The 67,433-nt window shown below is 39.5% G+C and overlaps 10 protein-coding genes and 3 long non-coding RNA genes across 33 annotated transcripts in view; 8 read left to right on the forward strand and 5 right to left on the reverse strand.

Annotated features, from left to right (window-relative positions):
* Window positions 1-2,269: 2,269 nt before the first annotated feature.
* On the reverse strand, window positions 2,270-4,782 carry LOC112292009 (6-phosphogluconate dehydrogenase, decarboxylating 1). Of its 3 annotated transcripts, none has more exons than XM_024540077.3 (2): window positions 4,568-4,782; window positions 2,270-4,233 (listed from the first exon to the last, which is right to left on the reverse strand). In XM_024540077.3, the coding sequence occupies exon 2, from the start codon at window positions 4,196-4,198 to the stop codon at window positions 2,696-2,698; it is 1,503 nt and encodes a 500-aa protein (XP_024395845.1). In that variant the 5' UTR covers window positions 4,199-4,233; window positions 4,568-4,782; the 3' UTR covers window positions 2,270-2,695. The 3 variants fall into 3 exon arrangements, with proteins under 3 accessions (XP_024395845.1, XP_024395844.1, XP_024395846.1); XM_024540076.3 differs by having other exon boundaries at window positions 4,502-4,637; XM_024540078.3 differs by having other exon boundaries at window positions 4,490-4,570.
* A 5,267-nt stretch (window positions 4,783-10,049) lies between these two features.
* On the reverse strand, window positions 10,050-14,052 carry LOC112292309 (adenylosuccinate synthetase 1, chloroplastic). The gene is made up of 5 exons (XM_024540648.2): window positions 13,483-14,052; window positions 11,730-11,862; window positions 11,021-11,580; window positions 10,571-10,882; window positions 10,050-10,384 (listed from the first exon to the last, which is right to left on the reverse strand). The coding sequence occupies exons 1-5, from the start codon at window positions 14,002-14,004 to the stop codon at window positions 10,211-10,213; spliced, it is 1,701 nt and encodes a 566-aa protein (XP_024396416.1). The 5' UTR covers window positions 14,005-14,052; the 3' UTR covers window positions 10,050-10,210.
* Window positions 14,053-16,170: 2,118 nt separating this feature from the next.
* LOC112292310 (tRNA-aminoacylation cofactor arc1) lies at window positions 16,171-17,487 on the reverse strand. Its single transcript, XM_024540649.3, has one exon. It carries the CDS (start codon window positions 17,347-17,349, stop codon window positions 16,246-16,248), a length of 1,104 nt encoding a protein of 367 aa, XP_024396417.1. The 5' UTR covers window positions 17,350-17,487; the 3' UTR covers window positions 16,171-16,245.
* A 1,166-nt stretch (window positions 17,488-18,653) lies between these two features.
* On the forward strand, window positions 18,654-24,619 carry LOC112292875 (actin-related protein 4). Of its 2 annotated transcripts, none has more exons than XM_024541800.3 (20): window positions 18,654-18,723; window positions 18,926-19,040; window positions 19,525-19,616; window positions 19,936-20,088; window positions 20,369-20,442; window positions 20,575-20,655; window positions 21,018-21,078; window positions 21,326-21,375; window positions 21,555-21,609; window positions 21,796-21,873; window positions 22,123-22,176; window positions 22,314-22,428; window positions 22,629-22,680; window positions 22,809-22,875; window positions 23,165-23,230; window positions 23,355-23,417; window positions 23,750-23,812; window positions 23,976-24,040; window positions 24,164-24,232; window positions 24,421-24,619. In XM_024541800.3, exons 2-20 carry the CDS (start codon window positions 19,028-19,030, stop codon window positions 24,464-24,466), a joined length of 1,317 nt encoding a protein of 438 aa, XP_024397568.1. In that variant the 5' UTR covers window positions 18,654-18,723; window positions 18,926-19,027; the 3' UTR covers window positions 24,467-24,619. The 2 variants fall into 2 exon arrangements, with proteins under 2 accessions (XP_024397568.1, XP_024397569.1); XM_024541801.3 differs by having other exon boundaries at window positions 18,938-19,040.
* A 140-nt stretch (window positions 24,620-24,759) lies between these two features.
* On the forward strand, window positions 24,760-26,917 carry LOC149987778 (uncharacterized). Its single transcript, XR_016506808.1, has 3 exons — window positions 24,760-25,388; window positions 25,554-25,691; window positions 25,901-26,917. It is a non-coding gene; the product is annotated as an uncharacterized LOC149987778 (long non-coding RNA).
* Window positions 26,918-30,496: 3,579 nt separating this feature from the next.
* LOC112292419 (putative protein phosphatase 2C 40) lies at window positions 30,497-34,946 on the forward strand. 2 transcript variants are annotated; one of them, XM_090256607.1, is made up of 4 exons: window positions 30,497-30,935; window positions 32,102-33,761; window positions 33,865-34,129; window positions 34,413-34,946. In XM_090256607.1, exons 2-4 carry the CDS (start codon window positions 32,367-32,369, stop codon window positions 34,538-34,540), a joined length of 1,788 nt encoding a protein of 595 aa, XP_090112733.1. In that variant the 5' UTR covers window positions 30,497-30,935; window positions 32,102-32,366; the 3' UTR covers window positions 34,541-34,946. The 2 variants fall into 2 exon arrangements, with proteins under 2 accessions (XP_090112733.1, XP_090112734.1); XM_090256608.1 differs by having other exon boundaries at window positions 30,497-30,625.
* A 3,639-nt stretch (window positions 34,947-38,585) lies between these two features.
* Window positions 38,586-43,218, reverse strand: LOC112292420 (zinc finger CCCH domain-containing protein 14). 3 transcript variants are annotated; one of them, XM_024540880.3, is made up of 7 exons: window positions 42,727-43,218; window positions 41,517-41,869; window positions 40,611-40,680; window positions 40,022-40,367; window positions 39,836-39,877; window positions 39,203-39,434; window positions 38,586-39,013 (listed from the first exon to the last, which is right to left on the reverse strand). In XM_024540880.3, coding segments are annotated over exons 1-7 (1,317 nt in total). In that variant the 5' UTR covers window positions 42,729-43,218; the 3' UTR covers window positions 38,586-38,741. The 3 variants fall into 3 exon arrangements, with proteins under 3 accessions (XP_024396648.1, XP_024396650.1, XP_024396651.1); XM_024540882.3 differs by having other exon boundaries at window positions 39,203-39,413; window positions 42,727-43,215; XM_024540883.3 differs by lacking the exon at window positions 42,727-43,218 and adding an exon at window positions 41,991-42,710.
* Window positions 43,219-43,293: 75 nt separating this feature from the next.
* Window positions 43,294-45,036, forward strand: LOC141046295 (uncharacterized). The gene is made up of 2 exons (XR_012219109.2): window positions 43,294-44,266; window positions 44,605-45,036. It is a non-coding gene; the product is annotated as an uncharacterized LOC141046295 (long non-coding RNA).
* A 2,175-nt stretch (window positions 45,037-47,211) lies between these two features.
* On the forward strand, window positions 47,212-49,226 carry LOC112292738 (uncharacterized). 2 transcript variants are annotated; one of them, XM_024541533.3, is made up of 5 exons: window positions 47,212-47,385; window positions 47,827-47,983; window positions 48,180-48,497; window positions 48,658-48,877; window positions 49,002-49,226. In XM_024541533.3, exons 2-5 carry the CDS (start codon window positions 47,870-47,872, stop codon window positions 49,055-49,057), a joined length of 708 nt encoding a protein of 235 aa, XP_024397301.1. In that variant the 5' UTR covers window positions 47,212-47,385; window positions 47,827-47,869; the 3' UTR covers window positions 49,058-49,226. The 2 variants fall into 2 exon arrangements, with proteins under 2 accessions (XP_024397301.1, XP_024397299.1); XM_024541531.3 differs by having other exon boundaries at window positions 47,212-47,305.
* Window positions 49,227-49,465: 239 nt separating this feature from the next.
* On the reverse strand, window positions 49,466-54,047 carry LOC112292737 (uncharacterized). Its single transcript, XM_024541529.3, has 5 exons — window positions 53,019-54,047; window positions 52,009-52,210; window positions 51,318-51,907; window positions 50,787-51,006; window positions 49,466-50,333 (listed from the first exon to the last, which is right to left on the reverse strand). Exons 1-5 carry the CDS (start codon window positions 53,307-53,309, stop codon window positions 49,927-49,929), a joined length of 1,710 nt encoding a protein of 569 aa, XP_024397297.1. The 5' UTR covers window positions 53,310-54,047; the 3' UTR covers window positions 49,466-49,926.
* A 5,398-nt stretch (window positions 54,048-59,445) lies between these two features.
* On the forward strand, window positions 59,446-64,322 carry LOC112292768 (uncharacterized). 14 transcript variants are annotated; one of them, XM_073539111.2, is made up of 5 exons: window positions 59,446-60,773; window positions 60,942-61,101; window positions 61,637-61,724; window positions 61,883-61,982; window positions 62,175-64,322. In XM_073539111.2, exons 2-5 carry the CDS (start codon window positions 60,965-60,967, stop codon window positions 62,315-62,317), a joined length of 468 nt encoding a protein of 155 aa, XP_073395212.1. In that variant the 5' UTR covers window positions 59,446-60,773; window positions 60,942-60,964; the 3' UTR covers window positions 62,318-64,322. The 14 variants fall into 14 exon arrangements, 12 of the variants coding, with proteins under 12 accessions (XP_073395212.1, XP_090112741.1, XP_073395214.1 ...); XM_090256615.1 differs by having other exon boundaries at window positions 59,500-60,773; window positions 61,623-61,724; window positions 61,942-62,296; XR_012219028.2 differs by lacking the exon at window positions 59,446-60,773 and having other exon boundaries at window positions 60,796-61,101; window positions 61,623-61,724; window positions 62,175-62,296.
* A 44-nt stretch (window positions 64,323-64,366) lies between these two features.
* Window positions 64,367-66,903, forward strand: LOC112292850 (uncharacterized). The gene is made up of 2 exons (XR_002972846.3): window positions 64,367-65,027; window positions 65,551-66,903. It is a non-coding gene; the product is annotated as an uncharacterized LOC112292850 (long non-coding RNA).
* Window positions 66,904-67,430: 527 nt separating this feature from the next.
* The window catches only part of LOC112292851 (cysteine proteinase inhibitor 6), a 2,043-nt gene continuing 2,040 nt past the window's right edge, over window positions 67,431-67,433 (forward strand). Inside the window, exon 1 of the mRNA XM_024541744.3 lies at window positions 67,431-67,433. This exon is cut by the window's right edge and continues 243 nt beyond it. The gene's annotated coding sequence lies outside the window, so the exon portion shown is untranslated.

Consider the following 67,433-nt stretch of genomic DNA (forward strand, 5'->3'; position numbering starts at 1 on the left):
AATATTTATAATTACAAGCCATATATTTCAAATAATATCTATTTTTATATAATAGAGATTATAGATTTTACTAGTAATATTATTTTAGTTATATGAAATCTCAAAGAATCTTAGATGGAATATAATCATGCTAGAAGAATTGAAGTTACTTCTCATGATCAATACTTGAGAGTTTATTGAATTGTCTTTTTGAAGACATGTGGTATCCTTCAAGTTGATGTATAAAACTAAGTCAATTTTTCATAAGCTTAATTCTATTATAATTTGTTTAAAGGTTAGATTAGTAGTTAGAAGTTTGGAATAAAAACATGGCATTGATTATAGCAATACCTTTGTACTAATAGTTAGGTGGTCTAAACTTAAAATTATAATTACTTTAGTTATTGTTGTTGGTCATCCAATCAACCACATTAATGCAATGATTACCTTTTTTGATGTCGTACTAAAAAAATGATAATTATGCAATTTTTTTTTAAGTTTAAAAAATTGACACTTATGATTTTAAGAATAGTCTAGAAATAAGATCAATCTTAATTTATATTTTCTTTAAAATGGTTCAACTCTTGTTTTACTCCTATTATATGTTGATGACTTATTTGTTACAAAAAATTACCAACCAAAGATTGTTACTAAGAAGTAAGAACTCAAGGCCAAGTATGAAATGGACTTAGGAGAGATTAAAAATTACTTGGTAGTTGAATTTTTAAAGATAGAAATTTAATGTTTTTGCATCACAAGACTTATTGTAAACAAATGTTTATTAGTTTTGGCATGTACATGAGTTATATTATATACATTCTATTTCTAAAATATTTCACCATTTAATTAAAACCTAATATTCTATTTATTGACACAATAGAATACTATCAAATTATGGACAAGCTTTTATTTTTCACTAATACATATGTATACCTATCTTACTCTGTTGAAATTATTAAATTTTTTGTGTCTTGGCATCAACAACACCGTGATGTTCTGAAATACATCTTATACTATATATATATATATATATATATATATAATTTACTATAAATATACATCAAATATTATTTTAGATTGATTCAACTATCCAAACTACTTGAATTCTTTAGAGATTTTCTTTTAATAGAATATAGTATATTTTGCCTTACATTAAGTCAAATTGCATGGTTAAGTAAATGACAATCTACAGTTTGTAATAACACCATGTGTTACAAGGTGTTCTTGAAAACAATTAAAGAAGTTTTCTATTTGAATTGGTTATGAAGCTTCATATCCTATTATTAAGGTTCCACTCAAATGTAAGAAAGCAAAAATTCATTCTGACCTTGCCAAGGCAACCATTAGAACAATTCAAGATATGTGTCTAGTGCAACAATCAAGAAAGCATTTGTTTAGCCCAAAATCCTGTATTCCATTCTTACATTTTGTAAAAATGTCTACAAATCTTTGAGAAATACAAGAAATTTATTAAAGTCTAACCTCTGTCAGAACTAAAGTGATGACACCTGCACCTGAGAACTGAGAAGTTCTTCCCAGTTTCATTGTAGGGGGGTTTGAATCACTTCCTCACTATGACTCAAAGTTTTAGACACAATCTTTCACGTATTTGAACTATTTCTATTGTTGTTGTGAAGGCGTGCGCAGCTAGGCTCAAGCTCTATTTCAGTATTTGATACATTTTTCAACACTGTCGACAATACGCTTACAACTGCAATGCGCTTGAATTTCTTGTAGTGGCCGTGAGGCTCTGTCTTTTATATTAGAGGTCCTTGGTGATCTGGTTGATAACATAAATTAGTGTCATGCAGCGATTTACTGAGTGGAAATGTTATATACTTAGTGCCTGCCAACGATGCTCTGGACCCACATTCCACACTCTGCGACCACTGTCTCTTTCCTCCGTGAATACTCTTAGTTCTCTTTTGGAAAGTTCTTTCGCAGGTGGTGAGATTTGTTGCGGCAACTATCTTCCAGATGAACCTACTTTCTCAACATCTAAGACTCGTAGACCGGGAAATTTGTTTAGTTACAATGACGAGGAGTCAATTGAGTTGAAACAACCTCTATGGGTAAGACAGGACAAGGAAGATCGTAATGTAATTCGTTACCAGCGCAATGCCATCAACGAAAATCCCCATGAACATGATTGAGATAGACCTAGGGAAAAGCTTTACAGAACTGAGGCGGCTCAGGGTGGCCGAAAAAGGAAACCACAAACCAAATTTGCTTCCAGCATGAAGAGAGGGCTAACAGGATATCACAACAAGCCTCATAAGCGACGATGCAATGAAAAGAAAACAGTAAAATTTCAAAACGTGTTTCAATAGGTTCGGTTACAAGCTCGGTTACAATTGAGAATTCAATACAATGTTCAAATGCTACATACCAGAGTACCTATGCACTTGAGGATCCATCATGAATGAAACGTCATGATGGAGTGCGCAGCACGCTGAATGCGAATGATGGTAGAGCGAACCATTCTCATTCCCTTATCAGATTCTCATCACAACACCACATAAAGCTAGCACCTAACTAATAACTTGCCCAGACAAAAGGTACAAAATTTGATTGATGTCTAGAACCAATTGCTAAAGACCAGACCAGGTCCACCACCTCTAATTGTACAGATGCGAATAGCTCACCTAATTTATGGACCTCTTCGAAGGGAGTACCAGAGGATACTTGAGAATTGACTCATATCTTGGGAGTTTATCTAAGCCGAGGCCTTCACAGGGGTCTTGGAGTTCACGAATTGCTTGGCAATCTTAAACCACTCCGTGTGGTAAGATCCGGGCATATCAATACGCTCGTATGTGTGGGCACCAAAGTAGTCCCGTTGAGCTTGGACGAGGTTGGCTGGAAGGCGACCTCTCCGATACGTGTCGAAGTATGCAAGACTGGCAGTCATACCGGGAGTAGACACACCGACCTCAATAGCCAGAGACACCACTCGGCGCCATGCAGATTGTCTTTCCACCATCTCCTTGGTGAATTCGGGATCTATCAGAAGAGATGCGAGCTCAGGGTTGCGGTCGTAAGCCTTTTTGATGCGGTCGAGAAATTTGGCCCTGATGATGCAGCCTCCCTTCCAGATGCGGGCGAGCTCACCGAGGTTAAGGTTCCAGCCTTGCTCAATGCTCTTGGCACGGATGAGGTTCATGCCTTGCGCATAGCTACAGATTTTGGAGGCATATAGAGCCTTTCTAACGTCATCGACGAGCACTTTCTTGTCAAGGTTCTTCACAGCTATGATATCATCAACTCCGGCTTCCTTGAATATACGTGCCGCTTCCAGGCGCTCCTCCTTCAACCCTGAAAGGAAACGAGAATCAAGTGAAGCAGCAATGGTGGGAGCCGCAATGGAAAGCTCCGCGGCCTGCTGCACGGTCCACTTCCCAGTTCCTTTCATGCCCGTCTTGTCGAGGATTTTGTCGACAAGGAATCCCTCAGCCTTGTCATCCTTGACGGAGAAAATGTCACGAGTGATTTCAACCAGGAAACTCTCCAGTTCTCCTTCATTCCACTCAGCGAAAGTCTCATGCAATTCTTCATTTGTCAATCCTCCGACTGACTTCAACACATCGTAAGCCTCCGAGATCAGCTGCATGTCACCATATTCGATTCCATTGTGAATCATTTTAACGTAGTTTCCGGCCCCGCCTTGGCCTACATATGTCACACACGGCCCATCGTCAACTTGGGCGGCGACCTTCGAGACCACATCTTCGATATAATGGTAGGCCTCCTCTGTGCCACCGGGCATCATAGAAGGTCCATTACGGGCTCCTTCCTCTCCACCCGAGACTCCCATTCCCAAGTACAACAGCCCTTTCTCAGCAACCTGCTTCGCCCTCCTCTCGGTATTCTCGTACCACTCATTCCCTCCGTCAATGATACAATCGCCAGGCTCCATGTACTGCGACAGAGTCTGGATGGTCTGGTCAACAGGCGCGCCAGCTTTCACCAGAATGATGATGGAGCGGGGTTTCTGGATGGACAACACAAACTCCTTGGGATCCTTGAATCCAACCAGAGGCAAATCGCCCTCTTCCTTCGCCCGCTCCACAGTCTCATCAACCTTAGAGTCCGTCCGATTGTACACGGATATTGGGAACCCCTTCTCCGCAATGTTCAGGGCTAGGTTCTGGCCCATGACGGCCAAACCAGCCAGACCGATTCTCGACACCCCCACTCCGGCAGCAACTGCTTCCGCCATTGCTCAAATCCTTCTCGAGAACCCACAGAAAAACTCTGCCACACCACAAAAACCTCCATCAAAACCCACAACAGAAAACACCTCCATTCCCAGTCAAACAATGCAAATCTAAGCCCTACCAACCTTCTACACCAACAACGCTAATATGCCCACCACACACCCAAAATGCAACAAAACGTACACACCACAACAACGCAAACCAAACACCGCCCACTCTCCAAATAAAGAGAATCCACACCTCCAAAACGATAGGACAAATCTCAAAAAACTGACAGTAGAACAAAAACCCACCAAGAACCTCACCGTAGAGTCAGAATGCGAGCAATACACAAGGTGGGTAAGCGAGAGAAAAGGATTGAGAAGAAGCACCAGCGTGGAAGATATCGCAATGTCTTGATGCCAAATGGGCAAAACAATGTGATAGGCCTGTGTGGGAGAGAGAATCAGCGCAGCTTTGAAGTTAACGGGTCGGGTATGGCGGGTGGGGGGCAGGGCCAGGGGGTCGCCGCTTCACGGCTGACACTGTGGATGGGGGATCCTGCCCACCGGACGAGGGCATCGGTGCCCCGGGCATCGTTGTTGCTTGGCCTCCTCTTTGTCAGTGTTCCAAAGGTGCCCTTTTTTCCATTCCTACGTTTTAGGGTATGCTCTGGTTGCGATGATTCTCGGGTTGCGTTGGGGTTGATCCCATCACTCTTTGCCCTCTTCGCGGTGTTGCTGCTGTGTGCAAAGGGCCATCGCCATCGCCACCGCGTCCAAGGGGGGCAAACCCAATCCAGTGCCAGATTCGTCCACCGGCGTCTTGACGAAGTAACAGAACCAGCGACCGTTTGGGGCCTCATTGCGACCTCCCTCGCTCTCCGGAGAGATCCTGTTGTTTCTTTTACAGATTCATCGTTATGCAACCTTTTCTCTTTTCTTTTGTTTTTTCTTTTTCTTGTTCGATATTTTTCCCCTGCTTTCGTGGTGGCAATGTGGGGGTCTGCTTTTAAAAAGTGCTGTTGCTTAAAACCAGACTAAATGAGTCTTCTGCCCACAGCATTTTCTCACCCGCACATAATAATTTCAAGCTCCAGCTTGAAGAGCTTTGATAGAAATTCATCCTTCGACTTGACCTTGTGGCTAATTATCCATGAATTTTATCATCCACAAGGTGGCACATTTGAGTGCAGGGTTGTGTCCACCAAACAAAAAAAAATTTGGTTGTGTTTTGTTAGATGTAATAGTTGAAAGCATTAGCTAGAGATTCTAGTATCATTGATAAGTGAGGTTTTGAAAATTCCAAGGTTCTAGATTCAAACCCTCATGCATTCAAATAAGTTGTATTTTTCTCTATTCATTTAGTGCAATTATTTTGAAGTAGTGTATCTTTAGTTAATTTTTATTGTCACTAGTTTGATTTTACTATTATTTAATTGTCTTTATTATCTTTGAACTACTACAACAAACAAGTATTCTAAAAAGTTTTATCAACAAAACATTGCTACAACATGTTTATTTATATTATCAATATAAGTCCTTTTATCAATTGAAACTCAATTGGTTTTTCTATATTAATGAATGATAACCAATTGTATGGTTAAAACAAATATTTACTACATATATTTAATATATCTAAATAATCACTTTAAGAATAGTTTTGCCTTCTATGTTGGTGCTTAAATGATTTTTCTCTCCTCTTATATTGATGTCTACATGTTAATATTAGATCTAGCAAGTCATAGGTAAATAATCGCTTCTTTATGTGTTTAGAAGAATACAATTAAGTGAGTTATAATTATTGATTACTTAGATGTCTACAATAAAAATCTAGTTTGGAATTTCTACATTATAGAAGGTTGAAAAGAAGTATAGATTTGGAAATGGCTAAATAGTTTGAGAGTAGAAATATTTAGGTTGGTGAAGTTAATAAGTGAGAGGTAGTTGCTAACTTTCACAAGTGAATTTACTTCTAAAGCATTCTTAGATTATCGCAATTAATATGGAATTGGAAGAAAATTATTGTGGGTTAAGATTCCATAGTAAAATAGAGCAACTAAACAACACAATCAATCCGTAATTGAAAAGACTTGCTACTTGATGCATGAAAGTGAAGCCCTTTGGTTCTTATGGTTTGAGGGTGCAAACATTGTAAATTATCTAATTAATAGATATCCTACTTGTATAAATTTAGAAGTCACACCAAAAATTCAATATTCCAAATTAATTCTAAAAGTTGTTCATATAAGAATTTAAAGATGTATGGCATATTTTCATGTTTATAAAAAAAAAAGAAAAAAAGACTTACAAACAAGACTATAAAAGGCATGTTTATAAGATATAATGAATTATCCAAAGCATACATAACCTATCTATTTACCTCAAAGAAAATTGTTATAAGTCATGACATTACTTTTAATAAATTTATTTTTAGGCTATAATAGTTGTGGCCTTAAAGAATTTTGGAATTGCTTCCAAGAGCTTAGTATTTCTATTTTAAAAGATAATATTTGTTTTATCTTATGCCCACATTAATTTAACTTTGATATTTACAAGTAAAGTAAAAGAAGTTATTGTAGAATCAGAAGCAAGTAGAGTGAAAAAAATACATGAAAGCAATTCTACACATATTGCAACAAAGTCACTTTAAGATTGTCAAGCGGTCACTTGTGTACCATGTGCTCTAAATAAATATTTCCTTTAAAATACATGTAGACTATATTTGAGATTATATCCTTGTTTATCTTTGAATCATTCTTAATAGAAACTAAATTCTATCCAGTTCTTACAACTTAATATCCAAGAAAAACTTAAAACTTTAATTTTTTATAAAGACTATTATGTCAATTATATTAATACAATTGACACACAACTAAGGACATATGTCAAAGATAAGAACTTAAGGAATATAAATAAAAAAGTGATACAATTATCAAAGAAATAATACAAAAAAGAAATAAGTAAATATGTATATTTAAAAAGAAATTGAAATGATTATTGCCAAAAGATGAAAAAATTGGAGATTCTTGAAACCAAACTAGAAGCAAAAAAGAAGTTGATAAGAGTAAGGAAGGCATCACTCTTACTTCTGTGTATATTGAAAAATAACTTTGAAGTCACAATACATAGCATCAGTAAGGTTGTTTACAAAGAGAGTATGGAGTAAGATATCTCATCTTTGACAAATAGATTTTCAAAACTAAATTTAATGGTAATGATTAGAAATAAAAGAACAAAGTAAAATTGGTTGTTCAAGAAAAGAAACAACAAGAAGATGTTGATTATTTTGCTATTTATGCACCACTTATATAATAGAAAATTATAAAAAAAAAAAAAATTACACTTGAACCTTCAATAAACTAAAAGATTTATTACCTTGATGTGAAGACATCTTTTTTAAACAAAAATCTTGACCTAGCAATTTATATAATGATTTTACTTGGTTTTTTTTATCTCTTAATAATCATTGCATGATGTATCTTTTCTAAAAAGTCTTATACATACTAAAACAAATTTTGCAATCCTAATATAGCTAGATGAGATATTAGTTATTTTGAAATAGGTTAAAAATACAACAAATTAGAACATATATATATATATATATATATATATATATATTAAAAAAATATCAAATTTGTTATGCTTCTATTTTATATTTATGATCTACTTATTGGTGATGATGATACAAAAGTCCACCGGATTAGGCTTGAATCCATAGGTAAATTTAAAATGTTGGATTTAGGAGATGTAGAGCTCTATCTAAGAGGAAAAATCTTTAGAATCAAAGATAGCATATGGATGCATCAACAAATATATATTATTCAAATATTAGAAAGATTTGGCATGAATAATTGCAAATCTTCAAATATTTTTATGAATCCAAAGATGGTACTTTTAATTACATGAGTGTGATCATTATGAGTAATAGACTTTAGTCAAAAGCCTTTGCTTGATTACAATAAATTATGGCATCGAATTTGTAGTTGGTTTTTGTTTCAAATTTGCTACTACTCCTCAACATTTATATTTAGACATAACAAAATATATTTTGTGCTACTTAAAAGAGATGCTAAATTATAACATTTTGTATTTTAAACATAACATTTTAGAGTTCACTACTTTGATAGATACAAATTATGAAAGGAATAAAGATATTAGACACTTAGTAACCAATATTGTGTATAAAATTGGAATTTCTACTATTAGTGCTTTTAACAAATAGTAATCTATTGTATCACAATGTATTGCCAAGGTTGAATATAGAATCACCTTTGATATTGCAAGCAATGTTAAGTACTTGCAAAAAATGGTACAAGAATTGGACATATCAACTAATCAACCTATAAAGATTTTTTTTAACAATTAGTCATGTATACAAAAATACAAAGCATATTGAGTACTTGCAAAAAATGGTACAAGAATTGGACATATCAACCAATCAACCTGTAAAGTTTTTTTTATAACAATTAGTCATGTATACAAAAATACAAAGCATATTGATCTTTATTATTACTTTGTTCAAAAATTACATGCACAAGGACACATTGATGATTAGTGTATTTCAATGCATGATATAATAGCAAATATCTTAACCAAACCTCTAGAGTTTCTCAAACTAGGTGAATTAAGAGAGTAATTAGGCATCATATAAATGCCCATCATAAGCTCAACAATCTTTTTTTTATCCATTGTGGAATAGACTTTGTAGGTATCCACAAATCCTTTCTTGTAATTTTATGAGACAAAGCTAAAGCTTTAGGGTTATGCTTATTGAATCTATTATCCTACCACCTAATTCTTTAAAGAAATTCTCCCATACTTCAACCTTTATTAAGCTATTCCATTCTAACAAGCTACTTCATATCAACAGTTCTTAACTTTTACTGAATTTGAATGGAGCACCAGATCTTTGACAAAGCTGTGACTCAAACTTGCATTTAGCTTCTCCTCTACAGCAACTCTTCTTCAAGTTTCTTGTTTTGCACTTCTTCTACTTTATCCTGCAGCAAGGATTTGTTCAACACTATCCTCATGGCATTGTTCACCACTCTCCACATGTGACTTGCTGAAAACACTAGAATCCACCAAATAGAGACATTGCATTAGTGCATGAGTAAGACAAAGCCTGATATAGAGAGTTGGTGCTAAAATGGTCTCTCTCTCTTCTCAGTTCAAAGTCTACCTGGACTTCAACTGATGAACTTCTCTATTCATTAGTATAACTGACTAGCTAACCTTTAATCACTATTTTGCTCAGTTATTTGCCACTGCTCCTCTATGTATGTAGTTTGACACAAGATATGTTATCAATTACTGATTAGAAACTACATTCTAAGCCGTAACGTTTTAATTATTGCAACGAGAATTATTTTTACTTGTAAAGTAGTGCTAACTTTTATTCTCAAATAAACAATTCATTCAAATGAAAATTTGGGCTCAATGCATTGATGAACAAATAAATTTGGAGATGTCTACAATGGCATCAATGATTGTTACATCATTAACTCCTGAAAAATGATGTAACAAAGAATATATATAAATATATAAACATATATCTCTCAAGCTTGAAAAATACTTACTACTATATAATTTCCAATATTCATTGTAGATATAAGAAGAGGAAATATAGTAGTTGAGCAAATTTTTACAAGTTCATTTAACCTTGTATTGTATACCTCAGAAAACATGCTGTAGTTCTATCAAGAAAATATTGTTAAGAAAACATGCTTCTAAGGAACCAAGTTACAGCTATTTCAAGTAATCACTGCAGAAGTTTGAAACAGTTGTTACACGGCACCCCAAAAATCTATGTTGAATACAAAATAGCTACATCGATTTTAAAACAAAACTTCCTGAGGGCTGAAGGTCATAGTAAAAGGGAAAAGGAAAGACTAGTTTATTAAAGAGCAATACCAAAATGAGTGACAAGTGGCACATCAAAATGATGTGGCTAGTAAAGAGATCAAACAATCTTGGAAGCCCCAGCACTACACATATCCAGCAGCTGGAAACTCTCTACGGCTAAGGCAGCAACTACTGCTTCACAATCAATGCATCTCGCCCAGGACCCACACCAATATACTGGCATGGTAATCCAATAAGTTCTTCTATCCTCTCCACATATTTCTGAGCAGCAACTGGCAGCTCGGCATATGATCTCACTTTCGTGATGTCCTCTTTCCAAGCTTCCAAGGTTTCGTACTCAACCTACTCATACACACATCCATGACCAAAGAATAAGCGAATGGGAAACTCCTAGAAGTAGAATTAGTACTTGAATACAGAATGAACACATTCGTTAATGCTAAGTGAAGGCAGAGTGCTTTAAAAAAATTTAAGACGCCTAATCAATGAACATGTTGATAGTGTAGAAATTTTAGGAGCAGAACTAACCTCGACTTGCTCCAAGATAGATAGATCAGCTGGGAACGACCTCAGCTTCTCGCCAGATTGAGTTCTGTAGGCAACTCCCAACTTTACCTCAGGCAGCCCAGATAGAACGTCAAGCTTCGTGAGATTGATGGCAGTAAAGCCATTTATGGTACAGGCAAAGTTTAGGGCGACTATGTCCAGCCAGCCACAGCGACGAGGCCTGCCAGTGGTGGTTCCCCACTCAAACCCAGCCTTGCGGAGCTCCTCTCCTTCCTCCCCAAAGAGCTCTGTAGGATAAGGCCCCGAGCCCACACGGGTTGTGTACGCCTTCGCCTGCACAGGGGAAAATGTAGAATTTGGTGAACATAAATGATAGAGGATTCCAAGCAGCCCTGGTCGCCAGACCAATTAGCCAGGCCGTGAAGGGACTTGCAAAAGAAAAGAAAACCACAAGGAAGATAAGCGTCGTACCACACCGACAATGTCACCAAGGCGGTTGGGTGCCATTCCCAAACCAGTGCAAATTCCTCCAACAGAAGGATTTGAGGATGTGACGAAAGGATATGTTCCAAAATCAATATCGAGCATGGTAGCCTGGCCTCCCTCAATCAAGATGCGCTTGCCTTCAGCATAAGCAGTGTTGACATAATCCACAGTGTCAACAATGTAGTGTTCCAGCCTCTCAGCATACTTGACATACATCTCCATCTCGGCATCCACTGCTGCGGCAGAGTACTCAAACCCCTTGAACCGAGCAGCAGCATCACGGAAAAGAATGTCCAGCTTTTCCCGGAATGTATCGAGGTGGCGAAGATCACCTACTCTGATACCATTGCGGATGGCCTTACTAGCATAGCAGGGACCAATTCCACGCTTAGTGGTCCCAATCATTTGGCCTGCTAGCTCGGCTTCACGTAGACCATCGACTTCTTGGTGCAGGTTGAAGAGCAGATGCGCACGGTCAGACACAAGCAGTCGGCCGGAGGTATTGACACCCTTAGACTCTAGGTTATCGATCTCCTTGAAGAATCCTGCACAGGACGAATAATGGTGTAAGGAAAAGTAAGTCAATACGAGATACCATTTTGTTTTCGGCCTCTTGTTACACGAATTTCATTCCTAAATCTTGAACACAGAGAAAGCATGGCTAACATGTAGTAACTCACGGATGATAGACTACCTGGAAGATGAATCACTACTCCATTGCCAACTACGCACGTCGTTTTCTCATTAAGGATCCCTGAAGGTACCAAGTGAAGTGCAAACTTCTCGCCCTTGTCGTTGTAGATCGTGTGACCAGCATTTGCACCCCCCTGAGTAACCAGACAAACATAATAACAAGTGTAAAAATGAGGACAAAGAATAAAACCTCTTAAGTTACTTTAATAAATAGAACGGGAAGGACACCTACGTTAAACCTGTAGAAGGGAAATAAAAAGCTTCGCTCCAGGAACTCACACAGTTATTGGGAATTTCTAGCAATAGATGTGTAGCTTCAGGCACAGAAGTGTCACTCACACATGACCACATAAAGACACGACTCAGGTGATATATCGAGTTGAGTAGAACATCATCCACTACAACCACGACAATTAGCAGAAGAAGAGGCATGAACCATAGAGTTGAGAACATGAATTAAGAATAGACAACATACCGACGTGTCACTCACATGTTCCTGACAGAACACAGTGCAGGTGAATCATCAAGATTTGTGTGCTATCATGCACTATGACGGCCCCAATTAGCAGCGGACGAAACACTAGGTCAAATTGAGAAAGAAAATCATATGAAGCATCAGATGCAAAGGTGTCACTCATTCATGACCAATGAAGGACATGGCTCAGGTGAATCATCGAATTTTGCGTATCATCATGCGCTAAATCTACAACTCATCTGGGATGCTACAAAGGGTGTATCTTTTAAGGAGAAGATGATGAATGAGAGAGTCGTCAAGTGCACTCACGCAAGGGAGCCTTACGAATGCCAACAGTTTGGTGAATCATTGAGAGATGAACATCAAGCGCCACAAAATCAACTGGAAGTAGATTATCCAAGAATTTACAAGAATCAATAATATGGCAGTAGCATCAGGTACAGAACTGTCACTCATACATGCCAAAAGGGCATAGTTCAGGTGAATCATCGAGTTGTATGTATCATCATGCGCTAAAATCAAACCACTTCACAGAGGATACAAAACAATTTACACAATCAAGAACTAAGAACTTATGTAGCATCAGGTGCAGAAGTGTCACTCACGCATGCCCCAAGCATGGTTCAGGTGAATCATCGATTTGTGTCTATCACCACGCGCTACGTCCAAACCAATTCACAGAATACTTGACAAGAATTAGAAACTAGTGTAGCATCAGGCGCAGAAGTGTCATTCCCGCATGCTCTGAGGCATGATTCAGGTGAATCATCGAATTGTGTGTATCATCATGCGCTACAACTAGACAACTCCACAGAAGACGAAATATAACTTTCAGAAAGAAGAACAGAGAACTTAAGTAACATCAGGTGAAGAAGTGTCACTCATGAATGCCCACAGGCATGATTCAGGTGAATCATAGAGTTATGTGTATCTTCACGCGCTACAATGACAGAAGACGGACTATAAACTCAGGCATAATCACGCAGCAATTACACGAAGACGAATAAAGGATTTAACGGCAGGTATAGAAGTCGCATTACACATCTCGAGTATCGGCAGGGAGCAAAACCACAGTAAAGATTGCAAAATCACAAAAGAACGACATAAAACATGGCAAAGACGGGAACTTCGCCAAAAAGGGACAGAGTGAAATTGACCAGCGCTTGGAACACAAAGGACACCGCAACCTTAGCGTCTTCAAAGATGGAAAGACGACCCATGAATAAAAGAACACGAATACAGAAACGAAATCACGTAGAAATATGAAGGATTGCATCACCTGACAACGAGCAACAACATCGAAGCGCTGGGCTAAGATGTCCACAAGTTTTCCCTTTCCTTCGTCGCCCCACTGCGTACCCAATACAGCGCACACCTGCTTCAGCCCACTGAATGCGTCCTCCTCGCGACCAGAGCCCGTGTCCGCCTTCACAGACTCTCTCTCAATAGCCTGCGCCTCGCACCGCACCCCAACATTGCGCACTCTCACTGCGCCGTTGCTACCGCTCTTCACCCTGAGAAAGCTCTTCCCCGAAAACACAGGAGCAGCATTGCAGCTCAACTTGGCGGACGTCTTCTTCTGCTGCTGGGTTGATGCTGCAACCAGGCCCTGGGAGGCCACAGCTGCGGCAGCTGCCATAGCCATGGTCCCTGGTCCAGCAAGTAGAAGCGCAAAGCAAAGGCGCAGAGAAAGGAAAGAGAGAATGGAATTTGAGAGCCTGCTGTTAAACCCTAAACCTTGACGAGAGCGGGATTGTGAAGATTCCGTTCCGCCCCTCCTCTCTTCGTCCTTATATACCATCTGTCAGAATTTTCAGTGTCCTCGGCGGGTGGGGTCATACCTGGGTCTAAAAAAGGACCCACGAATATCCCATGGCCCCTACGCGACTGCATCTAACCGACGATAAAAACCTAATAATAGGATCCCGGCTCCAGTTTGCTTGTAAGTACTTGCTGGACCAGCATTCGCAAGTACTCAGATTAACCCTCCCTGTTCACCTGCGACATCCATTCCAATTGCCTGCTTGTCTCACCTGCTCCAGCTTGTAATTTTATATATACCAACAAATTGGCTGTTCTGGTCTCCAGGGTGTGTAAGTGACTTTATTGAGAGAGTCGGTGTCAAAATCTGTGTGCCAAACCTCGTCATACTCTTAGGACGCATCCGTGTACCGAGAGAATTGGATTAAACCTTGCTATTAAAACATAGATTTCATGCAGCCAAGGATCGGGTTCTAGTTACAGAGTTCAGTTCAGAAATATGAGGAGTAGATGAAGGATACCCAATCATTCAGAAATAACGTAGTAAATTGCATGATTTGAAAAAAGATCTTGGCACGGATACTGACCTTTGGAATTGCTGACAGGATGGAGGAGTAGGATGGTAGCAATCGTGGTTGCAGTAGAGGCTCAAGCTGTCTTAGGTTTCGATTGTTCAGATGTGGAGCCAATTCCAGGACGATGGTCCTCAGCCAGTGATTGCCATTGCCTTTTCTGACGCCTTCGGGGAACCGATTTTCCGGTTTGGTGCAACTCTTGCCAAGGATGAATGAATCCTCGGGCTGTAGAGCTCACAGCCCTTTGTGCCGCAACTTGTACAGTCATGGCTCACAAATGCTTGTTGATACTTCCTGCTTCAGGTTTAGTTTCGAACGTTCTGATTCACTTCCAGTCATAGTTGTGTAAATCCTCAGTTTCTTTCCTTGTTTTTGTAATAGAGAAACAATCCTGATTGTTCTTCAAGCATAGACCTTTACTTAAGTTGTTAGAATTCACCTGAAGATGTCTCATGCTGGAAGCTTTGGGCATAGACTTAGTAGCGGTTTAGGGTTTAGTTAGATATCTTGGTGCATTTTCATCTGGAGTACTGCAGGCATCGATGAAATTGGGTGTTGTAGAGGCAAGCCAAGGACGCCGTCTACAAGGAGCTGCAGTTCACGAAAAGTGCGCTTGAACAACTATCTCGCTTGGTCGCATCTTCAGGTACAGAGGCTTCGAGTGGGATTGAGAAGGTTGATTGCGCATGGCTTGAGAAGGTTGATCCCACTCGAAGTCACTGTACCTGGAGAAGGTCCTTGTCTCCACTCACTGTGACTGCTCTTGAAACATGAAGGGGGTGTTTAGCAGAGGCTAAAGCTGGTGTTGCCATGAATCTGGTGATCTCATCCGGTAGTTGCATTACGAGTCTCATTGTTAAATCATGTTCTATTCACACCAGCATCTGATAGAGAAACGTGAAATGAAAGCTCTGCACAATTGACCAATCCATGAGAGGAAATGCACTCACGCAGACGTACTTTAAGATAAGATGAACGAACCAACATAATCCAGTGCTTACCAAACGATGTGTGTTAACGGAGAAATTGATCCCCTGGGGAAAACTTAGGAGAATTTCACCTTATCTTATAAAATAAAAATAAATAAATAAAGAAAAAAAAATGTATCTAGCGGTCGGAACCAAGAATTCTGTCATGCTACCGAAGCTCTGAGAAAATTGTAGCAAGTACCTTGCCCGTCAAGAAAAGGCAACAAATACCCGAATTCAAAGGGTTGTGTGAGTGAGCTGCTGCTGAAGCTCTAAGAAAATGTTAGTCTCATACTGATTTGAACGCATAATGCAGAATGAGTGAGTATTTACGAGTGTACACATTGCAATCCTAGGTGCCCCTGTTGATAATGAAAACTGTGGATCATACGACAAGCTGTTTGTTGACATAACTGAACTTCAGTTCGCACAACACCAGAAGCATGGAAGGAACAGAATTTGCAACGAAATGAAGATGCACTATTGTCAACAAAGCTCCTTCAAACTTAAATCACCTTTAGGAAACACCATCTAAGTTTCTACACACCAGTAGATTTTCCTCGTCGCAGAAATGCAACGATTGTGACCTAGTCACAACCACTGAGCAGCACAAAAAGCAAGCGCAGATATAGTGGAAGGTTATCAGTGAAATAAAGTCAAGGATGGAGAATAGCAAATCAATACCAATGTTCAATTGTGTTTCCGTGACAAAAAGAAGAAGAAGAAAACGCTGTATAATTACTTGACTATTGCATTCACTATACTTGAAGTGCAAGGCTTTCCTGAAAGCATGAAGGGAACTCCTTGATAACACGCTACACCAGTAGCGTCAGTTTTCAAATCCGGTTGGATCTTCTCGAATTGCTTCTTCTTAGGATTGAGAACCTCCTCAGGGGCACCTTCAAACCCTGCCACAGTCACCTTCTCACCAATTTTGGCGTCCGATGGAGGCACAACCGGCTCGCATTGTGTATGATCACTATTGGACGCACACAATACGAGACCTGAAGAAAGGACGTCTCGAACTTTGCCAGCCTTCACATTGGTAAGAACAATCACCTTCCGATTCAACATTTGCTCTTCCGTAAGAAACTTTGCTAAGCCACTAACAATTTGTCTCGGGTTAGCTTCACCAATGTCAATCTCTTCCACATACAATGCGTCGGCTCCCGGGTGTTTCCAGACCTTGTTGATGACGCCTACTCTGATATCTAACACGCTGAAGGAGGTGTCGCTCTCTTTCTTCACCGCCGGGGCTTTCTCTTTCTTCTTCTTCTCTTCCTTGATTTTGCCATCTGCCGCTGCGTTACCAGATTTGGCACCACCAGCACCGTCCTCCTTCACAGGCTTGGCAGCTCGCGGAGCTGGTTTCGGAGGATTAAAAGCTGGTAAACTTACAGGTACTTGCGGATACACTGCCTGCTTACCCTGGATGTAGTCAATCCACCTCAAAAGATGTGGCACCTTCTCTAAATCTCCATATTTCTTCTCGTCTAGAATCTCGTGAACAGCAGCAAACATTGATAAGTCTGCTACAGTGATGGCCATACCCCTGCCTGCAAATACCGACCGCGTCTCCAGATGCGCATTCAACTCCTGCAGCTTCGCATTCACATCCGTCGCTTTGCACACCTCGTCTGCAAGCTCGAGCCATTTTTCGACTTCGGATTTCACATCCTCCGTCGTCCCGAGAAGCTTCACTGCACCCGCGGAGGTTGCAACGGCTCTGCACACACCTCCAATTCCACTTACACCATCAACAGCTCCTGCATTCTTTCCCAGTTTCGAACAAAAAATTCCTACTAGATCTGCAGCTTTCTGAGAACAATCTGAACTCGCCATTGCCGCACCGGTCACGAAACCAATTCAATCGCCCGATTCGACTTCCTCACTACACATCAGATGCGGAGGAGCACTCACACTTACTGAGGAAAACGAAAAGCACCATTCTAGGGCTTAAAGCTAGGGTTCAGGTTTTTCGTCCTTCGGATTTTCCTAAAGTCTGGAGGCCGTAGTCTCTGACCAACGGTAGGGCAGATTGATATACAGACAACGAACAGGTGAATGTTGAATAACGAGTTCAGTGGTCTGACTTGAAGTTCATCACAGTTGTCAGATTTCATAAGAAGGGGCAAAGTGAGTTCATTGGCATGAGTGGCAACTTTGGCAAATTTCAACCCAAATACTCGCAAAGAGGCCATACCAATTATAAGTAGGCACAATACTGAGGTCAATTAAATATTCACCCTATTTTTTATCTTGCCAATTTCCTTCTATATTGACACAATCACGAAAATATTTTCCAATTTTCGAGTATGGATTTTCTCCATTCCTTTCAAACTTTTCTTCATTTAACACATGAGAATGATGTGGAAAAGCATCAAGATGTCTTTAGAACATTTTGAAAGAATTGATTTATACAATATTGAACCAATTACTTCTTGGTAATAAATATCAGGGTGTTTCCTTTTTCTTGAAAGCACTACAGAGGTTTAAATACTGTGAACCATCAATGTAAAAGTATGATTTCAATTATTTGTTATGCATAACATGCTTTTAATATTTGATGGTTTATAAAATATATTTGTTGATAACAAACATTGGTGCCTTTGATTACACATGAGAATTAATGATCCAATATCGCGATTTTACTACAAGCTGTAACGCATTTGCTGTTTATGATGAAATTGCAAGCAAGCACATTTTAAAATGGTAAATGCACACAGAACCAGCACAATCTAAAATAAGTTTGAAATCATAAAAAATATATTGATACATTTATTTTTTCTTTAGGTTTCAACAGTATCAAAGTAAAAGAATAATTACATATGACTATATATATTATTCCCAAACTTTGATTTTTGATGTGTTGTATTAATTCGTTATTATGTGTCATTTTGGCTATCTAATGAATTTTAAGTTTTCTAGCACATGAGTTTTAGCATTAGAGATTGATATAATCGGTAACGTCGAAAATCATCTAAGAAGAGGATGAATGAAGGTCACATAAACGAACGAAGACATTCATCATACGACGGATGAAATCAAAAGAAGGTGGATGGACAAGAGCATCCATTCATCTCGACTCAAATGTTCTCGCTCGCTTAAATTTTATTTATTTATTTTTTTTTGTCGAAAACGAGGGTTTGCAGAGGTGCGAAGGAAATTCGCGCCCCCTCCATCGCTACTCTGTTGCGACGAAATCTGCTGCTGTCGGTGTGTTTCTTCTCTTGTCGTTTCTGTTTTCAGCGTTATTTATTTTGCGAGGATTTTTTGCTGTATTTATATATATTTTTAGGTTTTAATGGAAAATACAGGCTTCGCGATTGCACAGGTTGTGGGTGCAGGTTAGCTCGAGGAAGCGGAATCAGCATGTATTGATCTCCGGAGTTTGTTTCCATTCTTTGTTTTGTGATAGGGATTATTTCAGATTGCGTGAGTTGTGGGTTCTTGCGCACTTGGTTGGTCCGGGAGCTTAAAAGACTGAAGCTGGACTGGAGGACCTGTTCAGCTGGCTGCAATGTACGGGGGAGGTGAGTTCGTTCGCATGCTCTTATTTTCATTGAGCGAATCCCCCGTGGTCTTTGTTTTTGGAAATAAGCTTGGGATTTAATATCTCTTTTTAAGAAGAGTCAATAGATTATAGCTGCATTGCAGTACATGAGGTTTACTTTGTGTTCTCAACGAGGAACATAGATCCGTTTCCTAATTGGAGTAAAACCTTAATCTTAGTTTTAGTCTTAGTAAAATTATACAACATGAATCAGAAGGATCCGATACTGGGGAGTAGGTTGGAAGGTCTACAAGTGCTGCTGTACCAAAATACCTATCGGTTCTCACTGCATTGTTGCGAATGCCCTATTTTTGTGCTGTGTAAGTACGATACGTGCTGCCATTGTACATGTGTTTCAGGAATTGTGCTTTCGGCTCTCTGCTAAATGTGTACTGTGTAATCATTAGTTCTGGCGATTTTGTAAAATGGAGCTTGTAACAATACTCATGAATTTGGTTGTTTAGATGAGGTTTCGGCGATAGTGCTGGACCTTGGTTCACACTCCTGCAAAGCAGGTTATGCAGGTGAAGATCAACCCAAGTCTGTATTCCCATCTGTAAGTCTTCGATGTCATTCTTCGACCTTGGAGCTTATTATTGGATTGCATTTTTAGGGTACGAGAAAATACAAATATTACCCTGATTCATCGTGACTATTTATTACTGCGATAGTACTTTCCTACCTTTCAAACTGCCTGTTTATAATATTGGGACACACTGATGTTTGCATGATAATATTTGCCAGCCTAAAGGCAAGTATTTCTCAAAGGGCTATAGAAAGTGTGAAGCCTCTTCTGCCTATTCAATAATTATTACAATCAGACAATTATGTTGTTCCCTTTTTAGGATTTTACCAATGTCTTTCGCATGTTTTAGGTAGTAGGCTCAGTGGAGACCCCAGGAGCGGTGGTCGATGGGGGAGGAGACACAGACATGGAGGCTAAGAAGTCTGGAGAAGCCGAAAAGGCTAAGTCGAGGAAACTGTATGCTGGTGTGCAAGCTCTGGGTTATCGCAGAGATTACATGGAGGTATATGTTCTTTGGCTTTCTTAATTGTGTTTCAACTTGTGCAGGTCCTCATTGCTCGCTAATTTTAATTATGATACAGGACGACACACGATTTTTAGGAAAATATTGCATTGTAATATGTGGGACTGTGGATTAGTATTCCACATCGTCGACTCTATCCATAGCTTTCGGAGTTGTGAAATACTTGGGATTGTCTGTATAAGTTTCCAATATTTCGGTTAGGAAACTATGGGAACAGCATTCAGGCGAAGTTTTCATCTTTTCCCTCGTCGTATGGCAGGTTGTACCGGCTATGAAGGATGGCCTCGTTGCAGATTGGGATGTTGTAGAAAGTCTTTGGGATCACGCTCTAAGGTATGCTTAAAGTATTTGCTGCTGTTGAAGCTATTGCATTCATTTGTAGTTCTCAGGACTCAAATGTAGGGTTTTATTGTTGGGTATACCTGCTTTGTTCATGGCTCTGAGTATGGTCTCTGTGCTGAACAGGGATCGTTTAATGATAGACCCAAAGGAGCATCCAATGCTTCTCGCAGAGCCCTCATTCAACACACAACAACATCGCGAAAAGTACTTCCCACTTTACTCCGTTTCTTTTCTATTTTTTTCTTTCATCCTTTCTTTCTTCACCTATATTTTGCCTTCTCGTTCTTCTTCTCTTTTAATTTTAAATTTTAAAATTATCATTTAATCTGGTTAGTGCTGCGATGGATCTTTTTCATCCTCACGATAGAAAGTCTTATGGTTAATACGATTTGTTTTTATCTACTATAGTTCATCCGACTCTAAACCCTAAACCCTTTTCACACACCCCCCCTTTTTCCACTTCTTTTTTTGGATAAGATTATTTTATTTAAAAGGTCTCACCAGCACGAGCTTCGCGAGAGTCATCCGCACTGGATTTTGTGGTTAATTTCTTGAATGTCTAACAGAATGGTTGAACTTATGTTCGAGAAGTACGACGTACCAGCCCTTTTTCTCGCCAAGAATGCGGTGTGCATATCGTCCTGGATATTCTTGCCTGATTTCATCAACAAACTCAGCTCCTATCACTAGTTTGTATTGCTTATTTGTTTATCAGTTATCAATAGACAGAGTGTTTCACATCATGTATACTTGCTGCAGTCAAATTTCATTTACGGTTGTCAGTCTGTACCCAGTTCATCTCATAAATATCGACCTTCGCATCCTAGGGAGCTACTATTTGTTTAAGGACTAAAATATAAATGCGATTGTGCAGGTTTTGACATCCTTTGCATCAGGCCGAGCAACATCGCTCGTTGTGGACTGGTCAGTTACCGCACCATACCTGTTTTAATAAATACCATGCTATGTTTATCCTCAAGCTTACGCGATGCTTTCTAATGTTACCGAATTAAATGTCTTAGCCATCTCATTGAAACGTTGATGATTGCTGGTAACGAACATCATATAATCTTATTTTATAAATTGCTGGTTGGTGATGACAGCGGGGGAGGCTCAACCACCGTGGCTGCAGTGCATGACGGTTATGTCCTTCAGAAGGTATTGTGCATTGTTGGAATTGCCCTCATGATGTTCTGCATTTAATTTTTGTTGTCATAGCTGAGATTGTTGTCACTTGCATCATGAATATCAGCCTCCGGTAACTTGGGCTTAGATTGTTTTTCATGATGCCTTGTATGAAACAAGTGGCATAGGGAATGGAATTGATTGTATTATTGAGGACAGGCTATAGTTCGATCGGCAATTGGAGGGGAAGTTCTCACAGATTGCCTCCAACGAACATTGGAAGCCAAAGGCATTAAGGCGAGTTCCTATTTCTAAACAAACCATCTTCTGGTACCCAATAAACCGATCTTTTGATGCTAACTGTAGGCACTAGAGTTTGTGTAGCTATACCAAGTTGATGATCTTGCTTCTGTTGTACGTAGCGTCAGATTTATTTCGCCTCGACGTTTATGTTAGGCATATTTGCAATGCATAGCACATCATGCATCAGTAAACGTGGCTCAATGCACCAAGTACTCGTCTTTAATATTTGTAGTTTGCTTGCAGATCAAACCACGTTTCTCATTTAAGCGCAAAGAGATACGTCAGGGGGAATACGAGGTTTGTGACTAAATATCAATTTGTGTGATGGTTTAGTTCCAGTCAGCGTGAATCTTTTACCTTTATTTCTTTATTATAGCAGATGTCCTTGGCCGTATTCATTGGTTACCTTCAGTAACGACTTCTTATTGTGGCAGTTGATCCCACTCGATCTTCCAAACACGACAGACAGCTACTACGCTTATGCGCAGAGAGCTATTGTGGCTGATATTAAAGAATCCATTTGCCGTGTACCAGATTCAGCTTTTGATGGTAACATCTCCTCGTCCTGGTTCTTCCTGTTCAAAACGGGAAACATGGAGGCCTGCGAGGTTGAACTTGCTGTGTGATGCCTGGATGTTTCCAAAGTCAGCTAGAGGTTTATGTAGCTTTGGTCAATGTGTTTCAACAAAGGATGTGTCAGGCAGTCTCTAGAATTCACTCTGATGGTTTTGATGGGTGTTTGATCACAGAAACTTCATATGCTAATATCCCAACAACACCTTATGAGCTTCCAGACGGCCAGTGAGTGTTCGTTGATACGTCAAATTGTCCTAGATCATTATGTGTATTTGTTGCCATAATGTTCTCTTCGATCAAATTTTTATACTTTTGTTTTTGATATACATATACATACACTCTGTATTTTACAGGATAATTGAAATTGGAGCTGATCGTTTCAAGATTTCAGACATTTTGTTCAATCCTACTCTTATTCAGGTTATGCTGTGTTTTCTTGACTATTTGCTCTGCATTTGCTACACCGTCCATTTTGTAAGGTTGCGATGCTTCAAGCTTTCTGATGATTCTAATATCAGTGTTTTGTTCTTATGTCAACTATTTAGGATGTTGCAGTAGTTTTAGCCTACGCGTAACTGTTGTTCTTATCCGTTACTTCTATCGTCACTACGTCTTTGTGAATATCATTTAGCTTTGGGTTCTTGATGGTTCGAAGGATTTAAATCAGAAGAGCCGCATGCTGAAGTTTGTACCGCTGCTTTGTGAACAGACAATTCCTGGCATGGAGAAATTCGGCACTGAAGCTGGAATACCTTTTAACGGACTTCCTCAAATGGTTAGAAAAGATTGTCACTGTCACTCGAAATACTTTTTTTGAATCTATCAAGTACATCAAAGCAGTAGGAAATTGTTTGTGCTCTGAATCAAGTATTCTTATGGGTCTATTCTTTGTATGGCAGGTGATTGAGAGCATCAACAAATGTGATGTTGATATACGGAGAGAGCTCTTCAACAGTGTGATGGTGTGTTCTTATCTGAATTGTCGTCACCAATGAATAATCATGCTTCATTTCATTGTTGATTCAAATGCTCTCGTTGTATGCATGTATATAGGACCTCGTTTTTTCATTCTATTTCCAATACGTTTCTCATGTTCTACTCGATTTTCTTCATTACTAGGAACCTGCTATTGGTGCTTGATTTCCTTATATCATAAAATCACTTGTGTGATATATCTTTCAATAATCAGTTGAAGAAATGGATCGGTTTCAAACTCCAGCTGCTTGCTGGAGATTCTGATATTATTAATGGAAAGTAAAATTCAGTAACAATTTCTTGATCTCTTGTGAACCAGCTTGCCGGTGGGACTGCTTCTATGCATCAGATGAAGGAGAGGCTAGAAAAGGATCTCATGGAAGTAAGTAATTTGTGTGGAGAGACCATTGCTTAGTAACTCTTGTCGGGCTATCATTTGAAATATTATTTTCCTTTTTCTTTTTTTCTTTTATTTTTATTTTTTTCCAAGTTTCACTGTAAGCCACATCTCTAGCTGCCTGTGTTTGTTCTGACCTGATCGGCAGGAGGCACCACAAGCTGCACGTGTGAAAGTGTTGGCCAGCGGTAACGTCTTGGAGCGTCGATTCAGGTCTATATACTAGCCTTGTCCCAACAGCTTCAAGCTCTTTCGTTACATATCCCTTTTTTTAACTAGCCTCGAGCTGTGTTTTCCTATATTAAGTTTTATCATTGGTGCCTGTATTCGCTGCAGTGTATGGATTGGTGGAAGTATTTTGGCTTCATTGGGCTCTTTTCAGCAAATGTGGTTCTCCAAAGCAGAGTAAGAACTACTTTTCTGTATGCAGGGTATTGAAGTTCATTTCCGTAAACATGCTCGTTTATTATGTAAATAGTTGGTTCCTGAACATCTTTTTTCTTGTGTGTATTCGTTTATGTTAAATGGGCATATGTGATGTAATTTTTATGATCACTTCATTACCTCACCCTTGCTATGCGTCTGGCTGACAGGTATGAAGAGCATGGTCCCACATATGTTCAGAGAAAGTGCCCATAAGAAGCATCCTGAGAGTAAGTTGATTTTCTTCAAGATCTGGGAGCAAATCAATTTGACTATTCTTTGGATGTAGTTGAGTGGGACAGCAAGAAAACACTAGGCAACAGATGTACAGCACGTTATTATAAAGGTGTGCCATGGTGTTTTTGAGCACGACTTCTTGTGATTATCACTTTTTATTGCTGAAGGGCTGCTACAAACAAGCTCGACAATACTCCGACTAGATCTAGTGCTTATTGTTCAGATGTTCTGCTTTACGGGGTTTCTCCGTTCAACTTTGCTCGTCGAAGTTCTCCACACAAAGCCGGTAATCGAATGAGTTGAACCTCAGGTTTTAAATGAAAAGAAGTTCGTGGTGGTAACGTACAAACGTACAAAATGCTTTCCAGTATTATCGAAGTCCACAAACTTATTTTTGTATACTATTGCCATCGGATTTTTTTTTTTGAAAAGCTTTTACTTGTATCATGATCTAGCGTTCCTGATCTAACGTAATTCCGAAACGCAGAATAATCGAACGTAGTTATGACACAGTTAACCACAATAAGTGACAATTAGCAGCGCAATCCATCGCAGCGGAATGGAGAACCCGATCCCCGATCATCAGCACGCCCACAACTTCTTTCAGCATTCCACACTGGAAAGATCAAGGGATTTGAACCTTGAACCCGACATAACCTCGTATCACTGACGAGACACAGGAATACGACCTCACTGGCTGGAGCTCACAGCCTTCAGTTCACTGGCTATGGCTATTAGCGGTCAGTCAGTGAGAAGCGACGTTGGCAGAGTCAGTGTTTCCAGCCAGACCAGAAATGAAACGCTTGCTGATGCTGGTGAAAACTAAAACTTGAATGCAGGAATGGATTTCTGTCCTGCTGCACAAGTCAGCCACATCCTGTGCCATGCTTGTCACTGCCAGGTGCTCCTATGCTAAAAATACTGCACGACCCATCCAGAATCGAAGGGAATGGTTCCCATCTGTTGGATCGATCTCTTCCTTCGGCTTAGATTCGTGTGCAACTAAGTCCACCAACTCAGGTTTTATGACGTCGATTTTAATGTGTCAGAATGGGGTTGAAATCAGATTCCTTACGGTCACCCTTCCCACGGTGCTGCGAACGAGAGAACCCTGCTGCATTCATTGCATTCGTCCCTCCCATCGAACATCCGAGGTCTTCAGGCGGACACGGATCTCAAAATCACAACAACAAAAACACTCAAGGTACATTCTTCTGGGATTCGTATTCACTTTGATTCCAGAATCCCCTTTCTTTTTTGTTTTTATTTTATTTTATTTTTAATACAGTTGTGTGAGGTTGTTATTTCACGAGGGCTGCTTTGCCACAAGGCCAAAGGGACAACAATTCTTTCCGCCCTAAAATTGGGCCAGGAAAATTACACTAATAATAGCACATCATGTATCAATGGCAGAGATCTTTCAGCTTTGGCTAAGTACTTGTTACTGGCTGTTTATTCACAATCTCAGGTTTTACCCCCAACCCTTCAAAAACTTGCTTCCTTGTAGAAGACAAAGTCTCAACGACCATTATCTTTGTGACCCTCTAAGACTTCAATTTAAAACAAATCATAAGCAAATGTCAATTCTTTTATAGAAGTTGCTACATCATTTTCCACTTTAAAATATGGATGCTTGTATTAATTTTTCTTACCTTTCTTAAACTTACATTGCTTAGTTTGGATGAGATATTTTTTAGCTACTATCATATATTCTTTATAAACCATTAAGAAATGTATAATCGACTTTAAATTTCTTTTCATTTATTTTTTAATTTAAAATAATGTTAAATAATGTAGTCTCCATAATGATCATTATTTTATTATTTATTTTATTTTGCATCAAAGAAACTAATGTTTATTATTTTTTATTATTATTTGTTATTTTTAAATTAATATATAATAATATTTTATGTGCAAATTGAGGGAGTGTTTTCTTTTGATAACTACACAAATAATTGCCAATTCATTATATCTGCTCCTAAAATTGGCCTTTCTTAGGCTGTCTTCTACCTTCTAAATGTAGCTTGACAATTACACTTTGAAGAATCTAAGTCAATAAATTCAATGCTTATGCAAAGCGATATGGATCTTATTTCTGTCTGAGTTAAGTTATATAGTAATAACTTGTAAAAGTCTCATAACAAGCATTCGTCTCCTGTTATGTCTTGCTCTAACTATTCTTTTATCCTTCAACTTCTTTTATATTCCATCTAAACAATTGTATCTCTGTTTTAAAATCTATAGTGATTATTATTAGGATTCTTTATATTATTGCATAGCTTAGAAACCATATGAAAATATCTTTTAATAGCCATATTATTTTTGTTTTTAGAATTTAGAATTTAGACATATAAATGTACATGGTTTGACTTTCTTGTTTACCTTTTATTTGCCTTAGATTCAATTTTATAAACTTCCACCTTCTTCTCATACTTTGTCATAAAGTGTTGTATATGGCACAAGGTATGTTCATTAATTTATTTACATCCTTATAGTATATAGCCTTCATGAATACAAGAATTAGAATTATGATTATGTGATTTGTTTATTTTCTGTTGAAGCATTTTCTTGTTCTATTCTGTAAAGGTTTATTTTTATTCTGTATCTTTTGTATACGTATTATAATATTTTAAAGATAACAATGAAAGTTCCTGTTTTTTTTTTTTTTTTTTTTTTTTTTTATTGAAATTATTCAAAACGATTTGTTTTATATCAAAAAAATATGATCTTCTTATAAATGTAGTGGGTTTAAATGCATTCAATATTACACCACATCATATAAATTTTTCTCATCAAATGATTATCTCAATTGACTTCTACTCTGCTTATTAATTAGAAAATACTAAGAACCTTCTAACTTGTACTAACACTTCCTTATAACAAAGTCAATGGTTAAAATTTGCACTTCACAACATTTATTGAATCTTGATGTGCTTATATATTTCTAATAAATCTATTTTATCCTCTGAAAATTTAAAACACTTATTGCAACTTTTCTCTCAATTAATTACTAATTATTTTAATAAAAATAAAATCCAAATCATTTATTAAATCTTTCTAAATTTTCTATAATAGTTATCAAATTTTAAGAAGATTCCTTTTTTTTTTCTTTTTTTTTTGTTTTTTGTTGTAGGAAACTTCTAATCCTGTGGAGTGGTGTTTTTTTTTTTTTTTTTTTTTTTTTTTTTTGGATTTTGCTTCTTGCTCTACCTTTAATATGCTATAGATACTTAAATCCTATCATAAAGACCTCATTCTTATCTAGATTAGCAGAAAATGTTTTCTCCTTGATTTTAAAAGAGTTGCCGTTATGTTTAATTCATGCACTTTTTCCATAATTAAAAATATTAAGATATTAGGAATATGCACATTAACAAAATCATCAGTCTCTTAGTAGAAAATCAAATTAATTAGAATAATAAAAGGTATTTGGTATGTAATACCAAGCAAAGAGGACATGAACAAAGTCATTAAAAAAATATTTGTTTGTTGATCTTTCACCAATACTTGTATCAAGTTCCTAAAGCACCACATTTAAAAACTCTACTAACATATGGGAAACCTTCCTTTTCTTTCTTTTTTTCCTAAGTCTTATGGACCAAAATATATAGTTTATATACAATCTATGTTTGTTCCACACTAATTTTAACTTGTTCCACATCCTTTGTACCCAAAAAGAAATGTCCTCCCAAAAAAGTATTTCTACGTGATTATATTTTATGTCTCACCAAAGTCTTTAAATGGGACTAGCACCCTTTGATACTACAAAGTGATTTACTTCTCTCACTTTCCAAGTACCTCCTTCAACCGTCCCAAAATATAAGCTACCAAATTGACTTCTAAAGAATAGGATTCCTATTTTTTCTTGCCATTCAATCGCCCCTTTTGGAATTTTCTAAAATAAGCTACATCACATCCACCTACCCCCATTTCCAGATATCCAAGAGGAGCCACAAGCAAGTGACAATTCTTGCATGGAAGTTGTTATACCTACTTGAATACTTGTTTCAACCACAAACAAATGCTTCTACGCAAGCCTGGGTGGTACCCAAATGTTAAAATATAAGTCTATTACAAAACAATGTACAACATACTTGTTCATACAACAAACATAAGTGGCTCTCTTGACGATAAAAGAAATTCTACATCCCAAAAAAAGAGACCCAGTTTGAACCTCTTTGGACAAGAATCATAACTACATTCAATTGAGAACATACTTTTAATTGTATGCTCGAAGATGAATGCCAAAACCCTAAAGTTGTAAAAAAACCCTAAGAAGGCATAAAGTTCACAAACATCATTTGTACAGTGAGGGTCATTTTATGGGGCACTGGGCGCATTAAGCTTGGAATTGGATCAATGACCGAATTTCCCCCCCACACCACAAGAGACTGGAGTGTGAATTGGTTATATGGGTCTTATAAAAAAGGTGCCTCTCACCCCATGTCAGAAGAAGAATACACAGTCAGTGTGATGGAGAGGAAAGAGTTTGATGTCTTGGCTCTTGGGAGTTTGCAAGGAACACACACCCTTTGGTTGGTTGGTCGTCGGTATCTTAGAAAAACTCATGTAGCATTCAACAATAAGATTCTCAGCACCTTGGAATCCATGATTCATTGCTCTGTTTCCCCCACTTTCTTTAACATCGGATGAGGAGGAGTAACTCAATGTGCTGTCATCTCTGGGCCTCGAGAGTCACAATTATCTAGGACCAAAAAGCAGAAAAAAAACAGAGAATAAAACAGAGAGAATAAAACACACACATGGAGATCTCTCCACACAGTTGTAGCGTACAGTGAGTCTCTGGAAACTGTTGGGGACCCAAATGGGGCATGGCTCTCTGCACAGGAGCAGTGACAGTAAAGGGGGGGGGGGTAAATTAGGGTTAGATGCTGATGTAAGGAAATAGAGAATAGGCAAATCAGGAAGCGAATGTGGCTACTCGGGTATGATGGGATGGGTTCCTTGGGAAAACAAGGAATCCAAGCCCCAATGATTCTTTCTGCATCTGGGTGATAAAAAAAACTGCAAGCAAACCCCCCCCACTTTTGCTGACCCACCCACATCCCCCCTTTTCTTCTTCTTCTTCTATTGATTCCCAGGCTGAGGATGACTGAAACGAAGAAGGAAAAAAAAAAAAAAAAAAAAAAAAACCCACTGTGTCCAGTCTCCTTTTCACCGGGTTTTGCTTATTACTCAATTGGAATAGAGAGAGCTCATCTGCGTAGTCAGCGTGCATGTTAGGAGTCTGCTTTTGGCAACATCCCCACTAGCCTGGGTGGATGGAAATTCACTCTTGTATATATGATTTCAACATGATGACGATGTAGGTTTACAAAACTAATAAAATACAGTAACAATAAGATACAAATAATAGAAAACAATGAGAAGAAAATAAAAGAAAATGGTAGATATTAAACTGTGTTCCATACTGGTGTGTGTGTGTGTGTGTGTATACGCTTAAAAATGCATCAAAATCTGTTCTCAGTATCTATTTGGAACTAGTTGCAGCACAGTACCACCTAAGTATAGAACTCAGAATAAAGAAAAAAAAAATGAGAGAATCAAAGAGTGCAATAAAACGATGGTGAAACGGAGCGGAGAATAGGATTTTTCATTACACAGCATCGAAAACTTGTTTGGGAGTAACAGTAAATTCGTATCGAGAGTATATTATATATATCCGGGAGATGCCTCGGCAGCGATGCTTGGAGGGAGGGCGTTGCTGGGAGAAGCGGTGTGCGGAAACTCGTGGAAGCACAGCAAGGTTTGAATTTGGAAGAGGATGCCGTGCTAAAGGAGGGCATCGCCGAAGAAAGTAAGAAGGAGAAGCAGAAGGAGAAGAAGGTAATCAAGGTGGGTTTTTTATTTTGTGTTTTTGTTTTCACTTTCCTCGCTGTGTGTGTGAGAGGGAGAGCAGGTCTTTTCTGACAATGGTGGCGGGGGCCACGCACGTCGGGCTCTCCACACCTCGCAAGGGACAAACAAAAGCCCTTGAATGGGGAAGCAAGCAATTGGGTGCTGCTGGGAGCGTCTGTACCGTGCGTGCTGCGTCTCGCCTCTGTTTCTGTCGTTCTGGCATCAAGGAAGGCTAATCCTCGCGCTCTGAATCATCTGCTGCTCGCCTGTTCCTATTCAGTTCCGTTCCACGGTTTTTGCTTCCCCGAGTCTCGTCGTCACACACATCCTCACTCACTATTCTTCACAAACACATTCCATTCCGCCCCGCATATCCCAGCTCCGCCCCCCTTTTCTAGCTCCTGGTGCCACACTCCCCCCCCCCCCCCCCCCGGAGCTGACTCAAATCCACTCGTCTTCCACACTCCCCTCTGTTGTTTTTTTAGCAAAGGAAGCATCGCATCCTACAAAGAGTGAGAGAGTGAGTGATTGAGTGAGAGCGAGCGAGCGTGCGCACAACATCTGGAGACTTAGCAGCAGACATCTGGAGGTGGGCTGCCCTCGATTTGTTGGTTTATTCCCTGTGGTGTTTTGCATTGTTGGTCGGTGACGAGTTGGAGAGTACAAGGAGGGAGTTAGAGAGGGTGGAATCTTTGCAAGTGAGTTGTGAGGTGTGGATGCGTTGGGATTCTTGTGGAGTTTGCGTGTAGGAGATCATTTTAGTTTTGCGTTGTGGAGTGAATAGTTCAGTGGGGTTTGACAACATTGAGTGAGAGGTGGGAGATGAGTTGACCCGAGGGTTATGCAATTTTGATGTTGTGGTCTGTGTGTGTGGTTGTGGGTCTCGTATCGTCTGGTGGGAGTGATAAATTCTGGTTTGTTGCCGGTGCTGGGAGTGATTCTGCTGCGTTGTTCTTCTCTTGCAGCTTTCCTGAGTAGAAGGTCGTTTCGACGTTGGTTTGTGTTTGTCAGCTTTACACAAGTGTGTTGGATGAGTAGGTTTAACTTTCATATATATATTTATGTATGTACATATCTATACACATAGGAGAAACTTTGCGGCTGAAGTTTTAAGAAGGTCAGGCATAGGTGACGCGAAATCTTCTGATCAGTCCTCGAGAACTACTCCTCAAATCCAAGGAAACTCGGTTACGGATCCTCGTTCGCTATCACAGGACGCTGTAGCTTAAGTTGGGTTCCTGGTATGATGGATCTTGGAATGCATTTTTTCTTTCCTGAGTTTCCGCGGTGAAGAGCATTGTGTTTCATCGTTAATTCGTGTGAATATGGTAGCTGATGGGGCAAAGGATGGAGTAATCAATGCCTCGTTTGCGCTTGTGCGGTAACAGTGACATACTGCTCAGTTTACAAGCAGCCAGTGAAGCTTGGGACTAGTGAGCGAAGTAGGGGCTTTGTTGAGCTTGTCGCCTTCTTTCTCTTGTCAAGTGTCTTGGCGGAATTTGCATTATGAATTCACTTGGGCAGTTTGTCGGAGTGTTTCGGATGACGACCTGAGTCGATGTCACGTGGCCAATAAGCTCCTGTCAAGATTCTGCGTCAGACATGTCCGGGGTGGGGTGGGATTAAGCGCGAATGCGGCGCTTCGTTCTGTCTAGAGGAACATCACGACCTTGCAAATGCTCTCAATTTCTTGCAACTTAGAATAAACTACCAAAACCACTGAAATCTCATGTTGTATTGTTGTGGATTTTACAGGGAGCCGGCGACCCATCGAGTGGAGGAGAGATCGGTCTTTGTAGAGGAGTCCTTGGCATTGCGCAATATGGGTGGTGTAACTGCAACGACAGTTGATCCTAGATAGAACACGCGAAAGGTTCTCCTGAAGGAGATTGAATCGTGGTGTATCCATGCGACGGCACAAGCAGACGTGCCAGGAAGATGATGCAGCACATCAGATTGCCGACAACTTTATGTCTTTAGGTAGTTGTCAAGGAAGCTTGTGTGAGGACGTAGAGCTGAAATGGGGGCTAAGGTGTCGACCGACCGCGATGGCTGGATAGAGGATTCTATGTCAACAAACGATGGAAGCGGGACAACGTCGAAGCAAAATTCGATGCACGACGAGATTGTCGAGGTTCGGAAAGAAGGGGAGTCTACCGAGGAGCTGAGTGTGCATTTCGGATATCAGTGTCAGTCAAACCATGGATCCTCGGGAGGTCACCAGAAATTGCCCTCACCCTCCAAGGCTGTCTCCCCGGTAAGCTCCGAGGACTCAGTCTCCGTCACTCTACTCAACGGATTTCGCAACGCCCGGAGAAACAGTTCATTCTCGTCGTTGTCAGGTGCTGCGTTGGGCGCAAACGCAACGCTGGCTAACAGCAGCATATGCAATGGCAAGCTCGGGGAGGAAATTCTTCCCGGCTTGGATTCTCCCAAAACTTTCAGGAAGATGGACTCCCTGTACCGAACCTCCTCGCTGAAGAGCGACTTGTCTTCCCTGACGATCCTGAACAACACTCGGACCAGCATCGGCAGCCAATCCGTCCCCGCTGAGCTTGGAGACTTGTCTTCATACGCAACGACCTTCGAAAATGCGAACCGGAGCAGCTTTCTGAATGCCAAGGATGTGCAGATGGCGGGAGGCGCAGCGGGGGAGGATCGTGTGCAGGCTGTGTGCTCGGAGGATAAAGGATGGTTGTTCTGTGGGATCTACGATGGATTCAACGGTCGTGATGCGGCAGACTTTTTAGCAGGAACTCTGTACGAGAATATTGGCTTGCACTTGCGCTTGTTAGAGCACAAGGCGCAGAAGCGGCAAGCGCTCCTCGACGCCGACGACAGCCAGAACTCCGGGGACGAGGACGTCGCGATGATAGATGATGACCTAATTGGTGCACAGCAAGCAACGAGCGCCAGCAACTCCGCAGACAGCGACATGGACACCAACATGGACGACTTCGGGGTGCTAACTTACGATGGCGTTTCGTCACACATAGAAAGCTCAGACTTGCCACAGTTCCGGCAAGGCGTCCTTGACGGGCTACGTCAAGCGCTGATGCAAACGGAGAGCGATTTTCTGGAGAAAGTCGAGCAGGAGATGCATGAGCGGCCTGATCTCGTTATGGTGGGTTCATGTGTTCTCGTAGTGCTTATGTATGGGCGCAGCTTGTACACTTTGAATTTAGGCGACAGTCGGGCTGTTCTCGCCACCGCTAAAGCTCCTGCCAACAACGCTGTGAGGAGACCCGGCCCTTTGTACGCCGTCGAGCTGACACAGCGCCATGTCGTTGAAGATGCGCGCGAACGGGAGCGTGTGATAAGCGAGCACCCCGATGATCCCCGCGCCATTTGCAACGGCCGCCTCAAAGGCAAGCTGCGCGTCACTCGCGCCTTCGGTGCTGGATACCTGAAGAAGGTGAGGGGCCTGGCTTTGCTTCAATTTCGCAAGGGTTTTGCAAGACGACTCTAGATTTTGATTGGTTTGCGCTAAATCCGTTGTGTGAACTGATCGATTGCAGGCTTCTATGAACAATGCATTGATGGGCATATTGCGCGTCAAGGACTTGAGCAGCCCGCCTTACTTGACAGTCACACCTGCGGTGAGCAGGCTAGAGGTCCAGCCCGGGGATAAGTTTGTGGTGATTGGGAGCGATGGCTTGTTTGATTTCTTCACGAATGAGGAGGTGGTGGATCATATCAACCGCTTTTTGATTGAGCATCCCACGGGTGATCCTGCCAAGTACATGGTGGACCAGCTACTGCTTCGCGCTGCTAACAATGCTGGTGCGGAAATGAATCCTTTCAAAGAACTATCATATTTACATTAACCACAAACTGAATTCCTTGAAGATTAGATTTCGAGGGGATACGATCAATTTCTATTCTCCGCATGAGTTTACTCCCAAGATATGATTTTGTTGAAGCTCACTTGGAGCTCATCACCGATCTACTTGTGTGTGTCCAATTCAGAGGAATGTTTGTGATGGGTTTCTAACAATTCTCGTTGATTGGAAGGGATTTCTCATTTTGTTTTCTTTCCTTGATAATTTTTTCTTTGCTCCCGCAGGGATTCCGGTGGATCAGCTGAAGGCGATACCGATAGGGCGCAGGAGGAAGTTCCATGATGACGTGACCATCATCGTGGTGGACCTCCGAACAGAATTTTCCGCTGCCAAAGCTTCGACTTTCTCCTGACGAGGGGAATTCCAATGTAGCGAGATAGTTTTTTTATTTGCCATAGAAGAGCGGGCCATGTTGGCAGCCATTCAACTGCCACAGCTCTTCCTGGTGCGGTCATTTTTAAAGCACCAGCACTGGAATCACGGTTGCGAATAACAATAGTAATGACGAAATTCTATTAAAATTCTTGTTTTGACGTTACCATAGTGACGATGATTGATTCTTCTTCTACTTAGTTGTAAATATGAGCTTAGGTGTGTGCACCCGACGGCCAACTTTAGGTTGACTCCCGGTCACATTATCGATCTATCTTTGGTCTTTGACGGCCGAGCAACGATGATGTTTTCTGAGTGACTACTCATTGATGCATGTAATGTTAGCCCGAGTAAAGTTCTCCCAAAGTGTAAGTATGTTTTTTTTATTTAGCATCTACTCGTGCATGGCAGCTCTCCCTCAATTCTCTGGGACATTGCGTTCTTCTGGTCATTCATTTGTCTCAACTGTCATTGTTTGGACTAATACACATTATTTTTATTGCATTTGTTTCTTGTCTTACTCAGTTTAAGTTACTGTTTATAAATTAATGAGTACTTAATAGAACTCAATCGTTTCTTGTTGCAATACATGAAAGCTTAATTTGCGAGAGTTTCAGGGTGAGGATACAGGAAAATTAAACAAATTCCATGTGGCTACGTGTTCCAGTACAATTTAACATTGCGACTCCTGAGGCATCGGAAAATAAAAGTTGTAGAAGAAAGATACAATGGAATGGATGCCAAACAGTGTCTGTTTTCATTTAAACGTATATTAAAAATAACCCAAATTTATGTTGCATTCCTCAGTTGTGTTGTTGATCGAAGATTCGCAACCATGTTACAATATTACACAATATTCCTGATTCCTGTACACAATCCAGAGCAGACACTGTGCGCACTGTAGCGAGGTTTTGAAGAAGATGGGGCGCGGCGTGATGCGGCCCTTGGAGAAGGGGTATCAGAAAAAGTTAGAATCAACGAAGCCAGACCAGACAGTGTGGGTCAGAAGGCGACGAGATTGACATCATCTCTCGTCTGCTCACGTCGACAAGTCCAAGCAGCCGCATCTTCGAGAGTGGGCCACACAAACTAAAATTCCATCACCAGGTGTGTCCAAGCGTAGCGCAGCGGGGGGAAGGTGGAGCACAAAAATAGCACCGGGGCTCACTCTGGTTCGTGAATCTGGTCATGGACTAACGCGAGAACCTGGAGAGTGATTCTATCCAATCATGTGGGCGAGGCTGCAATCTCTGCTGACCATTTGTACGGGCGCAATAGGGCGCGCGACCGGCTTTCACCAGAACCAGGGGACTAATAGAACGAGCCGATGGTTATGATATAATTTGCGAGATTGTCCTTTTCCTATTGTAAGCAAAGGGTGACAGAGCTCGGGTTGTGTCTCTTGACGACCAGTGGGGTTGAGAATATATTTTGCAGACGCCGGCGCTGCTCCCCATCCCAAACTTCTGGCAAATTGGGGCCCCCACGGCAAGCTTCGAGGTCACCACCCCGCCTGCTCACTCACTCATCCAAGGACCCATCAACTCATCTCCTCATCTCGTCGCCCCTGGAATTGTTCATCGAGCTTGTGCCCCATGCTGCTAGAAAACAATTCTCTGTTGCCCTAAAAACACTACTACCACAACAACAATGGCAACAAACAACAACAACAGGCCTCATGAACTGGAGCCATTCGTTTGGCTTTGCTGGGTCAGAGCATTTTTTCACGCCGTTGTCATGGGAAGAGTGATTAGCTTGATGATGAGATGATGAGTCTCGGCTTGCGTGACCGCGTGGCGACGATACTGACGGAGTTTTGTTTTGTTTTGTTTGTTTGTGGGTATGTATTTAGGGTTAGGGTTTTACAGGGTAACACTTTAATAATCATAGAGCTTGTGAGGGGTAACTCTTTGTTATCTCGTTGTATTAGATTTCTTTTATGGATCTTTCCAAAATTCTTTTGGAGCATCAATAAGCACTTCTGTTATCCAAGTCAAGCAATAAAGGTGTGATTCTAGAATGCACTGTTGAAATAATCTAGTCACAAATAAGATCATGATAATCTATTTAACATTCCTTATATATATATATATATATATAAATACTTATAGGGGAATGTTAAATAAACCCAAGTTTAATGAATCCACCAATCCTAATCATCATTAAAAAAAATGATTTCTAGATTCATTTCCTTATTATTGGATCTACAACCAATAAAAATCAAACACATTCATCATGATTACCATATTCTTTACCAAGGGTGGGTGGATTTTAGTAAAAGCATGGGTCTATTTAATATTATTCTATATGTTTGTTTACATTTATTTGAAACATAAGTGAATGAATCCCTTTCTTGAATTAAGTTTAATATCATGAGTACAAAAGTGTTCCTATTTCAAAAACGAGTTGGTTGAGTGTTTACTTTAGGTAGTGGGATTTAGTTACAATTAATTATTGATTCTACATTAGTGAATGCTATTTTTTTAAAAAAAAAATTTAATCCAAGTTTGGTAAAAAAAAATAATTAAAAGGGTTTGGTTTAGTTTATGGCTTTTTCTTGTTTAATTTTGTAATTTTCCTCAAACATGCTTTGCCATAGTCTATTAGCCTAAATTGAAGAACTTTCTAATTTTAATTGTCTAAAGATCTTGTTAATTAATTTAAAATTTTGAGAAACAAAATAAATCAGGATACCTCTAAAATATTCTTTTTGAAATATTTTGATGCTTCAAAAGATTGATTTTTATTTATTTATTTATTTATTTATTTATTTGTTGTTTTTTTGTGAATGACATTTTCAATCAATGCTCTTAGAATTTATAGTATTACACAGATACTAAATAGTCAATGTATTTTTCCAAGCTCTTTTCTTTAGCTTGAATCATAAATCCTTTTTCTTTACAGTTAGCTAATTTGAGTTTGCAGAACTTTCATGGACAACTTGTTTGGATGCTAGTCAAAAAGTCTGACAACCACTCGAAAGCATCAAAACTAGTATATTTCTCCACAGATACTCCTAACATAAAATTTGAGCTATAATAATTTAAAATATAGAACTTTATATAAAACAATGTGATTAATATCTTTCAAATAATTAAATTTCCGAAATGATTTCTTTTAATTTTCTCAGCTATTTCTGAGCTCTTTAAAATTTAATAAAAACACGTCAAATATCTCCACATGTTTATTTCCGTTGCATCTGTGTGTGTTAAGATACTCACTTTACAAGCTAAGATTTTATTTTTATTCAGGGAAAAACATGAACAGAGACTAAAACAAACGAATCGAAAGGAAATGAAGAGAGAGAAGGAAGTAGAAATTCATCAGTGGTGAACATGGAGATGCTGGCAACCGCCCAACCCTTGCTACTTCGGCATTCTTTCTGCATCACAAATTGTGTACGATATGGATATTGTCTTCAGCATAGGCTATGTTTCTAAGCATGGGAAACAATGAAAAGTAATCTGAAGCGAAATGGGGAGATTTTGGGGAGATTTTCAAGCTCTGAAAGAGATGGTCCAGAACTGTTTCTGCCGTGATATCTCATGGTTTTAGTTTTTCCAATTCTACATAGTTCGGCAACTTCGATGCTGACAAATGCATTGAAATCTAATGTGATTTTCCATTTCCTTCGAAATCCACACACATTCATAAGGGTTACAAGTGAAGACCAAGGTTAACCTTCCTTCCAGAACTCATTCAAAAGTTGGCACCCATAATCATCAATGGAATGAGAGTTTCATTTGTGTCTGCAAAGACTTGGAGAGTAGTTTTGCACACAATAATAGTCATCAATGATCAATTTAACCCTGCAAAGAATTTCATCTAGGACATCGACTGCTAACCATGTCATTCGCCTGCAACTTAGGACCATGGAAAAATTCGGGAGCCCTTGCAGGTTAGAATTGAATTGGATACCAGCTGCGCTGAGCAGTGCAGGCAAAATTGCAGTGGAGTAACTTAATCACCCAGGAATGACACCAGTGTAGATAACATCGTAGCATAAGAATGCATGTGCTGCCGAGTTGTAGAAATACCAAAGAACAGCATGATTTATTCAATAGTGGGTGTAGAACTGAATAATGTCAAGTTTGCATACACGAGGTGGATGTAATGTCACGATATTGTAAGAAAGTGCAAAATAATCTACATCAAGATAGAGAGTGGCTCCACGATGAGCATTATGACCTCGTCAAAGGTCGTAGCTCAGAGGTACCATGTGCAAAATGGCAACGGTCAGCAAAGGTGCACGTCCCTTGACTAAAATTTTCACACAACTTGGTTTTGAAGTTGTGTGAGGCAATGGCTGCAACACGCTGAGGCACCACCTCTTTGTGGGACAAAAACTGCCTCACCATCTCGCTGGCACGCTCAATCTGCTCGTATGTGCCTTCCATCTCTACGTTGCGCATGCTCGCGTTTGATTCGTGGTCTCGTATTGTCAGCTTACAACCTGATAGTAATGCTCCAGAAAGCACCATTAATTTCAGCAATTGTAAAGTAATGACATAGCTGTTGGTATCTGAACTTACGAAGAACCCAGAGTTCAATAAGAAATTGACACAATTAATGAACTTATTTACCTCTACTGACATTTTGATTTCAATTCCGAAGGGAAACATAAGGTAAAGGTGTGTGTCACCTGTCAAGCGGCTGATTTGTTTGACATTTGCACCAGCTTTCCCTATTATGGCACCCGCTAAGACTGCCTCTATACTCATCTTTAAATTCCCACTATTAAGTCCAAATCCTGCTGCGGTGGCTGGCATGACTCCTGGAGGTGTTGGTTCTCCATAGTAGATGGCAGTCGCAACGGGTGGAAGAAGATGGGTGCCTCCATTTGCGTACGCGGCCTGCAGCTTATGCAATGACAACTTCAGCCTTGACGTTAGAACTGTGAGCCATCATCTTACTCTCAGGTACAGAAATTAAAGTCAGTCATAGGGGGGACCTTAAAAGAGGGCATGAATCGAACCTGAAAGGTTTGAAGAAGCACAAGATCTTTCGAAACAAAGAAAAATATAAAACTAAAATACTTAAAAAGCTTAGGTTGTGTATCTTAATCCAGACGTAGGAGGATTCCAAGTCCTATCACAAATTTGGACTCATTTGCCAATGACACCAACATGAACCGACATGAACTGGCTGTCTCATGCTCAGGCTGTGAATGAAGTTATCGTAACACATTTACACATAAACATTGACTAGCAGAAAACAAAACACGCGATAGAGAATTTCAGGGTCTGGGAATTATAGGACTTCCATCTAATAGTACCTCTTGCATATACGATAACCAGTTCTGGTAACTGCAATTTCCCTGCCAAACAATTCCAACAGGTAATTATTAGACCTCTCCTAAAAACAAATCAAATGCCTGCACACATGATTTGAAAGGCATATCAATGCTATGTTGTGAAATCCTAAAAAATGTAATTTATTTTAAAATAAAATTGAGCAATACCAAGTGATCGACGCCGTTGGAGCGGACATTAGAAGGTCGCAAATCACTTTCTCCGTGAGCGAAGTGGCACTTGTCCCCAAATCGGCATCCTTCGGGAGTGCTGAACTTGTTGCACAACCTCGTTTTGTAGCCCCCAACTGTCACACTTGGGTCTGGGGAGCCTCCAGGCAGAGGGGTACTGGAATTTGGGCCAAATCCACCCATCACGGTGCGCATCCCAGATGTGGGCGTTAGCGCAGTTGGAGTGCCCACAGCAACTCCTAAAGGCATGAGGCCTAAGGCAGCTATTCCTCCTGGTACACAGTGTAGGAAATGGCACCCTTCTCCATATGGGCACCCAGATGTGCTGCAATGTCGCCCACAGAAAAAAAGGAAAACGAAGAAAAGTTAAGATGAATTTAAATAAAATTTTAAAACTGTGTGTCGATGGTGCAACTGAAATCGGGTCTGGGAACTACTCGATGACAATCATTTGTAACATAAAGAACAATCGAAAGACATTAGCGGAAAATCAAGTAACCAAGTATGGCAAGGCTTGACTAAATGAAGACTTGGCATGAACGAACAGATGTGTCAGAAAGAGTCCAACCTGAAGAATTTAGTGCAAGGCTTGGTCTTGCTCCCCAGAGCGGACACTGGCTGCTCAATTTGTCTTTCATCTGCACACGATTACGCAAAGTTGACATGTTATAAGAGGATATCTTGGGCTCTTCCAGCCACTCGCTGTTTGAAATATATACCCAATGGCCCTGCAGTGAGTGTTTGTAAAAATCAGATGTTTTATGTTGCCACTTTTTAATCAATTGCAGCAACCTGACTCTAGCTGGAAGAATTAAGTACAGCTTGTTCATAGCCTAAAAAGGTGTGACATTAACGAAAGTATCCTCCGACGAACTTGAACCTCACGCCAAACCTTGAAGCTAGAATATGAAAAGTCGCTACGATTTCAGGCTAGTGCCGCCTACTGTAATCTATGATTCGTACGCGATACTTATCGACTGCCAGTGCGGTCGTCCACTGATTCAATGGTTATGTCAATTTCTCGTCATCCCGAAAAGTGAACATCTTGCTCGCAATTCAGTTCCACATGTCAAGTTTCACCTCGCATTCGGTGTGACACTGTCAGAAGTATTACAGCTCTTGCTGCAAGATAAACAAGAATTCTAATCGAAATACCTTTCAGTTAATGTCGATCTTTTTAACAGACACATGTCAATGTTCATTTTTATAATTAAATCATGGCAACGAGTCAACCCATTTTATTTTCATCTTTTTGTGATCACGCGTGCCTCTTGTAATCCCGATGCAGCATTCAAAACTGTGATTCCTAACGGTAATTGATGTCGGGTATGGAGCTATGCAAAAAGCAAATCAGAATTTGAGATTTTTAGCCCGCTCACGTACAAAGTAATATTAATCCACAGACTGTGCAAGAGTCATTGTTTCGAAAGAATTTGTCTTATGATGGAGTATTTTGAAGAGATAGTATGTGTACCTGCTGGGCCATGCTTGAACCTGCATTTGGTTCCGTAAGGACATCCCTCAGGTGTTCCAAATCGACGGCAGTCGAGATCGCCATTGACCTGATCTTGCCCACTGACTCCACTACTGTTACCAAATCCGTTCTCATCTACTGAGAGAGGAGTCACTGAAAAAATTCTGGCCTTTTTCAATGCTGGCTCATAAGCTGCCGACCCCATATCTCCCTTCCTCGTCGTTTGTATTTTCGCCAGTTCAAGTTTTCTTATTAATTCCCTCGCTAATTCTTGGTATTTAATGCATAATAACTTTGGGTTTTGTTCATATGAAGCCTGAAACAGCGTCAAAACTGGTTGCTGCGTCTCCTTCCTGTGAATCCAAGCCCACAAGCGGCAAGCTGCATCAAAGTCAATCTCATGGGATTGTCCCGGTCATGAATTCTGAAGGAGATTCTTAGAACAGCTCATCGAGATTCTCATCAATCATATACCCAAGGCTGTGGCTGACATCCTTGTTGTGTTATTCCATTTTTAATTCGTGTAGCGATGACTCCAATACAATTCTCCAGCCTCTTTGTGGTTGAGTGAATATGAATCCTCAAAGGACTTCTGACGGTTGTTGTCACAACTCAGTGAATGGCCCGGCTTGCAACCAAATGGTGACCAAATTGTTTTAAAGACAAAAGCACTACTGTACTGATTAGCATGCCAACTTTCATTGTTGGCGTGATACAGATGTGAGAGACATTGTCTATTTAAAAGACTATACTAAACGATTTTTAAACCCAACCAACTTCGAGGACACGAGATTAACGTGATCTTAAACCAGATAGAACCTGGAGTTCGATTAATTTTTACATTATGTAATCAAGATTCTTGAAATTGAAATGACAAACAAGGAACAAAAATTGAAGTAAAGCCGATAAAGACTAGTTTTTAAACCAAAGCGAGACATTGACGACGCCCAACATTGTGACTTTCAACAATCATCTACAAAAAGCCCCGTGTCCTCCAAAAAAAAAAAAAAAAAAAAAAAAAAAAAAACTCAGACACATGACCCCATAATCAGTCCCCACACTGTTTCCATTACGCATGACGCTCATCACTTGGTTGCCAAAAGCACTTGTCAAAACCTGCAGACTCCGAGCGTTTTTCCTTCTTCTGATACACACAAACACAACCGACTAACCAGCACCAGTGCACGAGCAGATCACGAAAAGCACTGACATGGAAGAAGGCCGGTCGATTATGATCAAGAAATCACTGCAGGCTCAATGCCGCGTTTGAGAACCAGTAGAGCCCAGCTTCTCCCCCACACAGCTCCATCAACAAGAAGCCTGCTCCAGAGATGAAATCCTCGTCAAGATCACAACCAATTCCATGGAAGGAAACACGCCACCCAGCCACGAAGCCTCAAGCCTACTCCTGCCAATGCACTCTCGAATCCTCCTCCTCCTCCTCCTCCTCCTCCTCCTCCTGCTGCTTCTACTGTAGGTGGATGGGGACGCAGCTACCAAATCCAATGCACACACAAAACAGGCTCACAAACGGCAAACCAAGAAGTGGGTCCCCTGGAAAATGGGTGCAAAAACCGCACCAAGACACGAAAAGGGGAGAGAGTATCGACCAGGGATTTTCCTTGAGGGAGCGTGCAAAGAAGGGAAGCTGCAGCAGAGCGCGAGGTGGCCTCGCGGACGACGATGGAGACTCGCAACGCCAAGGTCATCAAGAAACTGGATCCTTCGGGACGGCGGGCTGTGGGCAACGGGCAGATCGCAAAAACAATAACAATAACACCCGTGATCGCGTCGCAAGGCCTAGGGAATGCCCGCAGGGCAGTTGTAAAGCCGTTAGGCATTCCGACCCGGTGGAACGTTCCCTCTCGGTTCCCGTCCCCGTTCTCCTGCCCGTTCCCCGCTCGTTCCCACCCTCCCTACCCTACTCTTGCCAATGCAAAAAAAAAGGGTTTTCCATGCTGGTTTTTCTCAGCAGAGAATTAACACAGTTTTTGTGGGGATTTTTCAAGTTTTACTTCAGCAAAAAAAAAACTGTTAAAATTATATAACTTATTACTTGACATTTATTTTGTTCCACTATGGTAGTAGCAAAGGGTAGGCTGTGCATCATGTTGCCCCTGAGCCCAATACCTTTCAATGATCATCAGCAACATGTGTGATAATGCCATTTCATTCTTAGAGCAGGCAGAGAGGGTACTCTTGATACTGAGTGTGTGTGTTGTACTTAAGCAGAGCATATGATGCACCCCCCTTCCCCCTTTGCAGCAAAAGAAAACAAAAACAAAACAGTTGAGAAACCCCCCCCTCTCAAAACCCTAAATCCATCACTGTTAATTTGCCATCCATCACTGACAACAAAGAAGAAACACTCACTCACCACCACAGTTTGTTTGCTTCCTTCCCCCATGACATGATGAACATGCAGCACAAATTCCATCCCTTTCACAGCCCCAATTTCCTTGGTGGGGGGGGGGGGGATAAATGATCCAGTTCGTTCATCCTTTGCTACATTTCCCTACCAGGCTTTGAGTTGTTGCCATGAGTGAGTGAGAGCTCCATGATGATGAGTTGGCTTTGGCACCCACTCATCCATCACAACAGGGCTTTGCAACCTCCCTCCCCCCCTCCCAGCTCCACAAAGGGGCTCTCCCTGGAATTAGGGTTTGCTCTAGCACAGCAGTTAAGGCAGGTGGAGCTCAGTCATGGATGTGAGTGAATGGGTTAACCCTAATTTCCAAGGGCACTCCTCTGTAAGTGGAATTAGTCTCTCTCTCTCTCTCTCTCTCTCTCTCGCTTTATGTGTACAATACAAATATTGTGTGTTTCTTTTAAATGTTGTTATCTTGCTATAAATCTGAACAAGTTAGAAAATGTATGCAAGTGGCTAATGTGATTGGTGTTCCCAGTGGGTAGATGGGCTCCAACTAATGTGAAGTCTCCATAGGTTCTTAATTCTGGGAGAAGCATTTGGCTGAGAATGTCACTAGTAGTTGTTCTTTTCTATTGCATTCCTGTTTACTATTTTTTTTTTTTTTTTAAATGTAATTTTTCAGTCCAAATTGATTGAGTTTTGGGGAGGATTTATCAGAAATTTGGCAAATGCAGCTGCTAGCTACGAAGCTTTATTGAGCTGGGAGCTGCAATTTTTCCATTCTAGGGCTCTGGATGCATATGAATATTAGATTCCTTAGCCTTTGTTGTTGTTTTATGATGACCCTTCAACAGCATTCTCTAGTGATCTAATTTTTCATGTAGTTTTGCCTTTTATGACCCACCTTACTAATTTTTTTGTTTTAATGATGCCTTAAATAAGATTTGTTTGATCACAAAGTAATTTGATATTTTTCTCCAAAAGATCAACATTCAAATAAGTGGGTGAACAAAAAAATTAGCAGCAAGATATTGTCTTGTATTCTGGCATCTGAAAACAGTGAAGACAATTCAAAATAATGTATTCTGAGAATGGTTATTTATAAAATAAATAAACAAACAAAAATACAGCATGTTTTCTTTCCACAAATTCATAATCACCAGATTCAGTATACAATAAATGTATTTTGATGGGGAGCTTCCTCATTGCAACTTTGTTTTCATGATGTAGAAAATTACTATTAAAAGAATTATTTATTAAAGTAAAAATTATAAAAATTATAATTATTTCACTACAACAATCACCAGGTAAATTTGCATATCTCAAGTGTTGGAAAAATCGTCAAATTTTTGCGACTTTGTGACAAACGAATATTATTTTAATTGATGAAGCTTACAGCTATTTTTAGAACGTTTTTTTGAGAAAATTAAGCAATCGTAACTGATGTTGTATTAGCAACTAATTTGCTCATATTCCACCCACAAAATCATTATTTCAAATCAGTTTAAGATATATATATATATATATATATATATATGTGTGTGTGTGTGTGTGTGTGTGTATGTATACACACACATAATTGGATATGTAATATTTTAATGAAAAAAATATTAAATCACAAAGTTGAGCTTTAAATTTTGAAAATGAACCTTTGTGTCTTCTTTTATTATTATAAATGTTCTTGAAGAAATCAAGATGATATGGGAAAATTGGGAATTACATGTTGAAACTATAATGAGAAAATCTTATTTGAAAGTGATTTGGAACAACTATTTTTAACGGAATTTGATTTTTGAAAAGTGTTATTCACTTCTACAAGTGAATTTACATTCTGATTCTTATTCTATAAGTCGTAATTCATCAAGGCATGATGACAATGATTATCCTGAAGCAGTTTGAGCATGAAAATATGCCATACTGAGCATCAAAACTTGCACAATTTGTTTGTCTTTTGGATTTTTCTTCATTTTAAGTGATTTGAATATATTATCAATTATGCCTAAAAGAATATTATATGTATAATGTGATTTTTCCATTCATTATTTATTTTCATGATATTTTACATCAAATTTTGCTTCAAATTGGTGCATATTTGAACTGACAGATTTCAAAGAAAATTGATGCTGTTGAATTTTTGTACTCCAAATAATTGAAAATCACAATGAGAAAGGCCCAACATTGATTTATCTCATTCCAGGAATTAGTGTAATGTGAACATGTACATCAGAATGAACCACCTTTGTGCCCAATGTAGTAGCCTCACTCACTACATGTATTTATTTATTGTGACATAAATGTTTCACTACAAATACTGGAACTTATTTATATTTATAGTTCAGTATTAACATTGCTTCCATGTGAATCAATAAACACAGTCTTCACATGGAATTATTCAAAACATACAAGTTAACATGAAAATACCCAAAGTAAGTATAACCTGGCATACATGTTTGTTTCCATTCCAACAAGCCCACAAAGACAACAAAAAGTTTGTGGTCACAAATTCAAGTCACATCTCACATTGTTTAAAATACATATTTTTTAATATATACCAATGTGGTTGTCCCTTTTCTGTACCCATATCACATCCTGGTTGCATATGATATTCCATTGAAGCTCAACTTGCCACCACTTCACATATCATTGCGGACTTTAACCAAACTCTACATGGTTTCAAAAGCAAAAAAGTTGCAAACAAAAGTGCTTTTAATTCCTCATTCCATACTTTCTTTCTTTCTTTTTTTAAAATCTTTTACTTTTTTACTTTTTTTTTTGCTTTTTTTTTTTTTTTTTTGTATCTTTGATGTTTGTCAGCATCAAATCAAGGTCAAATGAAGAAATTCAGATTCCACCTTTACTCCACCAGAACTATCATCCAATTGTTCATCCAAGCCACGTCAGCAGACCTCCCCACATAATGAAGGAATAATCCAAGGAATATAACAAAATAAAACCCTATTTACCGTCTATTTTCCATGCAAAACCAGGGAATATTACCCACAAATGGTGCACAATTGGGATGTTTATTATTATATAAGTGATATGAGGAACACTGCTGAGGCCTGTACTCCTGATCCTCAGCGAGCGGAGTCCCACTGGACCCATCCAGCTGTCACAGTTCGGGTCCTGAAAGTGCCACGCTGGAAGGATGGGCGACAATTCCAGAGCTGACACAGGATCGCCCCCAATCACACGTGGCGGCGTCCACGTGGTGGCTGCATGAGGCGATTGGCTGGACCCCCAAGGTGCCAGTTGTCTCGCCCTGCTCCTAGCTTCCCCATTTTTACTTCAGCTCGGCCTCGGCCGCTTTCGAGCTGTAGAAACAGCATCTGCGGCCCCCTTCGATCTTTCGACCTGCGCCACCGCCTGCCCGGGCGCCCCCCGATCTCGTACTGATCGTTGCGACTACTTTGCCTTGGTAAGTAAGCCCATAAATCCCAGTACTATCATGCCATCGATTTTAGTCATTTGTTCGTGTGTGTGACGTTCGCGGAAAAGGTAGCTTGGGTTCATAGCAGCAACAGTGCCAGCCTTTGTGAATCCTGTGCGCGAATGTAAAGAGGGTTTTTTGTGAATCCTGTGCGCGAATGTAAAGAGGGTTTTGATTGGGAGGGACGGATCGTGTACTGTAGTTGGGTTTTTTCGTGGATTTGAGTGTCGGCAGACGGGATTGTGCTTCGAAATTAATGAACGGTCCTGTTGTTTTGGAGGGCTGTTTTGACGTACTTCTAGATAAACTTGCTGTGAATTTGAGGTGATGCGAGGAAGCAGCCTCTGTGGCAGGAGCAGGGACGGCGTCGTACTTTTATACTATATTTGTGGGGAGTTTTAGGACGTTCTTTTTGTAAATTTTTGTAATTATTTGGGTCTCGGGTTTTAATCATTTGGGTACGTTGGAAACTCATCTTGCTGGTGGTGAATGTGGTTGCTGGAGAGCAGAGCACGTTTCATCAGTGTGTGAAGGATAAATCAAGCGGTAAAAATGGCGGACGGAGCATACACTCAAACAACTCAAACTCCCGATGGGAGTGAAGTTGTGATCCCGGATCGGCATACGTATTACATTAATATTCCTATCCATCCTCTCACTGGCCAAGTAACCACTTGAATCCCAACCTCCTTGACTCTCCTTGTTCTATGGCTTTCCAGCTATCATCAACATTTAGAGCAACTGGATTCAGATGGTTTGAACATCTCTCAAAGAACAATACGGAAATCGCTGGAAACCTCCCTGCTCTGTGAAAAATATCTTTTTGTGTTAGATAAATGACGAACAAGTGTGTGCTGTGCAGGTGGCCGATGAGCATTTGGAGAGGCTGTCCCTGTACTACACCATCTATGGCGTGGTGTTCGGCATTGTGGGCTTGGTCGCCATTTTGGTGCCGTTCTTCTTCAAAAACTTGCCCCTGGATCAGCTAGTTGCGTGGTTGCTAGTTGTCGGCGGAGCCGTCACTCTTCTTCAATTCATTTTGGTTTGCGGCGCACCTGGCACAACTTCCTTCCTACTCCTTGGAGCCCTGCACTTGGGCGTTGGTGTCGGGATGCTGCTCCAGCGCGTCCCCAATCCCACTATGCTGGTCTTCATCGTGTGCGGCTGGTTCCTCGTCCACGTAAGAATTCTTGCTAATTCTCTCATGGCTTCATGCCCCTCAAACATTAACACTTATTAAAACATAAAACAAGCAAAAACAATGAAGAGAGTTTTGGGGATAAATCATGGCAGTCAACGTTGTTGACATGATTTGTTTATGGCTATGTCGAACTCCGCAGGGAATTATCAAGCTGTTAATGGCTTGCCAAGTGCGATCCCTGGCGACCTGGCCTGCAGTGCTTACCAGCGGCCTTGTATCGATCATCCTTGCGTTTGTTCTATTGTCTCTGAGCTCATGGCTGTTTAGCGAATCCCTGAAGTTTCTCGGTGTCTTCATCGGTGGTGACCTGATTTTCACCGCTCTTTCCCTTCTCCTCATCGCCTTCATGGCTCGTCTAGGTACAATCTCTCATCCTTTGTGATCTTATTCAGTTCAACTATTGATTTACATGGGTTACTGTGTGTTCTGTATTTATGCTCTATGGCTCACTTGAGTGATATTAATTTGCTGGAACTTGCGCAGGCAAGAATGCGAAGGAGACTCACCAACCCCTTCTCGCGCAACATGGCATTGCCTAAATTTGCAGCCCTATGAGAAGCGTCAGTTCGTACGTGAGAGCAAGCCATAACTTAAAATAAGGACTGCGCTAGAGTACGAATGCGCCAAAACCGGAAGCTTGTAGGTGTTGTACAGTTGTAATGTGAATTATAAGTATTTACTATCGATATATTATCTTTTTTTGGCACAGTTCCGCAACCTTCCATATTGGTTGTCTCTGTTGATGTCTGCTTATTTAACTTCAGAATAAGCACACCGTGGTGTCAATAATAAGCAGTACCACTACTAGAAAACAAGTTCGTAATCAAAATAGCAAGAGTATTTTGTACCCTATTTCAGAAAGAAACAAAATTGGACCGGTCATATAATATTCAGAACTTGCCACAGCATTTACTCATGTCAACACACACAATCATTCAAGATCTCTGTGCTTCGGAATAGATAGTTTTTTATTCAAAATGTAACAAGAAGCCAGTGGACTTATTCCGACTTCCTGAATCAATAGTACCATAAGTCACGAGATACCTTCAAGGGAATCGACTGCAATAATAGAGTGAAGACTGGGCTAGTGAAGCAACAAAAAATAAATAAATAAAACACATAAAATAGATGTAAACAAAGATAAAAAGAACGATGGACATATATCATAAAGCAGGCTCTTCAGCACTTGGGTTTGGGAATTAATCCTCCGCTATAACTCGTTCATACTATGCAACGCGACAAACGGGTTGCAAGGACAGACCATCGACTTCCTGATCAGCACGATCTCAGCTGTCCGGTGCTGATGCAAGGCACAACTAGCATGGCTAACAAGCAACAGCTGCTAGCAGACCAAAACTAAGTCAGCCTTGAACATGCAACAAGAGACTCCGATGAAAAAGATATCCCTTCAGCATGTGGCACGGCGATCAACCTTCTGATCCCCAACCGAGGCCTGTGGCCTGTACTCAACAGAGGAGAATTCTCCTAGGTGACGACCAACTGATGCAGTATTCCAAGTGCCCACATCAAGCTCCCAAACGTTATTAGGGGCGCTCTGAGTATTGGTGGTTTGGCTGTTCAACCCCCCGGCCATCTGTAGATGCTCTGGTACAGGAACCATGATATCAAGAAGCGGGGCACATGGAACACCTCCAGCAGAATAATATTCCGAAGACCCGTACCATCCATGAACTGAATCAGGATTTGCCAAGTCTAACAGCGTCAGGAAGTCCTCATCAGTGCAGACCTGTTGTATCCCTTCGCGCGGCATCTCTCTTACGCTGTCTTCGTTTTTTGGTGCTACAAGTTGAGGTACTGCAAAACCAAATAATAGTTATCAGCCATAAAAATTAAAAATTCAAGTAAAAAAAATAAAAACAAACAAAGAGAGAACCAGGAACATCAAGAGCGCTTATGTACAACTTTTTTCTGAACAGTTGCATAAATAGCACTGAAGTACCTAAAAGACAAGGACTGCATCATCCAACACACCTCCAACTTCAGTACAAGTACGTTTGGAGGTGGGGCAAACATGTTCTACTTAACAGCAAGACATAGAATAGGGACTCAGTAACTGAATTGGAGACCATCAGGACATTAGATGGCCATCAGGCAAAAACGTGTTTGTCCCCCATTAGATCAAAATTGGTAACCGAAGCTTTTTGCGATCTTTTGCTGGACAAGTCTGTGACTTGTACCCATAATAAGGCAAATACAAATACTGACTCAACAAGGGCATTGTGCTAGCTTCAGGATCGTCCAAATTACCAGTTGGACACATCGGTGACACTTCTTCACTATGATCAGAAAAGGTCCGACCCGCCAGCGGTGTAGTGGGATCGCTATTCTCACCCCACCTACCCTTTTGAGGACTCAAAACAAGGGCTGCAACCTCTGGGTTCGTGTTTCCAGATGTGAGAGCCATCAGCTGGTCAATAATATCCATGCTAAAGCGAACCTGCCCAAGCCCTTCTGTCGGATGCGCATCCTGCAAACAGGAATTTGAATCAGCACTGATGAATGGGCACAAGTGTAGTTCACAACCAGATGGACAAAGTTTTTCAGAACCATACCAGTACAACAAAGCATCCCGATACATGAAGCTATCCAATACTTAAGGTAAAAACATCCTTGAAAGTCACTGAAAATTACCAGTCACCAAAAGCTGCATAAAAAAAGTATGACACTGGATAGTGGAATTTAATTCGTGCTCCTTGAAAATACACAGATAATAGGAGGTACAGTTCAACAAAAATAAACAATACACATCAGAACACACATCAATTATCAAATTGTCACCTGCATTAAGGTCTCAAGAAAGTTGCTGGCATTTGAGCCATAGCTCTCAGATTCTGATAAAATATTGGTAGAAGGTATGAGCGGACTAGGATTGGTAATCGAAGACCGCTGCGTGCCTGCGCTGTCGGCAGACTCCGCTGATTGGCATGAAGGGAGCTCCAGTTTCAAGCTGGCATTCGACACTGGAGGTTTAAAAAGTAAATTTAGATTTCCATAGGCAGACATCCGATCATAAAGCATCATGTTTCGTTCGGGTTCATTCCCAAATCCTGGTAACACATCCCTTGTAGTAGTGCCTCGATCGCAACCTTGGCTGGATGAATTGAAATCAGTTTGAAAATTCAAGTTGCCTCCGTCGGCGAGCTGTGCGAAAGACACATTTCCATTGCCTATACCACTCCTCCCGTGGTGGCTGTTCCTGAAGACTTCTATTTGTTCAAAGGGATTACCAATGGTCTTGTTCAACACTTGGTTGGTCCCTTGATTTGTGGTACTTGGTGCAAGGGCGCCCATGGGGATCATAGACAAACAATTTCTTGTCAAGCTATGGTCACATTCATTGATTGCGTGAAGGTTGTGCAAATGATCACCTGCCGAAAAGACCAGCTTGGTATTAATTGCTGTTCTTGGAAAGCATTCAAACCATCAAGACAAAAGAAGAAAACTGAGTACATCTCATAGTTCTGAATACCTGGCTGAGGGAAGCTTGAAATGAAATCACAATCTGCGTCCTCCCCAGATATGAAGCTCCTTCCATCTGACGGCTTTCCATAATACTGAGTAGGGCTGGATTTTGCCTTCTCCGCAGGGTATACTGGCAATCCTGCTCGCATCCTTCGTTTTATCCGGGTATTCCAGTAGTTTTTAATCTCATTGTCAGTTCGTCCGGGAAGCTGTTGCACGCAAAAATAAAAATAAAAACCTTCAGAAAATTGTCCATAAATAATCATGAAAAACATGAAGGATTAAGTTGGAGTCTGAACTTAAGACACACTGCTACATACATTCAGATAGCTAGTCCTGTACATACAGAACCCTTCCGTACGACATAATACCCAGAAGGTTACATGCTAAAGCTAGATTTACGAATATAGTTGCTCAATTTCGCATTTTTTTCCATTTAGTGAAAATCCTGATCAGTTAGGCGACTAGTTTGACAAGTGGCGTATACATTTAAGTTTTATCCTCCCAGCTTCAACAATAGATGTGAAGTCGATTAAAGCAATACGCTTCACCTACACACGTGCGCCATCGTTAACACTACACCAGACAACGTTGTTGCTGAGAAGTAACAACAGAGGAACTACTGCCTTCATTGCCAAATTCTATAAATACACTCATTGAGCAACCGCCGTTAGCAGTGAAGAAGTGACTTCAGAAACACTCGCTTGAAAGCCTTGAGCGCTTCATACTCAACCAGACTCACTGTAAAATTTAACTCATAACAGAATCGAGGACGATAAGGCATGCTGCTGGAAGGAACTCGACATTCTGACTTACTCTTTAAAACAGAATCAAGATCCTTGCCACATGCCAAGTTCAACCTTACATTCTTCCAAAAGACTGACATGGAGATACTGGAAACCGTGACCCTAGAGCACGAAATACTAACCCAAACATTCAAAATAGCTGTCCGACAGAGAAAAACGTCATGCGAGGAGTAATTTCGGAAATGAAGGTGAAATGTTTTGAGGAAAATACTTGGGCAGCCATGCGCGCCCACTTGTTGCCAAGCTTGGCATGTAGCTCGACGATAGTGCGCTCTTCCTCCGGAGTGAAGGCGCCTTTCTTGAGGTTAGGACGCAGATGATTGGCCCAACGTAGTCGGCAGCTTTTTCCACAGCGGAACAGACCAGAGTGTTTTTGCACGGAATTCCAGTTACCCTCCCCATGCTTGGTCACATATGAAATCAAAATCGAGTCTTCAGCAGATGTCCATGGACCTTTTTTAAGAGAACCCCCATCCTGACCAATATCAGAGGACAAATCCATGATTCAATGCGTCGGTCACCTCCACCGAAATCGCTCCAGAATCACCAGAAACTCTCCAGTCAAAGAGCATGCAGCTTTCTTATTTGCAGACAGTGTACGCCGTGTGGTAGCGGCAGGAGTTCAATGAAGCAAGCCCTATCTATGCCAAGGCAGAATCAAGTCTTGCGGCAGAAATCGATCGTACGCAGTGGCATTTCCCACGCCCAGATATTGTAACCAGCACGTCTATATTGTACTACGTCCTGCCAGCATTCCTGACGTGATTGTGAAAGTGACAAACATGCGATCAATAATTCAAGAGCTTCCGCTGAACCTTCTCCATTCAGTCTTCTCTGAGCCATGGCATTGCCTCTCAACTCTTGAAAACGTCCTTCTCCCCAGACCGCTACAACACCTAAGTAACCAAACCTTAATCTCACGACATAGCATCCTCGGATTACAACAACCGTTCCTCGAATCAAAAACAAACACACGCCATCACCCCCGGCATCTGTACTCGTATTAGACCTTCAGGCAGAAGGAAATTGAGCGCCAAGAGTCTAACTTATCCTCCTCCTCCTCCTCCCTCCCCTCTCTACCGCGCCACTTCACCACACAGAATAAACAAGTATCCAAACTAACGCAAAGCACTATCTGATACAACACATCCCCCCCCCTCCCCACTCCGCCTCAAAGACAAAAACAAGCGCCGCGCCACCACCGCATCACTTCACTCCACTCCACGGAACACATCCGCTCGCGCATCACATTTCCACTGCCACCACACAACCATCCCCATACATAACTCACAAGCCAACGCTACGAAAGAAGTAACACAATGCTCCTGAAAGAGAATAAAATATACAACGTGAAAAAACAATTTTAAAATAAAACAAGCGACAAAAAATCAAAAAAATAAAAGAATATACATACACAAAAAATTAAAATAATACGTCAATTCTTCATCTCTAACCCCAGCCACAGAGTCTCCGAAACTCCGAGACGCCATGGACGCGATCGATCGAGTTCGCGAGAGCCGGCTTGTAGTAGTACTAACCTCTCTTCTTCATGCCTACGGCCATGATACCATCGCACAATCCCGTGGAGCCAGAGAGCGGCCGCCGTCAGCACGCAATCATCGCCGTGTTCGAGCACGGCAAGCGGGGTTCGCTGCCCCCCTTTCTATTCTCTCTACTCACTACTGCTGCAGCAGCAGAGCCACCGCCACTGCAAACCTCGCTATTGTTGATGTTCCATGAGCTCTCGCTCCTCCTCGTCCCTCGCCGTCGTCGTCCTCCTCTTCGGCGTCGCCCTCTTCTCCATCGAAACTCAAATTTCCACTTCCATCACCTCCTCCTGCGGCGCATCCCCTGGCGCCGGTGTGAATGAGCCCTTACTTCGGGTCCAGTGTGAATACGATCCCAACCACAGTCGCATTCAGACAGACCGCCAGAATATGAGGAGTGCGAGGGCTGTGTTCACACGGGTGAATCGAGGGGTCGTGATACTGGCCCCTCGCTCGGGACCTGGTTACTGGGGAAAAGCTGATTTCTGGTCTCTCTCTCTGTTTTTCTCTCAACCCTAAAGTCAAAACCTAAGCCATGTTGTGATATGGTACGTGCAAACGTACCCATCATGCGTGGGAACGTGGTTCCCCGTGGTGTTATTTATTTGCCTTTAAAGTTGTTTACCTTTTTATTTTGTTTTTTGTTGTTTGTTGTTTGTTTTGTGTGTTTTTTTTCTCTCTTTCTAGGTTGAGGGGATGACAAGTTTTGTGGTGGGTAATGAAAAATTCAAATAGTTGATTGAAGAGAATAATTCTTGGAGACTTGAGGGAAGTGGAGGAAGGACTGTGTAATAATGGATTGATGTTTTTGGATGTTTGAACATCTGGTCTGATTTGCTTAGAAATAATTCGGATTTATACAGTTGCAAAATACTGTACTTCGTTGAGTCTATTTTGTGATATAGCGGTTTTATTCCTTTGCTTACAGTAAATAATACTGTCCTTCAAAAGAATCCTGAACTGTTCAAATTTACAATTTGTGATTTTATAAATTTTATCAGTACCAATTATTTTGAAATGAAAGTAATCTATGGTTAAGTTAAATATATTTAAATTAAATAACTAAAAAAATATAAAGCATCAAAATCAAAGCATATGGATTAAATATAATCACACACAGACACAAAAATACAATTGATATCAATCATATTGAGTCAATCCAATTAAAAAAGTAAATTTATTCATGTTATTGTGTTTGTTATAAGTGACATATCAGTGGCAAGATAAACAAAGAAATAAATCTTAAAGTGCTATCTAAAAAGCTAAACTATTTTTTTAAAGCTGGTGATTCAATCAAATAAAAATCCAATGAGCAAGGTCATTATTAATATATACATGTATAAAACATCACCAATAATCTACACAATACACAAAAATAATAATTGTTGAACCAATGTTCAAAAGAAATCTTCAAATATACTATACAGTGGACATTAAAGCACATACCTTAAATGGATAGAACAAAGTCACACACTACAACTTATGTTGTTTTTTCTATTCATTTACATAAATGTTTTCTTTTTAACTCGTGATTTTGAATATGGTAAAAAGTATATATTGAAAAAATACATGTATATATGTATATATATATATATATATATATACCCAGACACACACAGCAATGCTCACGTTATACAAAATTTCACAGAATAATAACAGGCATAAATTCTGCTAATTTATCAATTGAAATAGAAATAACCTTTGAAATAATGTTTTTTGGAGCTTTGCTGACAACTTATCATCCAAGAAGGTGGTAATGACTTGTTGAGATTGAAGATGGCCTCTGAAGATGTTGTTTTTGCTTAGAAAAAGCTTACAAAACCCACGCTCATTACAATATGCAATGTTGTATTTTGTAAATTTTAAGTGCAATCCTTTCTGCTCTGAAATCATGATTTTGAATGAGTTTGTGTAGAGACGTTAGAATAGGTTAACAACATTTTTGAAGTGCTAATATAATTTGGAAAGTATCTTAAATAACACCTATAAAAATCCAGGAATGACTTCTAAAGAGTGCTTAGAGGACCAAAGGAAAAAAGAGTATGCTAAAGTTATGTTACTTGCAAATAAATTTTGGGAATTCAATTTTTTAAAATATATGTATATTATGGAACATTACGTTTTTTTTACCAAAATTGTAAATAAAATATGAAAATATCATTATTGGATAAATTAGATAAGAAAGCTATTTAAGATATTGTAATAGTCTCATGGTGCTTTCATCTTCACTAAGCAGAACAAGAAAGTCTGGATAAAAAATTGAATTCATAACCTTCTCAGATTAAAAAAATAATACAAAAGCATAAAAAAAAATTTACAATTGGGATATATATATATATATATATATATGTATATATATATTATATGTTTTTTAGTTGTTATCAACTTAAATGCAATAATCCTTGTTACACAAAATGTGTTGTTGGGAAAATAGACCAAGTTTAATAAATGAAGGAGAATTAAACACAAAAAAATTTACTTAAAATAATAAATAAATAAAAATAATGTTTTTAAAATAAAAATAAACTTTTGGATCAAGCACAAGATAGATATTACAATACAATGCACATAAAAGTCATAAATAAAGTATATATAATGTCCCTACTAGTAAGTTATGTGGCACTTAGATTTAACAAGTAAAGTTGGTTGGTACTAGGTTTTACACATTGTGAAGCCTTGATGTGAGAATTAATGCATATATATATATATATATATATATATATTTATCTCTTAAAGCGAGATATTTTTTCTCTCTTAAAACTTTAGTAGGTTTTATATAAAGTGAGAAGATGTGTATATACATACACACACACACACACATATATATGATGTGAAGTTAAGTTAAAAGAATAGGAGAAAATTACTTGAAATTGCACTGCAATTATTGATGTTTGGATTTTTCTCTATTAATCTGTTTGAGATATTAAAAACTTCCAAATTGGTGTCAATGCTATGATCAACATTGAGATGATCTACTAAACCCAATGTTGGAATTTTTTTATATTTATTGTTTGGAAATTGTTCAAAAAAAAAAAAACAAAACAAAACAAAACAAAACAAAGAAACAAATACCAAAACAAAAACTTATTAATTGGAGACACCAACCTACTACAAGAATGTTATTGACTAAAAGTATTAATATAATATATCTGTTATTTAAAATTTAAGATTTGGAATCTTGCTTGGTTAAGGTAACATATGTTGTTGCAAACATGCATTACAATTTTTTTATTTAAATGAGGAATAATTTCTAGATTATTCAATACTAAACATGTCATGTATGCAATTATAAACAATTTTTTTACCATAAGTTTTAATTTAATCTTGTATATATGTGTTTGTATAACCAAATTAACTTTAACAATAATTTTAAAAATAATGTGAAAATTCACTACTTAAATTTATGATTGACTAACAGATCAAATGAGTAATACCAACATTTTATACTACAGTTAAAATATTACATTGACAAAAATAACAGAACATATTGTTCATAGACAAATTTAATACAAAGCAAAATTAAAGTGAATAGTTGTTTTTTAAAATTTAGAGTTTGAATAAAACTCAAGCATATCCAAACAGTTTCTTTAATATTTTACTTTTTTAAGCAACTAAATTTCTGGATTTCGGTTCTTAAGACATAAGATATAAAGAATACAATTTTGGGGTGTATATTTTCATTTAACATTGCTTTAATTGTAATAATGCCTGTGTACAACATTGTATTAAATTTGGATGAATCCCCACAAATATCCATTATATTAAAAAAATTGTGATAATTTAACTAATATAATTTAATTTTTAGTAATGAGAAACAAAGATTAGAATTAAAGGAACAATGATATGATAGCATCAATGTTTATATATCTATCTATATATATCAAACAATAAAATAACTCATTTACATTCAACACTATTATTGTTGTCCTCTATGTGGTACAAAAACAAAGTGCCAATCAAATGAAACATGTAGATTAATTATTACAATCTTCAAAAACACTTTGTCCATGCCACCAAAGCTTGGACGGTATCTTACATTGAGAGATTTAAAACTATGTAAAACAAGTAAAACTTCAAAATTCATAATCTTTTCTAAAACACAAAAAAATACCTTTGTACCAACGACATTTAAAAATAAATACATTTATACCAACTACCTTTGTACCAACTACATTTAAAAATCTTCAAAATCTTAGTGAGCTAAGATTGTTTGAATGATCTTCAAACAACAATAACCATTACATAGAGGCATTCAATGTTTAAATATCTTGAGATTGTTAAAAGACAACTGACAAGTTCCTAATCTAAGATCACATCCATCCATCCAACCAACTATTCCACCCACTCATCCACCACTCATCCATCCAACCATTATATCCATGGATATCACCCATCAGTTTTTTCGTGCTCATGGGGGCAAATCATTTTCCCTACCACCTTGATTATTATTATTACATGAACGGGGGGGGGGGGAGGCAGAAGAGAATGTGTCAAGAAAATGGAATACTCTTTATATGATCATGAAAGAATCTTGCCCCTACTATAATAATAATAATAAGTATTACCCAAAGTACCCGAAACTCATGGGATTGGTTGGTTGGTTGGTTGGTTGGTTGGTCGGTCACCGGCCCCCCTCCACCTCCCATCGGTCACTGGAGCCCTCACCTCACCCTATTCCCGTGTGATCGCGCACCCCATTAGCGTACCCACAGTGTAGTAGGGCTGACTGACTGACTGACTGACTCTGTCCATCTCTCCACAAAGGAGGATAACATCCTTCTTCCCTGCAGTGTCCAACCATATTGGTTATTTTATTCTGTCACATCTATATATATATATATATATATACATACATACATATATATGTTACCGCACTCTCCAATCGACCATGAAGCTTGCGAAACCCTATCTTTGCATTTGCATTGGCTGGCTGCCGAAAGGAGCGTTCGTTCCCATACACGACGGCCCAGAGCCAAGTTCCACAATGCCCTTTTCACAATGGCATTCCATGTACACCTACCTACCTATCTACCTACCTTGTTTCCTACCTACCGGAATGAGTGAGTGAGTGCGTATGGAGGGGCTTGTTAGTTACCCGAAATGGGGAAGGAAGGAAGGACAGAAAGTCTTGGGAACTTTGAAGCAAGGGCCACTATTGGTGGTGGGGTCCTCCTTCGGGGCAGCGTGTGGATGGGGCACCTGGCTGACGTTCGATGGCTCTACTTGTTTGTTGTACCCCATTTTCCGAATGTTAATACGAAGAAATAAAAGGGTACTGGGGCACAAGAGGGTTTTGTATGGATTTCATGGCTATGGAGAGGCCCTGTGTTACTGGATGGAGAGTTTGCCTGTTTTTCTTGTGTGGGCGTGATTCCTTAACTCTGAGCTTTTGCAACCCACAATCCAGCCTCAAGCTCAGGCCTCATTTTCTGAATATTAAATTGAGAGTCAGGTATTAGGGTTTGGGATGCCACTTCAGGGTAAAGAGCTGAGATTCTTGGTAGAAGCTTGATTTTTTCATTTGAAACTTTCAAGTTGATTCAAGCAACTAGATCACTAAAAAGAAATATTTGAAGGATTCATTGATCTCAACGTGCAACTATCTCTTGGTGTCAAGAAGGCATAAAAGCTATATGAAGTGGATACTATTTTCTTCAGAAGATGTTTTGTTACAAATATTTCATTTTAGATTTTTTGAAGAGGTATCAGATATTTTTGTTAGTGGCTGCCACTGTGAAAGTTAAAACAAACGGTGAGAGATGCAAATATTTACTTTACTGGAAATAAAGAAATTTCGAATTTAATCTGTTACAAGCTTATGTTTATAAATACCTACATCGAGAACGATGAGTAAAATCTTGAGTACACAAAAGTTGTAGATCTTTCTAACAAAGTGTTAAGTGCAAAAAGGATTGACCAAATCCCCGAGAAAGAATTAATTAGCCCTCTTCTAAATCCTAACTACTCTTAAATAGTTTCATACATCCATTTTTAATTCTATCATCCAAATAGTAATACAAACAACCACATGTAATAATTAAACTATTTTTATCAAGCAATGATTATATGTATACATACACTTTATTTTCTAACTGGAGATTTTATTAATAAAATAAAAGAAAACAAAAAAAACATTGCACCAATGACCGTAAGTTATTTGTACAGTTACATCTTGGAAATTAAATCTTTTTTCGAAGTGTTTTTTGTGAATACAATATTCCTATAAATAAGGGTTTTTTATTAAATCATCTCGCAGGAGTAAAACTAGGACTAAATGCATGCGATCATGGAACATAAAAAGATGAACATGTTATCAATTCTGCGCCTTGTGCACCTGCGTTCACAATGAGATTTCTAAGAAGCAATAAGAAACCAATGTTTACCTTAAAAAACAGAACTCCAACTTGCATATAGAAATGGTATTAACATTTTTTCTTATTTCGATCTTTGGTTTAAACTTTTCACTAAAATGAAATTCAAGCATTCCAAAAAATAAAAAATCTACACGCATATATTCCCTCGTGTGTGTGAGAATTCAAAGTTTGTGTGGATCCATTATGAACTTGTGCATTTGTTGCGGAATGTAGAGCTTGCGGCGATCGCAGCGACTATGGCGAGCGATCTGCCGGCGGGAGCTTTCTCGAAACCATCCACGATCCGAGCCGCTGCCGATCGATCAAGCAATGATTTGAGCCCTGTGCTCAATGATCGAGACAATGTTTGTTGCCACCGGGTCATTGCATTCAGGTCATGTTTCCAGTCACTACATACAGCATGAGAGTTTGAATTCGTGGTCGACGTTGCGAATTACATTCCGAGGATTGAATTTCGGTTTCTTGTTAAGATTGCGTCACGCAGAGTCGCATTTACAATGCTTATTTGTTTCGGTTTCTAGTCTTGTGCGCTCTCAGGGAATTATTATTCCTCGTCGCTGGAGGAGAGCATTTCCGACCGCTGTATTCTAGAACAGAGCATTTTCTTGCCGAGAAATTGCGGAAGAAGTGGTTTTAGGATTCGACGTTGCCCGTTTTCGTCGTCTCCTTGCACGGATCATCTTAAGGCGTCATTTCGATTGGTTGTGCGATTCTTTCACAGGAACCAAACCGGGAAGTCAGTCAGCAATTGACGTGTTTTGGAGCTTTCTGAGTCCCCATCTTTTTAATCTTTTCGAGAATCTGTTTGCCAACCTCGAACTCATCACATCCATTGAGATTCAACTGCACTATCTGCTTTGAATAAAATAAATTGAATCAATTCTGGATTGGTAGATGTCGTTTGTCAGGCTTTCCTCTTCCTCGCAAGATGGTTGGCATGGGATGGAGCTTGCGACGAAGCAAGATACGCCTGTCCACAAGTTACTTTTATCAAAGGTATTACTCTGCTGTACTTCAGGGTTTCGCTTTTATACATAATGAAGACAGAATTTTCAGAAGCTCCTTCTTGTTTCTAATTTTCCACTTGCCTACCTGACTAACAACTCCGTTAAGGTTCTTACAAGCCTTTGTTAAGAACTTTGTTGACTTTGCAGTGGTATTTGCAGACGATTTCTTATCTAACCGTCATGCACAACTTGCGAACACGGTGCAGAGCCTTCATGCGTCATTGTGCAGAATCTATGGAGGAAATTGGTATGTTCATCACGCTTTGTGCGACAAGGAATTATCATGCACAGTATTGCTGTTTGTGTGCATATCGTAGTCAGGCAAGGACATGAAACAGGTTTTCGGAAGTTAACGTTAAAATTTCTCATGTCAGTTCAACACCGAATCGTGTTGTAAAAATTCAACGTTGATCGTTTAATATTTATTTTTTGCAAACAGAATGGAGGTACCAAGAAAGTAATCGAAAAACGTTAAGTCAATACTTGTATAATGTTAAAAAATATGAAACATTGTTCTTTACAGAAATCAAAGAGTGCATGAGCCACATCAAAAATAAGAATATTCTATTTCACCGTTATTAATGTTATTATTGAAAAAAAATGAAATATATTTCATACTGTAACACTTAATTTGCAAATTTTGCATAGTGCAAGTTAATACAGGTAATATCATTGTAGCGCTTGTTGATACATTACATGATTTGGCCAAAACCTTATAATTTTTATATGAAAATATCTTACTGTACATTTTCTTGTTTTACTATTTCTTTTCTTTAGAACAAACAGAACAAAACAAAACAAACCAAATATGGATGATGATATTTTGCAGCATCAGTTCTAATCATTCTAACAATACGTTGGCAAGACATAACCACTGCAATGTAAGTTTTGTACAAAGCATCATGTGCAATCAGTAGCAAACATGGTCGCAATTTTTTTCTTCTTAACAATGCATCATTTTTGCACAATTATTAAAAATGCCAATTGAAGATAATGCTTACATGAATTGGTTTTGAAGAAGAATTTCAAAGTTTAAAGATTAAATTTGAGAATAAAATGTGCTATTGCGACCATATTGCATGTGGTAGCTTAAGACTTCATGAAATGAAAAACATCTTGTATGTTTTGAATAAAAAAGTGAAGTTGAAACATCTTTCTTTTAAAATAAATTGACCTTGAAAGTTAATTGTAAACATTAATATTCAATTAAGTTTTGATTCGAGGAGATATAAGGGATATAAATTTAATGTTTTTTTAAACACAATCATTAATAAATGTATTGAATATTATAAAATTAAAATTTTCTGGATAAATAGTTTCTTGGAAAATGAAAAAATCAGTTTTCTTTCTTTCAAGTTTGTTATCAAAATATTGATTAGATTTTTGTATAGTAATTTTTTTTTGTGTGTACCATTATTTTAAAAGAATGTCCTATTTAAGAATAAATATAAATAAAATCCTAATGGTTATAAATATCAAAAATAATATTTGAGACTAAAAAGTGTAAAGTTCAAGCTAGTTATTTATGCATTTCAAAGAAAAGATATCAATATGGCAAACAATGTATGTGTTTAACATACATTAATAACATGTTATACATATAATATTATACATTAATACTATGTTATACATATAATTTAGATATGTTATCTAAACTTCTTTTATTATAATCGATGAAAAGCATTTGAAAATTTGTACTTTTGTAAATCTTTTGCTCAAAAAGTTTTTGAATGCTCTGGTTTGATTTTAATTTTTTTTTATTTTTTTTATAAACCCTATTAAGAATGAGTTGAAGGCATGCATCATAAGAATAGAAAACAAATCATTCACTTTTAAATTATTCAGTTTTTCAGAGATTTTTTTTTAAACAATAGTAATTCTTTGAATATCAATTGAATCACCCTCACAACTTTGTGAATGCTTTAATTACAAATGTACACATCAAAGATAAAAAGGTTGGCCAAAGATTTTTAAGACTAAGAATTGGTAGAGATAGAGTTGAATTTGAATTCAAAAAATCAACCTCATCCCATTGTAACTTTGAATACTAAACACTCAAATCTACCTTATAAAAAGATCCCAATTTTAAGTATTCATTTTGTTTTGTTTTATTTGGAACATGTAATGCTCATTAATAATCTTACATGTTTTAATTTCTCTTTGTTACAATTTGTGCTCCTCCCTCCATTCTTTTATTGTATTATTTTTTCTCCTTTCGGGTCATTCTATATGGACATTACTCATCATTGTGGAACTAATTTGTATTGGTTTACAAACACTATCTCTTTAACATTTCCTTATTCATATATATATATATAAAAGGCAGTTTGGATGTAAAATAAAGAGACAAAGAAGCATTTTGATTGGCTATTGAGAAGGGAACTAGGAAAACATGGGAATTAAGAAATATGAGAACAAGGAAACCAAAGAACAAAGAAACTAGTGAACACGATAATGAGGGAGCATGGAAACATACACACACGTGCACATACACATAATCATGTTTCATTATATAGCTAAGTTTCCAAATAAAATTAAAAATTAAAAAAGATACTGTCAAGGTAGCCATACTATGGCTGTGGTAGCACTTGATTGGGGGGGGGGGGGGGGAGGGGCACCCAACAGCACAATAACTAAGGCCACGAAGGAGACAAATAAATTATACCCCGACGCACAAAACTCCAAAAAGTACCTTTAAAGTCTGCAATCGGATTTTGCGAATTCGATTCGAGCTCGCATCAGAATATATTCACATCACACTGCCCTTCGTGACCTCCATTAAGACACCTGCGGTGCTGAGTGGGATGCACGTGTCACCGATATTGTGTCCGACGTGTCTTGCAAACCTCTTTTCACACCGCCACCGCAGATCGAAGGCCATCGCGCAACCTCCAGCATGGCGCGGCTTTCCTGAATTCGCAGTTTGAATTTGTATTGTGTGTGTGTGAGTTTTGGTCAAGAGTGAGTTGCAATTTTTTGTTTCCTAGAAGATGTTTTTTGCCATGATTCTCCTCTGGGGTTTCTTCTCTGGGGTTTTACTTCCGGTGTAGTAGTCGATAAATTGGCGATTTCTCTTGATGTTTTTCATTTGCTTTATGTTTCCAAAGAATAGTTTGTAGTTGATGAATTTCTCTAAGCTTTTGTCATACCACAAGCAGGTGGTGTCGAGCCTCATGTGTCACATGCAGAGCGAGGTGGAGGAGCGCATCCATCCCAAGCAGCACGGGGCCTAGGTGTTCGTGAAGCCCGGGGACTTTTCCATGAAGTTGGTGGAGTTTAAACCCCAGAGATGGTAAGTTAACTTTCCTTCCAAATACCCGAGGTGAATGTGAAGATTCATGATGATGCATGACGTGGTCTTCGGCCTTCTCGCTTTGCTGTTCGCTCTTTTCATCAAATAGGCGAGCTCACGCTTGGGAAGACCCTTCAACATCTGGCCTCGAATCCGTTGTTGATTGTCGAGGAGGTTTAGTTGTCTGCATCAGAGCTTGAGGTCATCGGATTGTGTGGTGGATCGTTTCTGGGTCCTATTCTGCACTGCCGTGCCCTGAATCGAAGCTGGTTCGATGACATTGAAGACCTTCTCTGGTTGACGTGATTGCTAATATTGTCGTTTTGCATTCAATATTTAAGCTCTGTTCCATTATGAAATCACTGATTTCATGATGCACTTCATTTACAACATTCGCCACACTTTTACTCTTGATAATCGTTTTATATAACCCTCACATTATCAAGATTTTCTGGCAGTTTCAGTCTCAGAACTGTATGGTGAGTGGAATATTTTTAATTCAAGGATGTGTCTTCTGTCTTAGAATTTTTTTCTGGAGCCAAAGCAAGGGCTCCAAGAAAGATTGGTTCAAGTCAGAAGCTCTGGATATGGAGCGTGGTCTTTGAAGCGTGCCACAATCGAGCGAAAACGGACTTTCTGAGATACTTCTACAGGGCAGATAGCACATCTAAGTTATTTTTTTTAAAAAATTTTGTATATTATTCTTTTAACTGCCTAGAAGAACTGCCACAATAGACATACGTATTAAGTTAGGAATAGCTTCAGCACAAAAATCATACCGACTTGTCTGACTGAACTGTCTAATCCCTGTCGACGGTTTCGTAGTTGTGTTTTCCTCAATCAAATGAAGACAGATGTTCACTCTTTGATACTCAATAATGTTCCTCCTGATATTACAACAAAAAACAAACCGCCAGTCACATTTTAAAGAGGCATGTTTAACATCTAGGGCTTCTGGGATGGTCTAAAGTGAGATCCTAATTAAGCCTCAGGGATTATCTATACATTCCATCCCTCTCGATTGATGATCAACAAATAGATTTGACTGCGTGTGCCCAGTGAGTTTCAATGCCACATTTGCAATAATTTTGAAAGTGAAGGACCTTGACACTTGTAGTCGTATGACATTACGTGGAATTAGCAGAACAATTTGTACGTTCACCCCAAATGGAGAGCTTTGTAAAATACAAGAGAACCTCCTATACCTCCTTTTTAATGGCTCTAATCGCCATGACGAGGACGACAAGGCTCCTGATCCCTGAATGGACTTTTCGAGCGACTCAATATTGCGGCGCAGTGCCAAGTTAAGCTGTGCGGACCCTGTCGATGCATCGGCCAATATTGATTCCGCCATTCTCAGTGGACCTTACCTCGTGTTGGGGATGCTCCAGCTAGAAGACGTCAAGAGCAAGCTTCGAGACCAACCAATCGTGAATCCAGTAGGCAATTCAGGCGGTGCGGAGTAGGTTTCTGCCGGAGGACGCAACGCAACAACGATGCAAGCAAAGCACAACAACCAGGGCTTCAACTTGCTGCGCCCGTGTTAACGTGTCGCTGGAGTGCCACGGTTGATTCGCTCTCATGAACACCAATCCTTTTTTTCTTTTCAACTGTTCCGACGAAAGTCGAAAGTTCCAATGCAGAAGATATTATTCAGTGGATTTTCCCAATCTGATTGGGTACTTTGGTTCTCCTCGTGGGGAACTTGCGAACTTGACTTGGCCCTCCATTCTAATTTTCTCAGATTTGCTGTAGCCAATGTTCCCAAGTCTTGAGAAATTGAATGTGCAGATGGTCAAATTGTACACTAATCTTACGCTGTATTTTGTTTCTTTTCATACTTAATTACTTTAATAAATATGCACTTCACAACGAACTTCATCAGTACACAGAACCTAATCAACAACACTCTCCTATTTACATTCATAGTGAGCTTTCTTGTTTCCATTTCTCTTCTTTTTGGGTTTTTTTCTAAACTAACACCTACCGTTTTATATCTCTGTATATACAAATATCTGTATGAAGATACGATTTTGTTTCCAACAGTTTCCTACATAACTCAAATGTATCCAGCCACATTCATCAAAGGTTGGGTTGGAATTTATCATCCAAAATGGATGAAATATCTGAGTCAAACTCGGACATTCATCTCCTCGTCTGAACCGCAAAGTATTTTCCCACGTGGCACACGGAACACTCGTCCCACTTATCCAATTACCTCAAACAGAAAGTCTCCGTTCACACTGAGCGGGGAAATCGAAGGGGGGCAATTCGGTGGCTCGATGAGAGAGCCTCGATGCAACCACCCAAGGGGAATCATCGCCCTCGGAAATGCGACAATCGTGATCTGGACTGCGGGGCTTCATATCTGCCCACCAGCAATTTGGGTCCAACACAGATTCCCAG

This window comes from Physcomitrium patens, chromosome 15 (assembly GCF_059467195.1).
Source record: "Physcomitrium patens ecotype Gransden chromosome 15, ASM5946719v1, whole genome shotgun sequence".
NCBI classification, from domain to species: domain Eukaryota; kingdom Viridiplantae; phylum Streptophyta; class Bryopsida; order Funariales; family Funariaceae; genus Physcomitrium; species Physcomitrium patens.

Excerpts from the sequence above, each read along its gene's own strand:
- LOC112292009 (XM_024540077.3), bottom strand. The coding sequence starts at position 4,198 with ATGGCGGAAGCAGTTGCTGCCGGAGTGGGGGTGTCGAGAATCGGTCTG.
- LOC112292309 (XM_024540648.2), bottom strand. The coding sequence starts at position 14,004 with ATGGTATATAAGGACGAAGAGAGGAGGGGCGGAACGGAATCTTCACAA. Across the intron at positions 11,863-13,482 it reads ATGTTGTTGCTCGTTGTCAG|GGGGGTGCAAATGCTGGTCA; the intron begins GTGATGCAATCC and ends CTGGTTACTCAG. Across the intron at positions 10,883-11,020 it reads TTGGTGACATTGTCGGTGTG|GCGAAGGCGTACACAACCCG; the intron begins GTACGACGCTTA and ends TCCCCTGTGCAG.
- LOC112292310 (XM_024540649.3), bottom strand. The coding sequence starts at position 17,349 with ATGGCGAGTTCAGATTGTTCTCAGAAAGCTGCAGATCTAGTAGGAATT.
- LOC112292875 (XM_024541800.3), top strand. Across the intron at positions 23,231-23,354 it reads TTAACGGACTTCCTCAAATG|GTGATTGAGAGCATCAACAA; the intron begins GTTAGAAAAGAT and ends TTTGTATGGCAG. Across the intron at positions 24,041-24,163 it reads GTCTTGGAGCGTCGATTCAG|TGTATGGATTGGTGGAAGTA; the intron begins GTCTATATACTA and ends TATTCGCTGCAG.
- LOC112292419 (XM_090256607.1), top strand. The coding sequence starts at position 32,367 with ATGGGGGCTAAGGTGTCGACCGACCGCGATGGCTGGATAGAGGATTCT. Across the intron at positions 33,762-33,864 it reads GTGCTGGATACCTGAAGAAG|GCTTCTATGAACAATGCATT; the intron begins GTGAGGGGCCTG and ends GATCGATTGCAG. Across the intron at positions 34,130-34,412 it reads TCGCGCTGCTAACAATGCTG|GGATTCCGGTGGATCAGCTG; the intron begins GTGCGGAAATGA and ends TTGCTCCCGCAG.
- LOC112292420 (XM_024540880.3), bottom strand. Across the intron at positions 40,681-41,516 it reads GTTCAAGCATGGCCCAGCAG|ATGAAAGACAAATTGAGCAG; the intron begins GTACACATACTA and ends AATCGTGTGCAG. Across the intron at positions 39,435-39,835 it reads GGTTATCGTATATGCAAGAG|TTGTCATTGCATAAGCTGCA; the intron begins GTACTATTAGAT and ends TCAAGGCTGAAG.
- LOC112292738 (XM_024541533.3), top strand. The coding sequence starts at position 47,870 with ATGGCGGACGGAGCATACACTCAAACAACTCAAACTCCCGATGGGAGT. Across the intron at positions 47,984-48,179 it reads TCCATCCTCTCACTGGCCAA|GTGGCCGATGAGCATTTGGA; the intron begins GTAACCACTTGA and ends TGTGCTGTGCAG. Across the intron at positions 48,498-48,657 it reads GCGGCTGGTTCCTCGTCCAC|GGAATTATCAAGCTGTTAAT; the intron begins GTAAGAATTCTT and ends CGAACTCCGCAG.
- LOC112292737 (XM_024541529.3), bottom strand. The coding sequence starts at position 53,309 with ATGGATTTGTCCTCTGATATTGGTCAGGATGGGGGTTCTCTTAAAAAA. Across the intron at positions 52,211-53,018 it reads GGGCGCGCATGGCTGCCCAA|CTTCCCGGACGAACTGACAA; the intron begins GTATTTTCCTCA and ends TGCGTGCAACAG. Across the intron at positions 51,908-52,008 it reads TTCAAGCTTCCCTCAGCCAG|GTGATCATTTGCACAACCTT; the intron begins GTATTCAGAACT and ends TCTTTTCGGCAG.
- LOC112292768 (XM_073539111.2), top strand. The coding sequence starts at position 60,965 with ATGGCGAGCGATCTGCCGGCGGGAGCTTTCTCGAAACCATCCACGATC. Across the intron at positions 61,102-61,636 it reads CACCGGGTCATTGCATTCAG|GCTTTCCTCTTCCTCGCAAG; the intron begins GTCATGTTTCCA and ends GTCGTTTGTCAG. Across the intron at positions 61,725-61,882 it reads ACAAGTTACTTTTATCAAAG|TGGTATTTGCAGACGATTTC; the intron begins GTATTACTCTGC and ends TTGACTTTGCAG.